General features: G+C 36.8%; 1 protein-coding gene and 3 long non-coding RNA genes across 12 annotated transcripts; 3 read left to right on the forward strand and 1 right to left on the reverse strand.

Moving 5' to 3' along the window:
* Window positions 1–27,459: 27,459 nt before the first annotated feature.
* Window positions 27,460–38,584, forward strand: LOC111917736 (uncharacterized). 9 transcript variants are annotated; one of them, XR_008231433.1, is made up of 17 exons: window positions 27,460–27,725; window positions 27,808–28,479; window positions 28,580–29,732; window positions 29,811–29,920; window positions 30,011–30,092; window positions 30,175–30,271; window positions 30,347–30,478; window positions 30,553–30,667; window positions 30,748–32,025; window positions 32,140–32,235; window positions 32,466–32,579; window positions 33,055–33,187; window positions 33,278–33,355; window positions 33,445–33,533; window positions 33,611–33,690; window positions 34,733–35,839; window positions 36,486–38,584. It is a non-coding gene; the product is annotated as an uncharacterized LOC111917736 (long non-coding RNA). The 9 variants fall into 9 exon arrangements; XR_008231430.1 differs by having other exon boundaries at window positions 27,460–27,729; window positions 28,343–28,479; window positions 30,748–32,579; XR_008231432.1 differs by having other exon boundaries at window positions 27,460–27,729; window positions 28,461–28,479; window positions 30,748–32,579.
* A 401-nt stretch (window positions 38,585–38,985) lies between these two features.
* LOC111917734 (uncharacterized) lies at window positions 38,986–41,239 on the reverse strand. The gene is made up of 2 exons (XM_052770192.1): window positions 40,141–41,239; window positions 38,986–40,049 (listed from the first exon to the last, which is right to left on the reverse strand). Exon 1 carries the CDS (start codon window positions 41,237–41,239, stop codon window positions 40,445–40,447), a length of 795 nt encoding a protein of 264 aa, XP_052626152.1. The 3' UTR covers window positions 38,986–40,049; window positions 40,141–40,444.
* Window positions 41,240–43,083: 1,844 nt separating this feature from the next.
* On the forward strand, window positions 43,084–44,286 carry LOC111917735 (uncharacterized). Its single transcript, XR_006190219.1, has 4 exons — window positions 43,084–43,216; window positions 43,631–43,734; window positions 43,809–43,888; window positions 44,119–44,286. It is a non-coding gene; the product is annotated as an uncharacterized LOC111917735 (long non-coding RNA).
* Window positions 44,287–48,081: 3,795 nt separating this feature from the next.
* On the forward strand, window positions 48,082–50,408 carry LOC111917733 (uncharacterized). Its single transcript, XR_002858995.2, has 2 exons — window positions 48,082–49,913; window positions 50,150–50,408. It is a non-coding gene; the product is annotated as an uncharacterized LOC111917733 (long non-coding RNA).
* Window positions 50,409–72,089: the final 21,681 nt, after the last annotated feature.

The following is a 72,089-nucleotide window of genomic DNA, read 5'->3' on the forward strand; positions in this document are numbered from 1 at the left end:
AGGGATAGAAGGGCAAAGATCACATTTTTATAGTTCATAATAGCTTTATAATGGATAAAGTTTCAAACTTTATCCATTAGAATGGTCCTAACAAACAAGATCTAGTCTTTAATAAAGTTCATCTTTTTCAAATTAATCCATTAAGTACAAGTCTCCAACTTTTAGATCTGAATCAAAATGATGTTTAGATGGATAAGTTTCCAACTTTATCAATAACAAGATCACAAATTTTCAAGATCTAAACTTTATGCACTAAAATGAACAAAAGCTCATAGCATCCAAAACTAGATAGATCTAACAAATACATTATCAAGATTCAAACTTTATACCTCTAGAAGATAGATCAAGGTGAACAAAGTCCAGATCTATAAGCTCCAATACAACGAAAACTTCTCCAAGAAGTTCCTTCTTATCCAAGGTGCACCATGCATACTCCAAGTCACTAAAAACACCTTCTTTTAGCATACAAGGCTCAACTAGGGTTAGGGTTTCATGGAAGGGGTGTTGGAGGTGTGGAGGCTGAGAATGGAGTGGGTTTGGGGGAGTTAAGGAGCTTAAATAGGGCTCAAACCACGAAAATAGGGTTTGGGCACTGATCGCGTACGCCCAACGTACTCCTAGTACGCCCAGCGTACTCAGGGTGCATCAGCTCTATGGTTTCCATATTACTATAGATGGTGATATGTTTATCAGTGATAGTACACTAGTAAATTTGGATGGACATTCTAACTACAAGGAAGCAATGGTTGACCCTGAGGCTGCCAAATGGCAAGAGGCAATGGACAACAAGATCAAGTCCATGCATGACAACCAAGTTGGAGTTTAGTTGATAATATACCAGGTCGTAAGACAATGAGGTGCAAATGGATCTTCAAGAAGAAGACTGAAATAGATGGAAATATACACACTTTCAAGGCTTGACTGGTTGCAAAGGCTTTACTCAAACCCCATGGTCGACTATGATGAGACATTTTAACCAGTAGCTAAGATAAAGTCAATTAGGGTAATGCTAGCCATAGATGCATTTCATGACTATGAAATTTGGAAGATGGATGTCAAAACCACTTTCTTAATGGGAAGTTTATTGACGATGTTTACATGAGTCAGCCAGAGGGTTTTGTGGATGCAAACTATCCAGATAGAGTGTGTAAGCTTTAGAAATCAATCTATGGGTTGAAACAAGCTTCTTGCAGATGAAATATTTGCTTTGAGGAGAAGGTCAAATAGTTTGGTTTTTCTAGAAGTGAAGATGAATCTTGTGTATATGTCAAAGCTAGTGGGACTATAGTAACCTTCCTGTATTGTATGTTGATGACATAATGCTTATAGGAAACGACATTCCAACCTTGCAAGATGTTAAGTCTTGGCTTGGAAAGTATTTTGCTATGAAGGATCTGGGAGAGGCTACTTATATTCTAGGGATAAGGATTTTGAGAAACAGGAGTAATAGACTTATTGGACTTAGTCAAAGTACATATTTGGAAAAGGTGATAAAGCGTTTTAGTATGGAGAATTCCAAGAAAGGAGAACTGCCTATACATAGTAATACCAAATTGAGTAAGACTCAGAGTCTGAGTACTGATGCAGAGATAGCAGAAATGAGTAGAGTTCCATATGCTTCTGCAGTTGGATCTATAATGTATGCTATAACATGTACTCACCTTGATGTCGCTTTTGTTTTAAGCATGGTCAGTCATTATCAGGGAAATCCAAGTAGAGCTCACTAGATAGCAATTAAGAATATTCTCAAGTATATGCAAAGGACTAAGGACTGGGTCATTGTGCTTGGTGGCAGTGATACGTTGAGAGTAACTGGGTATAGTGACACTAACTTTCAAACAGACAGAGACAACTATCGTTCTCAATCTGGCTAGGTGTTTACCCTAAATGGAGGAGCGGTAACCTGGAAAAGTTCCAAACAGGAGATGGTGGTTGATTCTACCTATGAATCATAGTACATATCGGCGAGCGAAGCATCAAAGGAGGATATTTGGTTGAAGAACTTCATCAGAGACCTTGGAGTTGCTGTAGCCATCAAGGAACCAATGTAAATTTTCTATGATAATGAAGTGGTGGTTGCCTTAACAAAGGAACCAAGAGATCATGGAAGATCAAGACATATCCAAAGAAAATAACATTTCATCATATATAAAGTAGAAGAAGGTCACATCATCATGAAGATGGTATCATTGGAAGAGAATCTTGCAGATCCCCTCACAAAGGGTTTGAGTAGGGTCAAGCACGTTCAACATGCTAGGAGCATTGGTCTAAAGATGATATTAGTTTTAGTAGTTAGATAATTATTTTGAAACTTGTAACAAAATAAATGTAATTGACTTTTGGTGATTAAATAATGGAGATTTATTTATAAGTTACATTACTACCTTCTGTATATTATTTGTTTTGTGTTTCATTTTTGCATGTTTTACTTCCTGAATAATCGAATTATTCAAACATCCATAGTCAATCATACTTTTGGAAGTAAGTAGTGAATCAAGACTGTCATGAATTGGATTGTAGATTTTATGAAGAGTTTTAGACATGGCAATGGTATTGTTGCAATATTCATGAGTACTTTGAAATAAAGACTTAAGTATTGGATTAACCCACGCTTAGAGAATTACTTCATGGAATTTATACGAGTAAATCTGAGATGATAATATCTTATAGTCGTTAAACAGAGATATATGAGTTGTAGTTTACAATTTGGCTGTGCATTGATGATATGAAAATGCATCAGTAACTTGATGTTATAAAACATATTGTTGAACATGATTTGATGAGTAAATGGTGCAAGTATATAAGTCAAAGTTTATCTGCTCCTTTTGCCTTAACGGGAAAAACGATATCTTTGGGCCCCTCGGTGATTTGGAGTTGACTTATAGTGTCGGGCCCGACCAGGACTTGATTGCTGTGTTCGATTTGAAGTTCTATGTCATTACAAATCAAAAATCAGAAAACAAAGTATTGGACAATGAGATTGATTTTGTTCCATGTATCATGTCTAAATGATATCTTGCAGAACGGATGATTATATGATCACTTAACTTAGGACACGTAGCTGACTGGGTCAGAGTTTGACAACGACTTTTGGTAGCTACAATTTGCTGATCAATTTGGAAGATTATACAAGTAGTTATAGTTATTAGACTTATAGAAGTGGGAGACTTTTGGATTAAGTGTTTAAGCCCTTAACTATAATTTGTATAAACTTGAATTGATAGTAGCACGATCCATTTAGGTTGTCCTCAAAGCTAGTAATTGGACATGATTATTTGAGAGAGAGAGAGAGAAAGAATGATTTATTATTTGATTAATAAACTAAAATATATAATTTTTTAATATATTATGAGAATAATATATTAATGGGTTATTGTCATTATAGCCCAACAAACTTTAGTATATTGGTTTAAATGGTCTCTCATGACTTTTTTTGGTAGTTTAGGGGCATAAAGTCTATTTTTACCTGCTAAAAAAGGCCCATGACTTATTATTACCGATATTCTTCATGACATGGCTTTTTTTCATAAGTTATAAGAATTAAATGTAGGCATTGACTTGACATTTTGGTATATACTCGTACACTAATAAATTAGTTTCCTAGTTGGAGCAGAACCCTAATAATCTCACGATATGTCGATGTCTGATTCTTCCCAGGGTTTGAATCTCAGCATTGAATCCATGGTCGTGAGAAAAACCACAGCTCATGGCTGGCAATCTTTTCACTGCAACAAGTTCATTGTTGGGCATGACGCCTTTGTAAACAATCCCGAATCCTCCTTTTCCGATGATGTTATCTTCCTTTAAAGAATCGAGAACATCATTGCAAGTGAAATCTAGGCGTTGGAAAGTAGTAAGCTTCCATGATCGAGCTTTGCAAGCTTTCTTGATAGATCGAGCTTTGATGATTGCTGCAATGGTGAAGGTGATGGAACAGAGGAGTATGCCAAGAACGAGAAGAAGTTTTACAGAGGCGGAGATTGGTGATTTTGAATGTGATTGATGGGTAGTGTTTGCGATTCCTTCTTTACAAGGTCCATCGAGTAAAAGCTTTTGCACACCGGAAAATTGGCTAATGGTGGACCGGTTAACCAATTGTTGGAAAAATTGACATGATCGAGATTCGCTGACACAGAATCGGTCACTGAGAATTTGCCAGAGAGAAGATTCTGAAGTTCAACCTGTGAGAGATGAGGACTGAAAATCCCTTTTGGTATTGAACAATTGAGGAAATTTTCTCCTATTCAGACTCGATTCAACGATTGGCATTCAACAAGAGACTCCGGAATCATACCAAATAAAAAGTTTCCCAAAGTGATTATCGTTTCGAGTTTGTTTCCATTACATAGATTGGGAGGAAGTGAACTTGCTAATTTGTTGGAAGACAGATCAAGGATCTGTAGCTTTCTTTTCCTGCCAAAGCCTTGAGGAATGCTTTCGGTGAAGTTGTTTTCCTAGAGCTGTAATACCTCCAGCTCCGATAGTTCGCCGATGAAATCAGGAATCGATCCGTGGTGTTTGTTTCAGAACAGATTGAGTAAGGTGAGATTGTTGAATTTAGGGAAGAATGAGGATAATAGGCAGATGTGATCAAGGAAGCAACGAGAGAGAACAAAGGCTTTTACCACCGACATAGTTTTAACAGGAAAAATCCATGTAGATGACATATGGGTGCCACATGGACCATTTTCAGTTGACCAAATGCCATGTGGCATATCAAAACTGATGAGTAGGAAGGGTTTCACCGGGTGACCCCTTCATATTTTTTATAATGGCCTTTTAAAACGGTAAAACACAAATACGTACCCCTAAAAGGCCAAAAAAAGTCATGAGGGACCATTTAAACCAATATACTAAAGTTTGTTGGGCTACAGTGACAATGACCCTATATTAATTAGAAATTATGATATTTGATTAATAATTAATCAAAAATTAATTGGAATTAATTTTGGGGTTAATTGGATTAATCTATAGTGCAGGGACCGTTTGGCAATTTATTGATAGTTGAGAAAAAAGCCCTAGATCCTCCTTGTGAAGAGGTTGGATAAAATCTTCTAGGAAGGGCCTAGAAATTTCGTCCAAAGGCTCTTGGATGGAGGCCTATAAGCTGCTTTGTAACCAAGCAAATGGATTAGGGTTTCCACCCTTAAACCCTAGCTTTGGCTCTAAGCTACCTCACATATATAAGGAGCCTTGACCTTCACAATTTCGGTAGTCCTAACTCTAAGAGACTTTTGGCTGAAATTCTACTCCTCTCTCTCCATAATCCTTAGTTGCTAGCCTTGGCTGTGAACCATAGATGCATGACATTTATAATGTACTTTCAACCTCACTTCCTTGCTATTAGTGAGAGCTCTTCTGTAGAGAGATTGGCCGAGATTTATGTGAGAGAGGTGGTATCTCGACATGCGGTGCCGATCTCGATAGTGTCAGATCGATACGTACGCTTTACTTCCAGATTATGGGAGAAATTTCATGAGGAGTTGGGCACGCGCCTGCATTTTAGTACCACGTACCACCGACAGATGGACGGGCAGAGCGAGCGGACGATTCAGACGCTTGAGGACATGTTACGTGCCTGTGTCATGGACTTCAGAGGAAGTTGGGACACATACCTACCCCTGGTTGAGTTTTCCTATAACAACAACCATCATTCGAGTATTGATATGCCTCCCTTTGAGATTTTGTATGGGAGGAGGTGTCAGACTCCTTTTTGTTGGGGGGAGGTGGGGCAGAGAGTGATGGGTGGCACTGAGATAGTGCTAAGAACGACTGAGAAAATCCAGCAGGTTAGGCAGAGATTGTTGATGGCCCAAAGTCGCCAGAAGAGTTATGCGGACAGGCGATAATCCGAGTTAGAATTTCAGGTCGAGGATTTTCTCCTCCTGAAGGTATCCCCATGGAAAGTGGTGATCCGATTCAGGAAGCGGGGCAAGCTGGGGCCCCAATACATCGATCCTTTTAAGGTGACCAACAGGGTAGCCTACCGGTTGGAGTCACCTGCAGAGTTGAGTCAGATTCATAACGCTTTCCATGTGTCCCGGTTGAGGAAGTGTGTAGCTGACGAGACGATAGTGGTGCCATTAAAGGACATTCAGGTTGATGCGGGCCTGAATTATATTGAGAGACCGATCGCGATTTTGGATCGGAGGGTGAAGATTTTGAGAAACAAGGAAGTGCCCCTGGTTCTGGTCCAGTGGCAGCATCGGAAGGGGTCCGAGTCGACTTGGGAGCAGGAGTCGGAGATGCGAGAGCAACATCCTAAGCTATTTGCGGAGCATGACTTCGAGAGCGAAGCCTGATTCTAGTGGGGGAGAATTGTAACATCCCGAGTCTAGGTATACTTTGTGAACCTTGATCTTTTGAGCTTTTTTTCTATTTTGGTCCTTATTATAAATGGGTGAAAAATGAGTACGTGGGGCGTACCTGACGCGTACGCTCATCGTACTCGTCAGCGTGTAAGTGATGCGGAGACCACCTAGTACGCTGGGCGTACTAGGACCCGGATGAAACACTAATCTAGGGTGATTCCCCTATTTAAAGGATATGATGGCCTCATTTTTGGCCACCATTCTCAGACAACAAACCCTAAGTGTGCCCTAACCCTCGTTTTGGAGCTTGCGAGTGTATTTATAAGCCTTTGAAAGTTCTTGTGTGTTCTTGAAGAGAAGAGATAGCCTTGAAGAAGAAGGAGTGGGAGTCCAAGCTTCTAGATCTGAGCATAACTGAGTTTGAAGCTTCTTATAGAGGTATAAAGCTTCAAATTTTACCTCTCTTTTGTTATGAGCATCCTAATAGAGCATTTTAGGGTTTTGTCCCAAAAAGGTGGAGACTTGATGAGATCTTGTACTCCAGAGACTAGGACCTTCCCCTTTTGGACATATAAGTAGTGAAATGTCATAAAAATCCAATCTTGGTAATTGGAATCACTCCATGCATGAGTTATGAGCTCCTTGAGACGAAAGAGTGCATATTTTGAGAGTTGGTGACCATTTCAGCCATGCAAAGGCTTAAAGTTACTGAATTTATGGGTTAAGAGCTATTAGAGAGTCTGGATCTATGATATGAGCCAAGGTCTTAACTATTTAAGACCAAATGAGTGAGAAAAAGGAAACTGGAGAGTACGTTGGACGTAACTTCCATTACATGCAGCGTAGGGTCGTGCTTCCTCGATGCTTGCTTGGCAGCCGAGTACGCCCAACATAGGGATTGAGTACACGCAGCGTACTCCCTGCCATTGACTTTTAGGGTTTGGTCAATTGTGGACTATTAAGCCTATGGAGGGGTAAAATAATCTTTTACCCTTCTGTGAGTTTGTAGAAGGGTTATTCTAGGTTCTTGAGTGCCATTATTAATTAGGGATAATTATTATATGTGTTAGGCTGAGGCTAGATCGGTGGTTAGAGTTCAAGATTTCCGAATACGAGGTTTTCACTTGCTAGCTTACGAGGCGAGTCTTCTCACTATACTTACCATGAGTGGTATCCTTGTGTGACAGAGATGTCTTATGTGCTTATCTGTGTATTGAGATATCCTGCTATTTGTTTGAGATATGCATGATGTGTTTTGTATTGAGTTGAGGGACCAGTGCGTCCAACTGAGCTGTGGGACCGAAGGGTCCCACTGAGACACATTGACAGGTGGGTCTTATTGAGTTGAGCCTCGAGTGGCTAACGAGCTGTGTGTGGTATTTTGGGGAACTCACTAAGCCTTATGCTTATCGTGTTATGTGTTATGTGTTTCAGGTACTTCTTAGGATCACGGGAAGGCGTCGGCTTGATTGTACACACGTCCGAGATTTAAGTTATGTTTTGGGAGGATCCTGGATTGTTATACATTCAGTTTTTGGGATATGTGTTGGATGATTTGATACTATAAAACTAGCAATATAATAACAAACGAGCTACGCATGTAATTCTCATGGTTATTGGGCCTTGGTGACCCATTTTTTGCTTGATAGGTCCTGAATACACTTTATATGTTTATTGGGCCTCATTGACTCATTAACAAGCTCGACGGACCTTGGATACTCTTTGCGTGCTATTTGGGTTTGTAAATACCTTACATGTGAAATAGGCCTTAGTTTTCCTTTTACATATATTTTGGGCCCATGTTATATAATCTTTATTAACCCTAGTTTCACGTTCACTATTCCTAAGCATATAACAATGTTTTCACATAAATCATATGAGATTAGCAATTAAGAGATGGTCATGCAACTTAATATACTGGTTAATTAACAACAAAATAGTTGTAGTTAACACATAAGGTTCTTTGACAAGCTTAACAAAACATAATCACCAAATTAAATTAATCCAACCATAAAATCATACCATAATCATAAAGCCATCTATCCTAAATAGAAGATAATAGTTTTAACTCATGATTACAGTAAATCTAAGATAAAAAACGAAGTCAAGTAGCTCAAACATAGTTCAACTTAAAGAATAAGTAAGAATGGACTTGAATTTGCTTTGATTCTTCTCAAAATTGGATCTAGGGTTGATTCTCTGGCTTCCAGCGCCTTAGCAAGTCTTCTAATTGCAGTTTTTCATCCAAGGGTTTCTTCCAAAAAAAGTCCAGTATCGATCTGGAAGCCCCTTTTTGTAGATTAGGGCCGACTCATCGAGTCCAGGGACTGACTCGTCGAGTCCCTCATTAAATCCCCGTGTACGGAAAGGCAAGGACTCTTCTGCTTCGAGAATGTTCATGGGAACTCGTCGGGTCTAGGGTCAACTCGCCGAGTCTTTCTTGGTTTTTGGCTATTTTCTTCTTTCTTTGATCCCCGAGCTCCCGATAGCTTGTCCTGCATCCTTTTGCTTCCGAGCACTTCTTTTAAACTGAAAATATAATTTAAACGTAATTAATCATCTTTTGTTCCATAATTGCAATAAATCAGCCAAAAAGTATTAATATTATATACAAAACATATGACTAAATATGCAAATATCATTGGGCTTGGAATGTGTTTTATATGTTTCTATTCGCATAAATTCGATTAAGGATATAGTAAGACGTGTCGGTTGACACCTATTAAGTGTACTTTCGTAGCCTGTAGTTATAACCAGAGTCTCTTGGATGAAGAGCGGGGGTTTGTGTATAGATCTATATGGGAATGACACCCCACACCTGAGTTGTTCGCTACAGTTCGACTAGGCCAGTCTAGGGTGACAAAAACCTTATTCTATTTTCCGTCGGCGTTCAACAACGCCAAGACAGACGAATCTGTCATTATCTATTATGGTTATAACGACTCACTTAGATGAATTAACGTTATAAATTTTTGGGAGACCATTCTCTTTTCTAAATGGATTGCTCGGGAACATACTCACGCTGGTACTCAACCTCGGGGGTTGGTATACTAGCATTCTCTTTTACAGACAACATAGGGTTGTCTGGGGGCATTCTCTGTACTTTCTCTTTCTTTTTCTTCATTTTCTTTTGCATACTAGTAAAAAATAACACACATGCATTAATACAAGATCGCACACAAACATACTGAACTCTTTTCAGAAAATACAAGATTTTTCTTGCAATACAAAGTCATACAAATCATTTTCACAAACATACTAAATTGTTTTCAGAAAATATAGGATTTTTGGTGATTATAAAATTATACAAATCATTTTCTCAAACATGATTATGAACTCACCAACATTTTTATGTTGACCTTTTTAAATTAACTTGTATTCTCAGGAAACCGTTGAATCAGATTGAGCAGAACAAACTAATGGATATTTTGTTTCATCATACTTTAACTATTCCGGCATGTAATATTCAAACACAATACTCGATGTAAACAATGTATGTTGTTATATTACATGTATGATGATGATGATGTTATGTTTCAACTATATACTATGTGATGATACTACAAGCATGAAGTCACACACAAGCCCCCAAACGTTTCTGTCGTCTGGTTCGAGGGTGTGACCCAACCCCTACAACCAATATCCTATATACCAACCTTATCCACCACAAATGTAAAATCACCAAAAATACCCATACCCACCTTACCAAAAACCCCTAATTACATGAAACAATATCCCAATAACCCCAATCCACCCACCCCCCTCAAGATTTGACACTTTGACAAATGATGGAAATGGATGTTACTCACACACCTCTTAGTATTGTTTATCCTACAAACCGCTGAGGGATTGAATTGAAGTCAAATTTCATACATCAACTCACCAAGTTTCGTGGTTTGGATAGAGAAGATCCTCAAAGGAATTTGAAGTCCTTTCATATGATATGTGTTAGCATGTTGCCCGAACATGTGACATTGGATGATCTTAAGTTAACTGCCTTCCCACTCACCTTGGAAAATAAAGCTTGAGAGTGATTATTCAACTTACCACCGGGATCTATTCACACATGGCAAGAGTTACTTAAAGCCTTCAATATCAAGTTCTATCCCACTTCCCGAATATCAAGTCAAAGAAATGACATTTTGGGGATTCGTCAAGAGGAGAATGAGACTTTTCATGATTTTTGGGAGCGATTCAACAACTTGTGTACAAGTTGTCCTCAACACAACATACCCAAACAACTACTTCTTCAACAAATTTATGAGGGAATGAATGAAAAATATCGAAGGATGATTGATGCTTCAAGTGGTGGTGACATATTTAACAAGACACATCATGAGATACACTCATTTTTGGGTACCATTTCTCAAAATCAAAGAAACTTTGGGACTCGAAATGACATGAAGAGAAATTCACCACAAGTTTTTGGTGAAGTTAGCAACATCCAACACTTGGAATCAAATCTCTTGTATTTGGCTAATGTGTTAACTCAAATGGTGGTGGGAAGTGGTCAACAGTTGATGGTTTGTGGTATTTGTGCAATGACGGGGCATTATACGGATAAGTGGCCCACACTTGAAAGTGAATCGGAGGATGTTAATGCAATGGGAGGATATTAAGGTCAACCAAGACCCATGGGATTTCAAAATACATACAACCCAAATTGGAGAAATAACTCAAACAACCCCTACCCACCAAAGCAAAACCCACCAAATGTTATGATGAGACCCCAATTTTCCCAATACCCATCCTAAAAACCTCCATATCCACAAACATCTCACCCCCTCCACATTACCAACAACCTTATCAACCAGGCCAATCAAGTGGTAACCATCAAATGAGTCTTCAAGAACTCGTTACTTCTCTCGCTCAAAGCCAAACGAAATTTCAACAAGAGACCAAGAACACTTCTCTAACATTCAAGCACAAATCGGAGAATTAGCCACCACTCTCAAAAAGATGGAACAAAGGGGTAAACTTCCATCTCAAACCGAGAAGAATCCCAATATGAGTGCAATAACGTTAACAAGTGGAAAAATACTTGGAGAAAGCAACCCTAAAAGATTTTCAAGAGAAGACGAATATGAGGTTATTGTTGTTGAGCCTACAAAGGTTGTAGTTCCTCTAAAGGACCTAGTTGTGACAAACATTGCTCAACCCGAATATTCCAACAAGCCTATCAAGCCATTGGTCATACCACCACGATTCCCTTCCCGGTTAGCCATTTCAAAGAAGAAAGAGGAAGAAAATGAATTCTTTCAAACTTTTCGCAAGGTCCAAATCAACATTCCGCTATTGAATGCTATTAATCAAATTCCAAGTTATGCAAAATTTCTCAAGGATTTGTGTACCAAGAAGAGGAAATTCAAGGTGAATGAAAAGATTTAATTCAATGCATGTGTCTACGATTATCCAAAAGAAGTTACCTCCCAAATGCAAACATCCATGAATTTTTCCTATCCCTTGCATTATTGGTGATTTGCATGTTGAAAGTGCCATGTTAGATCTTAGAGCCTCAATCAATGTCATGCCATATTCAGTTTTTCAATCTCTAAATGTTGTAACTTTGGAAGAAACAAGATTAATCATTAAATTAATGGACAAGTCAAGTGTGTCTGCAAGAGGAGTGTTGGAGGATGCGCTAGTACAAGTTAATCAACTTATCTTTCCTGCGGATTTTTATATCATTGATCTTGAAGAGAAGACTACTTCCAAATTATCTATGATCCTCCTTGGAAGACCTTTCATGAATATCGCTCACACAATCATTGATGTCCACAAAGGAAAGATCATGATGGAATTTGATGGAGAGACCATTCACTTCAAAATCTTTGAAGTAACCAGGTACCCTAGTGACATTTCTCATTATATCAGGTTGATGTGATTGAGCAAATAACCCAATAAATGTTTGAATTTTCTCATGGGCGATATTTTGAAGATGGTATTGAACATGAGTCTTGATTGTGAGAGTTTAAAGGAAAATTTGGACATGTATACATTAGAATCCGAAGTTGAAGAGATTGTGAAGACTTTGGAAGTCAACAAGTCAACAAAGAAATATGTCCCTCATGTTTTCTTGTCTCATTCGCATAATAAGATCCCCCTTTCCATAATCCATTCACCTACACTTGAATTGAAAGTCTTACCTAAAGACGAGACTCTTCCGATCCTCATCTCCTCTCAATTGAAAGATTTTGAAGAAGAGCAATTGGTTATGTGTAACATCCCAATATTCAAGAATGAATCTTAAGCTTTATATTTTCCCAGGGCAACTCGACGAGCTGGGAGGCGCCGACTCGTCGTGTTGAGTTTTCATGGCCGCATACTTTTCAAGACCTACTCGACGAGTTGGAATGCTGAATATGAAAACCCTAATTTTAGGGTTTGCACCCTATTTAAAGGCCTTAACTATTAGGGATGAGCACATGGACCGGGGAACCGGTCGGAACCGGAATCCGATGGAACCGGTCGTCCCGGGACCGGGACGTTATTTTTGTGGATTTTTGGAACCGGTAGGAACCGGAACCGATATAACCGGAACCGGTAGAACCGACAAAAAGCGGTAGAACCGGAAAAAACCGGAACCATATGATGCAATTTTTCGAGGACCGGTTCCAACATTTGAAGACACGACAAGAACAGGTAGGAACCGGGAACCAGAACCGGTAGAACCGGCTACCGGGCCGGTTCGGTTCTTGATTTTGGCCGAAGCCTATTCCCGGGTCGGGTCCGGTTCGGCCGGTTCTGGCCAGTTCCTCATCCCTATTAACTATCATTGATTGCCTCCCTCATTGCCTCCTTGTCCAGAAAAAACCCTAGTTCATGCTTTTGCCCTCATTGTGTGTGTGTGTGTATGTGAGAGCTTGGAGAGTGATTTTTGGTGCTCTTTTGGAAAGAACAAGAAGCTTGAAGAAGCTGGTTGAAGGGAGAGGCTGTAGATATGGTGTTTACTTTGTTATGGAAAGCATTTTGAGGTATAAAGTTGATAACTTGGTCATTTATTTGCTAGATCTCTTTAGTTGAGAGTTTATGGTCATTATTAGCTTATATCGAAGTCATTCTTGGATTGAGCATGTCATGTAACTATGACTTCAGATCTGGAAGTTTCATGGCCAATTTTTGCATAAAGTTGCCACTTTTAGCAAGTCTTGGCCCTCATTAATGCCCTAAGTCCCTTAATAAGCTTTGTTTAAGTGTTTTAGCCCTTTGATGCCTTGCATGGGTGTAAAGTTAGCAACTTTACGTGGTATCTTAACCCTAGGGGACCAGATATGTAGTTTGGGGCTTTAGATTTGAATGGAATGGGCTGAATATGTTAAGAATGGGAAAACTTAACGAGTTGGATCGAGTTTTCCCGCCTTCTAAATACTGAGCGAACTCAGTGAGTTGATGATATAACTCGATGAGTTGGCTAGGGTTTTTTCCAGTTTTCTAAACACTGGAGGAACTTGACGAGTTTCTAGATGCATTCGACGAGTTGGGTCAACATAGACTGTTGACCTTGACTGTTAAATGTTGACTTTGACCATGGTTGACTAAGTTTGAACATAAGGGTATTTATGGTAATTCAGGGTTTTGATGAAGTTAGTCACATGGTGGTTGAAGGCGGTTGAGTTCGGAGTTGTGGTTCGAGAGTTGGATCTTTTCAGTCAGTGCTACTTGTGAGGTGATTTTTCCTCACTGTACTAACAGGGTCATAAGTACAAAGGCCGACCCTTTTTGGATTGTTATCCTGGCTTATATTATGATTGAGCACTGTTATGATCTGTTAGATCGGTATCCTGGTAGATAGGATGTTGCCATGCTGTTATGATCTCTTAGATCGGTATCCTGGTAGATGGGATGATGTTATGCTTAGTGATTTGTTAGATCTGCCTGTTATCTGTCCTGGATATATTTTTTCTAGTAGTATGTGTTGATGTAGTATGGTTGCGTTGAGACTGGACTGCTTTGTGCTGCCAGTCAACAAACCCAATAATGTTTATATTGGTACATTATATGTATGCTTATCTGTTATATGTCAACATGGCTTGTGTGTGTGTGGTTGGGTTGAGGTGGGCCTGCTTTGTGTTGAAGGCCAACATACCCAGGGCGGCCCAGATAGACTGAAGGTATATCTTTACGTACCATTTAGGCCGAAGGCCAGGAGAACGGTCCAGACAGGCTGAAGGCCCAACGAGGCGGACCAGACATGCTGAAGGTTCTGAGAGCGGCCCAGACAGGCTGAAGGCCCAGCGAGGCAGACCAAACATGTTGAAGGTTCTGAGAACGACATAGACAGGCTGAAGGCCCAGCAAGGCAGACCAAACATGTCGATCCATACATGCTGAAGGCTCTGAGAGTGGTTCAGATAGGATGAAGGCCCAATGAGGCGGTCCAGTAATGATGAAGACTCTATATGCATGTTGTTATTTGTATATGTGCTACTGTTTGTGTGTTGGTACTTTGGGGGAATTCACTAAGCTTTGTGCTTGCGGTTTCAATTTATTGTTTTAGGTGCTTCAAATGTTTTGGCAAGGCGAAGATGTGACCGTACACATCCTTGCGTTTTGGACTTATGGTTTCTGGGAAACTCTAATAATGTGAATGTTTTGAAAACTACGCGTAAATGATTCCGGTTTTAAATAAATATTTTGGAAACAACAGTTGTGTAAACACATCTATAGAAAAAGGATTTTTTTGGAAAGTTTAAAATTTACTGAAATTTTATGGTCGTTACATTACGGTTTTGAAAGATCACAAAGAGGATGTAGGGTGGACAATAACGGATATCAAGGGGATAAGCCCTAATGTATGCACACACAAGATTCTCTTGGAAGATGATTGCAAGCCTGGGAGAAAGGCTCAAAGAAGATTGAATCCTCCAATGATGGGAATGGCCAAGATTAAGATAACTAAAAGGTTCAAAAGGTGCAAAGAGAAGAAAAAGGCATTTCATGACAAGCACATAACCTAAAAACACTTTATTCCAGGTCAAAAAATTATTCTTTATCATTCACTCTTAAAGATATTCCTGGGAAAATTGGAAATGAACCAAATCTTCAAAGTGAATGGGCACAATTTGAAACAATTTTATGAAGACCTTGACATAGGAGAATTCGACAACGTAACATTGGAAACCCCGATTTATGAAGATTGAAGAAAGTGAGAATAAGTCTTGGAAAAAGACGTTAAATAAACGCATTGTGAATAAATAATCTACGCTTGAAATTTAGATGTTTCTAGGATTGAAGTGGGTAAAAATAAGAATCTTGAGGTTTTGCAATGATTTCAGTGAAGTTTGGAAGAAAGCTGGAGCTTGTGGAGAGAAAAATTGCAAAATTGTTGCGCAGCCAATACCTACTTGCGCGGTTGCATTCCACCCTCGCAGATTGTTGCACATCCAATACCAAATCCTTCCATTTCTTTGCGAGACCAATGCTGTTAATTCTTTATTTGTGCGGCCCAACCATCACCCACACAAAGTTTGCGAGATTGACCTCCCACCCGGACAATGATCTGCGAGACTACCCCCTCACTCGCGTACGGATCTGCGAGGGTACCCTTGCAAATATGTGACCTATGTGTTGCTTCCATACTGTCCTCGTGGGCCTCCACCACCTTGATCCAAGTATGATCCTTCCTTACACTCATCCTAAGCATTGAGGACATTGCTTCATTTTAAGCTTGGGGTGAGTTATTCTTATATTTTTTTTTATTACATTTAGGTTGTATATAGTTGCATTTAAAGTAAGTCATTTAAGCGATTCATAAAAATTTCAAAAATATATTATATTTTGTTTCTTTCTTTTCTATTTTTCATAATTTTTAGTTGCATTCTAGCTTAAGTTTCATGCATTTTGTTATCTCTTTTATTATCATCCCCACAGGTACCATAGCGTCGAGTCATAAGTATTGAATCATAGATTGGTCTCGGGTCTTGATATGGAATTCTTGTATTGGACAAATAGGACACATTATGAGCCTCACATACCACTTTGAGACCGCTTGTGTGGGGGTCAGATGCAGGTAGCTTGATTAAGTCTAGGTGCGGAGTGATGTGGTTGGTTAGGAGGATAGGTACAAGCAAAGATTAGTCTGATAAGGTATTTTTAAGATATTTAAGACTCACATCTTGGTTTTGGGGGGAATACCCCTTAGTACTCTTGAGTATCGTCTGAGCCTAACCTAGTTAGGTTCTCACCACCTTTTTAAGATAGGTCATCATTTTTCTAGGGGTTTAGAGTAGATAGTTAGATAGATTTTGTTTATCACACCTTACATTGAGGTGTTTGATGAACTTTGAGGTGGGTACCCCAATTCACATTTTTGGGACCAAGTTTTTTCTGACCATGTTGATTGAATTTGACCAAGTTCTATGGTATCTTTCTTTCTCCTTTTTAGTTTAACTCATCCCGAGCTTATTTTAGTCTTGTTCTAACTTGAAGACAAGTTAGGTTTAAGCTTGGGGTGATTTGATAGTTTATTTTATTTTCTTTTTTATAGTTTATTTTAGAATTTTTTTTAGCTTTTTTTATTAGTATTGCATTGTATATTCTTTATTTTCTTTATCATTCATCATGCCTGGTACTTTTGTATTTTGCATGAGGTATTTTGCAGGGTTTTGGAGCTCGTTGCGTTTGTGGATTAGCTTGGAGATATGATTTGTGGGCTTTCAAGGCATTATTGGGCTTTCTAGATCTATCAATGAGGAATTGGGCTTAAAATGTTGAAGATTTGGATGAAGTGGGCTTATAAAGATGGGTCTTGGATTTTTATTTTGGGCTTGGACTATCCACATTTGAAGCTTGAATATGATTGGCCAGATTTGAATCATGTGAGGTGTGGAGGGGACCAAAGGAATCTTGAGTAATGGGGTGGTGTAGTGGAGAAAAGAGCCAATAACATTTGAGCATCGTTTGCAAGGGTAGAGTCTCAGTCGCGCAATACTTGCGAGGGTACCCGCACAATTGTACAATTTGGGGCATTTTGGTCATTTTGCTCATGATTTACCTTGGGGATTAGGTCTAGTAGCTCACACTTCAATTTTTCACCATTAAAGAGCATTGGAGGCGATTTTTGGGGAGCTTAATACACATTCTTCTCATCTTTCTACCAATTGTTAGTTTCTTGATGTAAAAACCCTTTTGTGATTGTGATCTTGTTGCCATGAGTGACTAGTTTCTTTATTTTGGTTAACTTTGGCTAAAACCCTTGGATATTTGAAACATCCAAAAATTATGACCCAAAAATTTCGTTTTTGATTTAAGTAAAAATAGTATTCCAAAACATTGTTCATACAACCCAATAAAATAAGTATGTAAAAAATCATAAAATCAGAGTATGTCCCGTAAACAACATCCATATGGTGTGTGCGATGCAGTCAGCCCGAGCTCTTCCTCTTGGAACTGGAAGTACCTGAAACATAAACTAAAAACCGTAAGAACAAAGCTTAGTGAGTTCCCTAAGATATCGCATACCAAACATATCATATAACGGGCCCCAACCAATGAGATACGAGCCCCGCCCAAACTCGCATAACGGGCCCCGCCCAATGAGATATGGGCCCTGCCTACACTCGCATAATGAGACCCGCCCAATGAGATACGGACCCCGCCCACACTCTCATAACGGGTCCTGCTCGATAAACATACATATACAAGCACATACAAGTATCACACAGACAACAAGTATGTATCGACATAATCAATCAAGGGTCTACTAACCTAGTGAGGAAAGTTACCTCGAATGTTGAGTCTCATTGAAATAAATCCATAGCTACTGCCCTGACGACTCCCCGAGCTGACAGTACAAAATAACACCCAATAAACACTTGGGTTCCATTCCAAAATAAATAATCCAATCTTAGGGTAAGATGACCATTTTACCCCTGACCTAATATGATCCAAAACCAAGGCCCAAAACCACTTTTTCCTTCAAGGACCATTTATGGCCCAATTTTCCAAAATAACATCAAGAGTAGCTTTGCATGCCCCAAATGAACCCAAACCCGAAATGCAACACTCTACTTCTATTAAATGAACTCCAACTCATGCATGGATGGTTCTAAGCTTCAAAGATGGCAACTTTATGTCTATAGGACCAAAAGAACACCAAGAGTAACAACTCTAAGCTTCAGAAATGACAATAATCCACAAGATCTCATCTATGGGACCAAAAGGGTCCAAAAACTCAAACAAAGGAGATCTAAGCATTAACAAAGCAAGTTCTAAGCTTTATACCTCAAATGAGGGCCAAATGATGATGATAACTCGGATCTTCAAGCTCAAGTTTCAACAACTCTTCTTCACCAACTTATTCTTCTTCCTTCTAAGGCTCCAAACTACCAAAAATACACTCCACAAGGTAAAGAACACACCAATATGATATAGGGTTCGATATTAGGGTTTCTGGACAATAGATGATGATAAGGAGGCTAACAATTGGGACTTAATGACGTTATATAGGGTTTGAACCCTAGAAATTAGGGTTTTAAGTCTGACCACATACATTGCATGTACAACCTTGTACGTTGCGCGTACGTGCATGCCTCCGTGTTCCTTGAGTTCCATTTACACCCCACGCACACCAGGGTTACGCCCAATCCACTAAGCCCAAAACAACTTACATGATTTAGACAATGAATAAATAATTAAATAAATAATACCTTAGAACTATCGGGTGTTGCAATATTTGTGGGTTTTGAAGGATTCATGCTTGATTGTCATTTATCTTATGTTTATGATTCTAGTTCATATTTCTTATGCTTGTTTAATACTTTGATCACGAGGTTGGTACTTGAAAGAGAAATTTTTGGTTTATTTCTTTGGTTTATCATTGAATTTACTCAGAACAACGCTTTATGATGATATAAGTCATCTCTAGTGAAACATCCCAAAAATACAAGCCTAAAATTTCGTTTTTAAAATCATATAACAAACATAATATTATCACCATAAAATAAAATCATCAAACATGTATCTCAAAATCTCATAAAATCTGTCAATCATATAACAGTCTCATATAAAATATCAGAGTAAGCTCCCAGGCTAATAAACTGTGGTGTGTGCCATGCCATCAACTCGAGCCTTTCCCTTTGTTAGCCGAAGTACCTGAAACCAAAACTGAAACTGTAAGCATGAAGTTTAGTGAGCTCCACCAAACTTCCACATAATATACAAAGCACATATCACAAATAACATAACTTTGGGACTACTCCCAACTGCATCGGGACGAATCCCGACAACGGCTTACCCGACATCGGACTCCTATCCGGCATCGGACTCACCCCGGCATCCGACCGCATTGGGCATCGGGCTTATCTCGACATATATATATATATATATATATATATATATATATATAACATAATCATATAATCTGCATCATGCTTGCCCCGACATCGGACCGAAACCGGAACAAATAACATATAACACATAAACTAGCATACATCGGGCTTGCCCCGAAATACATAATACATGGCATAATGAGTAACATACATCGGGCTTACCCCCGAACACTTAACACATAACATATAACATATACTGCATCAGGCTTGCCTGACATCGAACCGAAGCCCGGAACATATAACACATAACACATAAACATGCATGAATCACAAAGACATCAAGCATACATAACTATTTCTCGGGACCGCCCCGGCATCGGACCGAAGTCCGGAAGCATATAAACTGCATTGGTCTAACCCCGACACACTCTACTACTTAAACGGGCCGACATTGGTGCCTTAGACCCGTTCCTACTAGAGGAAAACTCACCTCACACTGCTAAAGTCCTGCTGACAAAACCCTACCTGCTGGATGACAGATTCCTGAATCTGTCAATCATCAAAATAACAACCAATTAATAATTGGGTTCCAACACATATACTCATAAGTCCATGCTTGGGGTAAAAGACTGATGTACCCCATTCAAGCTCAAGGCCCAATCAAAAGGCCCAAAAGTCTAATAATGAACCAAGGCCCAACTATGGCCCAATTTTCCAAATTGGGCCCAAACCTCTACATGGTCTTGCCTTAAGGCCCAACCATTTATTCTTGGTCCCACCACTTGACATTCTGATGGCCCAAAATCTCGTAATCATCAAGGCCCAAACTATGGCCTAATTTTCCAACTTGGGCCCAAACCCCTTACATGGGCTTTACCCTAAGTCCATTTGCTTGCTCTTGGATGGCCCAATATTATCCTAATCACCAAGGTCCAATAGGAAGGCCCAACTCCAAGTCCAAGTGAAATTAGGGTTTAACATAAAATGACAATTATGGTTAAGTGAGAGCACTTAAACCATTAGGGACTTAATCCATTAAGTCCACTACTCTACTAGATAAATCATATGGTGTAATCGGGCTTATTACATAGTCCAATTCATGTGGCCCAACTATGGGTCCCAATAAGTCCAAGGCCCATAAATCCAAAATTAGGGTTTTCTAAACCCTAATTAGAGTTTCTAACCCCTCACAACCCAAATAGGCCCAAAAGCTAAATCCTTAAGCACATTAGGGTTTCACTAGGCCCATTAGGGTTTCATGCATCTCAAACGAGGTCCAAACGCAATCAAAGCACACCGCCACCCAACACGGCGGCTGGTGGCGGCAGCCACCACCTTACGGTGGTGGTTTTGAGTTTCTTTTCATTATTCTTTTGCTAATTACAATCACAAAGCATTAATCCAAAATAACACACACACACGCTAACTAACATAAACACACACAACCACCCTAGTGGTGGACGACGGTGGTAGAGGGTGGCAGCCACCACCTCACGGTGGTAGTGGTGTCCTTCTAGGTTTTCTAGCTACACAAAACTCCAAAAAACGAACAAAAACATCAGATTATACACATACATGCGACCCAGAAGCCAAAAAGTCCACTACAACCTTCCTCGGGGTGGTGGCTGTTGGCCGGAGCAACAAGAACGAGCCCTACGGGCGGCGGCAGTCATGACTACGGTGCCACAACGGAGCAATGAAGAAGAAGAGTTGAGACTTCGCTAACAGCAACTCGGAGGGGAAGAACAGCAGTGCTACGACGGTTCTTACGGCGGTTGGGGCAACGATATGACACAATAGTCCTTCGAGATGGCAATCGCTGACCGGAGCAATGGAAACGAGTCATCTGGTGACGACAACGACAATATACAGTAGCGGTGGCGGCATGAAAGCTTCTAAGGTGGTGGCTGTAACAGAAGGAGAAGAGGGAATGACGTATGACACAAACTCCGTCACCTGCTTGGTCGTTGTCGGCAAAGAAGATGCAGCGGTTTGCAGCGGCGGCTAGGGATGGAACGTTGGTGGAGAGGCAAGGGTGGAGAGGTGGCGCCGGTGAGGGAGGCATAAGGGGGGAAAGAAGATGACGACTGCTAACTCTTGAGCTAGGGTTAGGGTTACGGGTCTTATATACCCCGTCCATTTAACAACTTTCCCACAATTACAGTTCTGGTCCCTCCCCATGGGATCTTTTCAAATTAAATCCAATATTTATCCTTTTGCCCCTTATTCCGTAATTTTCTTTCATAATAAGTCCTAATAATTACTGAACATACCCTCGCTTCTAAAATTCTTCTCAAATCAACTTCGTAATTTACTAAACAGCCCTCAACTATCAAAATTCTTCATAATTTAGTGCGAGAGTTACATTAATTAATTTAATTGTTTTTTTATTAATTAAACGGGGTGTTACAACTAGCTTATGGATCATAACTCCTTTATGGATGTGTAAGCATTGACACCCTCTAGGAATTGGGGATTCCTTCATTCTTAAGGTTAATCAACCTTCGTGGGTGTAACTGCTTCAATTGAATCCTTGATTTTGATTAAGAAGGTGTGTTGTGGGCTTCCCCAACCTCCATACTACCTATGAGGAATCTTGGCATATCGTGCTTCATGATTGCTATAACGAATTTGGGATGAACGATAAGCTTCATATTGAATCCTAATGATAAAAATACAAATGCTCATTGTGTTGAAATGTCTTGGTTGACCAATTCTTTCCAATATTTGAGCATCTCATCATCTTGCTTAATTGCAAGCTTTTTAGTTATTCAAGTGTCTTAGTTTTCAAGCGATCACAACACCCCCTTTTAGTTTAATTTAGTTAGTTAGTTTTATTACACTAGTTCTATTGGATTGCATTGGTGATTGAATACAACCATTTCCCTATGGATCGATACCCCTTTTTACCATTATATTATGTTTTATTTGCAAACAAAGGGTGTAATTTGATTGGTGGACTTCACATCCCACGACGAGTTCGTCCACAAATTTTGAAATTTGCTCGTGCGTCGAAGTAGATTGTTACTACTATGATCCAGTCGACCCTTTTGTTGCACCCTTTTCGGAAGACCCATATATGTCAGATGAAACTTTTCAAGAATTGAAAAGGGTTGAAGAACAACAAAAACGAGATAAAGTGTCGTCTCAGGTTCTCAGTTAACGTCGTGAAGTTATTGCATCGGAATGCAAACAAGCTCAAGAGTGGATAGAGAATAATAAAAAGAAAATCAAAGAGCGTGAAGAATGGGTCAAAAAGACTAAGAAGACTATCAAAATGACTGAAAAATCACTTGCTGGGAAGGATGTAGAGATGATACATCTTAGGGTGCAAAATGATCGTTTCAAAGATAAAATGAGAATTAGGGATGACGTTGTTTTTGAAAAAACCATGTCCGAGAACCTTTACACTCATTTTTGCATATATCATATGCAACGGGTAATATTCGGTTTTGTCCGTCCTTAGTAACTGCAAGTAACATGGTACATTTGAACTCGTCCTTTTAGTGGGCTCCATCTACTACAAGGGTCGGCTTATAACAATTGACAAAAGTGTGTACCTACAATACATTGTATATCTATTCAAATGTATTGATTATAGTTGATTACATTAAAATAAAAAATATAATAAAATATAGTAATATTAACCGAGCAACTAAGGGCGACATACAACAACTCAAATCGATCATCAACATCTGTTTGAATATGTGTCACCGTGTCAGAATTATGTTTGACCAAATTATGGAAATAAGACGAAAGTTTGGTAAAATAATCCTCTTTCATACCCCTTAATAATAATAATGTATATTGTTTCGCACACCAAGCCTGATGGTATGAGATACTGATTTTCAATTGTGCATTCATATCGTTAATAATATATTGTCGCCGATATACTCTACTATAATCTTCAGCCAAAACATCAACAAGATATTCACCCAAAACATGTTTGTTTGATTGTTGATTATTAGGTTGCAACATTGTGGAAGAACATGTGAGTACGTCAACAAATTTATTCACTTAGAAAAGTCCGCCATAATTTTTGATTCCTTTTACTCTTAGCAACCAAGAACAATTTTTCCTAACACACAACCTCATACCTTGATTTGGTCGATCTACTTATCTTCGTCTGCAAACCTTCTTGAAGGCATTTTTCCCAATCGCCCGTTTTAGAAGGTCTTTGTTATTAGTTATACAGAGGCATTCAATCTTTTGATTGAGGTATACCATCTGTGATAGGATGTCTTCACTAACATAAACTGGACATGCCGGTAGAGGGGGCATACCGTAAAAAAGGTTATTGGGAAACTTAGCTTTATGTTGGTCACCTAACTCATCTCCATCAGAACTGCTTTCTAAGTCGGTTATATCTAAATCTACATCAACAACATCAACAAAATCCCCATAACCATGTAGATTTTCAAATTTCTAAATCATAACTCTTTCCTTTTTATTATCATCTACTCCACCCCTATTGATAACTTTAACTTCTTGTTGGGGAACGTCAACATAACAACCACCCACTTCATTAAGATATGTTCGAACGTCATCATCACCAACGTACTTGTGATTTTCAGGACTCCACGTAGTGAATATGTGAGTACCTTACATTAACATTTTCAACAACACTATGAAACTGAGGTGCACTAGGAGTTATGAAAGTACCTATTGGGTTGTTGCTCCATTTATCTCTGGATAAGTTACCAACCCACTCATTTCCTCTCTTGCCACCCTCCATAACCGCATCACCTTCATCAACCACCACAAACACTTTCACACCCTTCCTCTAACCGATTTAATTATTATGATCAACATTCTAACATCAATGTCTTCAACTATGACTATATAATGATTCAATACAGGATGATGAAAACGAAAACTAATTTTATATCTATCTAAAAAAGCGGTTTTCATTTTCACCGAAGATATAAAATCACTATAACTAATATATTCGGAAAATATCAAAGTGAATTTAGAAATACCTCCATGTGGACATACATATTTCAGATTTGTCTCCACAACTTCCCACCTCCCACCGGTTACAACATAAATAAAATATTCATTCATTTTATTAGAGGGTTTTTAAACAATTTTTCCAAATAAATAACAACTAAAGTTATAATATTTTACATTACTTTATATATAATATGGTAGTTTCGTAGTCAAAACCTATTATTTCGTAATCAAAACTTTAAAAAAATTAAAATAAATAAAATAAATTGCGCAAAATCGTAGATTAAACATTAGAGGAAATTGCAGACGAACCAAGTTCATCTGCGATTTTTGGTGTTGTATTTATACCGGAAAAAATAAAAAAAACTAAAAAAAAAAACCATTTACGAAATTACAACGGCCGATGCACGCCCATGCTTTAAACACTTATATGTTTGTAGTTCAATTTGTAAATCGCAGATGGATTTAATCCATCTGCGATTTTGTAGGTTATTTTTGTAATTTGGGTTTTTTTTGGCTATTTTCTGCAAAATAATTAAGAAAAAGGACTAAATTTGTAATTTTCTCATGCTTTAATATGTTGTTTTTATAAGGTCTAATTACAAAAACAACATTATCCAAATCTCATATAAATGGGGTAGGAAGGTAAGATGAAAACAATACTCAATTTTACGATTTAGGGTGCTAACCATGGCCCCCTGGTTTTTTAACCTGTAATACCTGTATGTATGTATGTATGTATGTATGTATGTATGTATGTATGTATATATTATGTACAATTATTAAATTTAGAAGAACGTGATTATAGAAACTTGAAGGAAATCGACACAAAAGTAAAAATCTAAAGTATTTGAGGATACCTATAATTCCTAATTTGGAATAAAACTTATCCTCCGATAAGTGGAACAAAAAGAAAACTAAAAAACTTTAAACTTATGTAACTTCGCTAACTACTCAGACTGAGAACCTGAGACACTGATTAAGTGATTATTCATAGAATTAGAGGTGATCGACCGAATGAATGATCGAGTGCTCGTGTATCTTCAACAATTGATGCGTTGTCGTTTCTGCCTTTTGGTGTGTGGTGGGCTGATCGATTAGTATGGGTGGGTCTAGACTATCACTTAAGCTTTGGCCTGATTCATGAATATAGTATAAAAAAGTGGGCCCCTAAAAAAATAGGGCCAGATGCCCACTCCCCCACCCCCTATTTTCAAAACCGTCCTTAATCATTGCATTTGATTTTCTGTAGGCTACAAAAATACCATACTTTTCAAAATGAGTTATTTATACCATGTTTTTGTAAAGATTTTAAAGAATCACCTTATGCTTTGCCTGATTCCTGAATATATTATAAAAAAGTGGGCCCCAAAAATAAAAATAATTGGGCAAGATGCCCACTTCCACCCCCCCTCAAAACCGGCCTTGAGCATCACGTTTGATTTTCTATAGGCTACACAAAAATATCATACTTTACAAAATGAGTTATTTATAGAGTAAATTATGCAAATGGTCCCTATGGTTTGGGATAATTTGTGTGCTTCGTCCCTAACTTATTTCTTTAACTCGAAAGGTCCTTACTGTTTGTTTTTCTTACGCGTTTGGTCTGTGTCTTACCTAAAATAGTATTGAGGGATGATTGGTTCTCTAATTTATCTAACTGTTAGCAGATCATATATTATGTTTATTACTTGTCTATGTGCCAGGTACAAAGCTTATCTGAATATATCACATTTGACAACAGTAAAACAAATCTTCCGATATCTGAAGGGCAGAAAGGGTTTAGGACTTTGGTACCTAGCAAAACACAACATCAATCTGCAAGCTTTCACAGATGTATATCATGTAGAATGTAGATTTGACAAAAAAACACATTAGGAGGATGTCAATTCCTCGGTGGAATATTGGTGAGTTGGTCATCCAAGAAGCAGAATTGTGTTTCACTCTCAATCGCATAAGCAAAATATGTCATTATTGTCGGTTGTTCCCAAGTCTTATGATGAAAACCCATATTTTTGTGCTATAAATTTGGTTGATTAAACTCAGTTTAATCCATCATTCTTTCAACTAGATAAACTTATATCATCATATTTGAATACCAAGTTCTCAAAATTTCCTTATGTTCTTTCTTCATCCAAGATATGTATCAACATTTAAACATCTAGCATATATTTATATGAAACATCATATGTAACATGACAATTTATGTATTTCGTCGTATGATTTTTTATACAGTTACATTTTGACATATTTATCATTATGAATCTAGATTTCCCTCCTACAAGTACTACTTTTGTTGATCTTAATTGCAATGACTTATAATAAATCTCTACCATCACGAGGAACAAGACAATTACTAGTTAAAGCATGTATTGACCTTACATTCAATAGAATTGTACAACTTTTCAAAAGACATAGTGATATTGCAATGGAACCAAAGGAAATACACATAATGTCTGGTTTATCAAGAGGAAGGGGAGAGAGATGAGAATGATACGATGGGTAGGAACAATTCACAAACCAGAAGCATGTAGATGAACGAATAAATAAGAAAAGAAAGAAGTGGTGGGGTGGGGCTAAGTGGTGGGCCCATTTCTTTTTTAAATAACAAAAAATAGTAATTAAAATTAAAAAAAGTTGAGGGCAAAAAAGTAATTTCATATAGGTTTAACTAGAAAATTTTAATAGAGTTAATCATAAAGACCACTAATAGGACAAATTTAAAACTAAAAGGACCATTGATATGAAATGTCTGCTTAAAAGGGATCATTCACATTAAAAAAAGTTTTATAAGGATTATTTTAGGAATAAAAATGAAAACCATAAAGACTCTATAAAATATAAGATAAATTGAGGGTTAAAGTTATAATATTCAAGGGACCATATATGTCAATTGTTTGGAATACATATGGAAGTTGGGGGAGGAAACAAACCGCATTTTACAAAACTCACGATCCGTAGGTTAGAAAGGTTTTAATTTGGAATTGGTTTTATAAATGACCGTTGGAATTGGGAAGCCAAAAGGTTTAGGTCGGTGTATTGGCACATAAAATATTACCTTCTCCACTCTTCCTTCTTCACTTCACTCATCCCGCTTCATTCTTCAAACACCGTCGGAGACGACTCGTCGCGACCTCTGTAATTCAGCTCACCGGAGACACAAGCACCCCCACCCTTCGTAAGACACTCACAACCATGTCGGTAATCCTAAGAAATTATCTGTAACTTTTCATTCTTTTTCCCTCTTATTTTAGTTCTCTAGGGTTTTCTGTATTTCAGATGTTGTAGTCTCCTCTGTATGTATGGATACGAGAAAAATCGAAGCATACTCTAGTTTTCTAACTACACAAGTTGTATTGCGACTTAAGAACAAAAGGAAACTACATAGTTTTTCTGTAGTTTTGTTGGCTGTTTCATAAAAGTTTTCTTCTCTATCTTTTTATTGATTTTTTTTTCACTGTAAAATCTGATTTAGCGTGTCTGGTACGCTTGTTTCAGAATTTGTTCTTATGAATAACCAATTTTATCAGCACACGATGTTTTACTCAAATCTCTTTTTGTGGAAGATTTAATCACATAATGATTATTTTGTTTCTTGTTTCTCTTCTGTTGATTTGCACTTTAGTAATAAAATAACTCTGGTCAAACTCTTGCATGGTTTGAGTGTATTAGGTTTACCATATTATAGTTTGTTGGTTTGTTTTATGAGGTTAAATCATGTTTTGATTGTTTATTAACATTTTTACTCGATTCTAATCTTATTTTAATATTGCCCTAACAACAAAACAACATTGCTGTCACTGGTTATTATTAGGGTCGCATAATCTGCCACATTTATCAAAGTATAGTTGGATTCCCCATGTTACATGACTTTTTGAAGATTGTAAAGCTTCCATACGTATTTCAGTTACTAATTTATGGTTATTTGATAGGATAACTGGAAAAGTCAAGGTAAGAAACTAAACTTTACTTTGCTGATTACTTAATATTAATATACATGCAAAATGTCTAATAGGGTAATAATAAAAAAGCCTTTCCATACCATTTACAGGCTACAGAAGTTCAAATTGCTAATGTTGTATGCATTGGATGTTGGACAACCAAATGTTGAGGTATAAATAAATGTATATGCTTACATGTTCACAACATTCATCACATGTTACTATGCTTTCCTATTAAGTAACTCGTTTACTAGCCAATTTATCCATGTAGTGTTAGCGGTTTGATTTAAAACCTTCTAGTAGTTTTTCTCATTCAAGTAGCTGACAAAAGAGTAGTTAAAAAAGGTTATTACTGATGCAGGAAACAATGAGGTTCTTTCTGAAAAAAAAACAATTTTATATATTAGCATGTTGTTTTTCTTTCCTACCTTTTCTATTTTAATCCTAAGAGCAACTTAGGGCGTCTGTGGTTCAAGGGTTCCATAGAAATATGAAGGAATTGGAATGGAAGATTCCTTAAGTTACACACTTGGTTGACAAAATGGATCGAATTGGATTCCATTAAACTCCCCCAAAATCTTTATTCAACATATTTATCATTCCTAGGGAAGAATTGGAATTCCTTTATTTACTTCTTCATTAAAAAAATTAAATTTGTCCTTACAACCAAATGTTTTTTTTTTGAATCTTACACCTTCTTCTCTTTATTCTCACCCCTATTTATCCTAATATACAACTCTATAAATGCAGATATTTATAATCAATTGTTATATTATTAATTAGTTACCTATCTTCATTTTTAATGGCATATTCCTTTTCTTTTAATGTTTATGAAATTAAAGTATGTTTGATGTTTATATAATTAATGTTTGCTAGCTGTCTTATGAGTAAATTCTTTTCCAGTAAATATCTATTATTTTATAAAAAAAATGTCACTAAAGGGTGTTTTGGTCATTTAACATAATTTTCATTTCAATTCTTTTGAATCATTTTCAAACCAAACACAAAACAACACATGAAATGAATCGAAATCCTTTCCATTTTCTTTCCAATTTGTTTGACAAATTCCATTCATTATAAAAGTATTTTGCGAAGCACAAGTTACCTTACATTACTCTGAGATTAATTGCTATTCTTAATTCCAATCCATTTGAGAAATTCCATTCATTACTCTGCAACAAGAAAAGGCTTTAGAAACCAATTACAAAACTTGGGGTTTAGAAAAGGAAAAGAAGATGCCCCCGAGAATCAAAGTGTTAACATGTATGTTTTTACCCTTGACACTAGAAAAAACTTCATAATTTTTATGTTCTTATTTAGTTTTTCTGTTAATGTTTAAAGGTACACTTTTAGTTCCATTGAATCTCAAATACCTTTGCTTTATCAAATTACTTCCTTCAATCCATTGATTACAAGCTGACAAAGCATGGAAACAACATACAGGTGTACAGGTAGCTATAGCTATGAGCCTATGACCCTGTTTGTGTATTTCCAGAAATATCCCTCTGTTTCTAAAACTTTTGCTTATTTATTATCTTTAGGAAAGGATGTGCTTATTTTCTTAAAAAGATTATGAATATTGCATGGAAAAGTCCTTCAGCACTTATTTAGTATATATGCTTGGTAATTCTTTACAATTTATATTTGTTATTTAGTAAAAAAAAATTATTTATTTAAAAAGTGTACTTTCTTTTGGCAAATTTAGACATCATGGAAGGGAAATGCCACATGGTGTGGTATTTGGTGGGTTGAAATGTTAGAAACAAGTGGTGAATATAAAGAGGGTGCTGGTGTTGTTTAAGGTAATAATCAATTCTCTTTTGTGAATAAAAATATAAATATGAGAATTTCGTGAAAAACTTTAATTTTTTTTGCAGGAACATCTTTGTTCAGCTGTGATGCTTGAACAAGGATCTTATTGCTGTTACCTTTTAGCCAAACTAATTATATTAAGAAAGTATGGATTTCATCTCATTCTTTTTGATGATCTATACAAGAAATGCCATCAGGTATTGCAATTTTTGTTAATATTTTAATAGATAATTTTCTTTAATATTTACTCATAAGAGCAATGTATTTCTAGCTTTTCATCAGAAAACAACAATCATTAACTTGAAGGGTATTTCAAGAAAAACTTCAATTTTTTGCAAAAACATCATATACCAAGTGCAATTGTGTTGGTCAATGTTTTATGTATGGTATGAGTATGATAGATTGTTTTTCTGTTGGCAAGCAAATTAAGGAATAATAATAGTAAATATATGTATCTGGTTTATAGGTCAGCAACCCCGGACCCAACACGTGTATGATGGTGTGATACTTAAATCGGTAAAATGGTGGATTTCACATTCAGCCTATTTATTAATATTGTGTAGACTTTTCCAAGGTCCAATGATTTATTCAACATAACCGACTTCCTGATGCTTTTTAAGATTATGCACAACATCCAGCTGAAGAAGTTGATGAATAAATACATACACACACACACAAAACTCCATTATCACATGGTTTTTGTGGGTTTTCATTCGTGTAGGTCAACAACTTGAAATTGTTGGATGACATGGCAGAACTGAGTTCAACCAACTGAGTTACATGATTATATAACAGAGCATATGATGGGTGGGGTATAAATGATAAATTTATGTATTTTTTCAATCATTGATGCTCAGTTACATGTGTGTGTGTGGTTGGTTTTAATTCTTTAATCCTCTTGGTGTTCGACAAAGGTTAAGGTTGTGGAATATTGTTTCATTTTTTTTAAAAATAGAATTGAGTTTTCATTTTCAGTTTTCAATAAAAATTTTAGAAAACGCATTTGGTTGAAACCGATGGAGTTTTCATCCTCCATTTTAGAAATTTAGAAAACTGTAAAGTTCACTTTTCTAATTTACATATATAATTTGACAAACTAAAAGTTTTCACTTTTTTTTTTGAGATCTTTTGAAAACTGGATCAACCAAAGGTGTTTTCAAGAAATTTCATTTTCATCTGAATTTTCGACAACCAAACACACCTTAACCATCTCTTTGTCAACACCAAATTTCCCTCAGAATTAACAATTTCCTTTGATTTCAAGTGGTCATCAAACCTTCTTTCAGCGAAGCCTCCCTTCTATTTGAAATGTTTTGTTACCTGTTTTCCTGCATTTTTGTCCACCACATGTCCTCCCCCTCTTTTATTTTGAATTTTTTTAACTCAATTTTAGATTATTTAGGGTTTCACTGTTTGGGTTGTATTGAATATCATGAATCCTTGGATTGCATCAAGTTCCTGATTACATATGGCCATCTGGGAAAACCTAATAGCATCTCCAAAATGATATTTGTTATACTTTCCTTGATAATTATCTTTCTGTTACATAAACCTAATTTCATTCCTTGTTATATATAGTAGCAGTTGACAAATTAGTCGCTTATGATGCTTTAATGCTTTTGTGCTTCACTGACTTACTAGAGGGTGGTGATTGTTTAATGGAAGACTTATACGAATGAAAAATCTATCTGCATGTGGGATCGTAACATAGTCAACCCCAACAACAAGGCTGCTACTGCCTTAAGTTAATCCAATTCTTTAAACCTGATTGATTGCTTTGATACCAAGTACTTTGACTTTATAATCTTTAACTTGAAGACATGCTAACAGGTTATTTTTGATTTTTTTGGTGGACAAGGGTATTTCAAGAAGAACATTTTCGAATGGGCACTGGGAGGTTACATAGCCTTTGATGAATTTGAGAAAACGTCATATGCCAAGTGCAATTAAGTTGGTCAATGTTAAACAGTTTATTATTTTTTAAGGCGGATTGTGTACAAAACAAGTGCTTAATAATTTATCTGCATTTTTTTAAAGATACACATGGATGATTTATGCCAAGGCATGTGTATCACTTGTATGCTAATTAATCCATGTTGGTTTTGTACCTTTCCAAAGAAATCTAAGTTCATGACAAAACTGCTCTTTCTTTTTTACTGACTTGCTATATTTTCATTGGTGAAGGTCCACAACTTGAAATTGTTGAATGACATGGCAGAACTGAGTTCAACCTACTGAGTTACACGATTATATAATAGAGCATATGATGGGTGGGAGCAATGAAAATATGGTTAGAAAGTATGTTGAAGGAGCATAACTAAACCCTAAATCTCTAAAAATAGTATCTTTTTGAAAACATGGTACTCATTTCATTGTTTGATAATATTGTGTTTTGTCTCTTGTTCTCAACTTTATTAGTCCATTTTGCCAATGTCTTCTTCATCTCTTCCATTTGCATGTTTAAGGAGCATAACTATATCCTAATAATCCCTGAAAAGTCTCTCTAAAAAAGAATATTTTTTGAAATTTTGTTACTCATTTCATGATTCCATAACAGTTTTTGGTCCATGGGTTTTCAACTTTAACAACATAGATATTAAATATATATTTCAACATGAACCATTTTGCCCTTGTCTTCTTCATCTCTCTCATTTCCATGTTCAAGCAGCATAAATAACACCCAACAAAATTCTTCTCTTTCCTTAATAAAAAAAAAAGAAAAGTTTCATCTGATATCTGATATGTTTAAAAATTATTGTTGTTATTGTTTCAGATCATCAGAAGACACAAATGTATTTTCAAGATCCTCTTCAAAAGAACTTTGTCTTCATGGGAGCTTTCAAGATCTCTCTCTTGCGAATGGAACTGAGAAGATACTTGATACAGTTACTACTTTAGGTGTACAGGTAGCTATAGCTATGAGTCTACGACCCTGTTTGTGTATTTCCAGAAATATCCCTCTGTTTCTAAAACTTTTGCTTATTTGTTATCTTTAGGAAAGGATGTGCTTATTTTCTTAAAAAGATTATGAATATTGCATGGAAAAGTCCTTCAGCACTTATTTAGTATGCTTGGTAATTCTTTACAATTTAAATTTGTTATTTAGTAAAAAAAATTATTTATTTAAAAAGTGTACTTTCTTTTGGCAAATTTATACATCAAGGAAGGGAAATGCCACATGGTGTGGTATTTGGTGGGTTGAAATGTTAGAAACAAGTGGTGAATATAAAGAGGGTGCTGGTGTTGTTTAAGGTAATAATCAATTCTCATTTGTGAATAAAAATATAAATATGAGAATTTTGTGAAAAACTTTAATTTTTTTTTTGCAGGAACATCTTTGTTCAACTGTGATGCTTGAACAAGGATCTTATTGCTGTTACCTTTTAGCCAAACCAATTATATTAAGAAAGTATGGATTTCATCTCATTCTTTCTGATGATCTTGCTATTGCAACTTTTGTTAATATTTTAATAGATAGTTTTATTTTACTATTAGTATTTAATAGATAATTTTTATTCAATATTTACTGATAATAGCAATGTATTTATAGCTTTTCATCCAAAAACAACAATTGTTAACTTGAAGAAACTCTTATTTTGGGGATTATGTTTTCAAAAACAATCAAGAAGGTTAGGATTTGATACATACGTTTCATGCATATAGGATTAATTTTGCCTAAATCAATGTACATTTTTGCTGTTACATGGTTTGTTTTTTTTCTTATCAACTGTAGATTTCATATTCATATATACACACTTAATGTAAACCCTCTGGCCTTTACATTTCATTAACCATAGTTACAGATTTTGTTGTTGTGGTAGTTAGTGGTAGAACAAGGGTTTTCATCTCCTATGCTATGGTATGTGGGGAAGATTATTATTTAACAAAATAAAAGACAACTTACTTTTGTTTATGGTGTCAGTTCTTTTTAGGGCTAAATGCAATATATAACAACTTACTTTCCTTTCTTTGTGTTAAGTATCCTAGTTTCATTTTTTTTTTCTATTATAGTATTCTACTTTCAACTTTTCAGATTAAGAAATTAATAATTATTTAAGTAAAGATACCATTATTATTGAAGAAAAAAATTGCAGTTAATGGTTTTTCTTTGTTTCTCTTTCATTGATTTGCGTCTTACTAGCAAAATAACTATGGTTAAAATCTTGGATTAGTCATTTGGTCTGAATGTGTTAGGTTTGACATATTGTAGTTGTAGTTGGTTTGTTTGTGAGGTTCAATCATGTATTGATTTGTCTATTAATATTTTTACTCCATTCTAATCTTATTATTGATTTGTCTAACAACACCACCTTATTATTAAGGTCACATAATCTGCCTGCCACACTTATCAACACATAGATTGATTCCCCATGTTATATAAATTTCTAAAGATTGTAAGTAAAGCTTTATTTATGTATTTAATTTCTAATTTGTTTGTGTTTATTTGATAGGAAAAGCTGGAGAAAAAGCTAAATGACCATATACGGTGCCAAGGTAAATAACCAAACCCTACGTTTGTATGTTGTAGTTGAATGTTATTTAGATGCTAAGCTATAAAATCTTATATTAAAATATTATACTTTCATAATCTAACCTATGATATGAAGACATTGTAATTTTATTATTTTTCCTATTAGGTCACTGTACTTTGAAAAACTAAACATGTTTGGTTTTGGATACCATTTATAGCATTATAAATTCAAAGTTTTTATTGTGAAGATAGTTTACTATCAAAATCTAACCAATTGCCTGCAAAATTATACTCCAAATCGTAAAATTATAGTTTCAAAATCCACCCTTTTAAGACAATGTATTTTTAATACATTCTACTTTAGAATCTAAACTTGTTTAACCATGGTTACCAATTATAACATTATACTTTATATTTATTTTATTTTTCATATTAAGACACCATAGCTATTCATTAACAATCAATTTTTTAGTTTTTAACAGGCTTGGAGTAATTATAGTTCTCGTGTGTTAGTGAGTAATAAATACACCGTCAATTCAAATTATTCATTTCTCTTATTGGAAGTTGTATCTTTCCACAGAATTGAATCTCACTCAATAAAATGTTTAAGTGAATGAAACTTCATTGATTTAAATTTAGTCATGTAATGTTTTCTGTGTTGATATTCATATTAAAAATATTAATTCGTTTTGAATAATGGCAACAAGAGAGGCAGAGATGAATCATCAGATGATGCAACAAGTTTCTTTGGATATCACCAAATTGGTTATGATAACAACAAGCCTCAAAACATATGTTAAATTTTGAAGGGAAATTGTGGGAAATAACAAATAAGGGTGTTGTTATCATTGAATCTCAAATAAGGTTAATTATGCCTTCATGTTAGGAAATTACCATCTTCTATCCACTGATTACTAGCTGACAAAGCATGGAAGCGATATGCAGGTAGCTACGAGTCTATGACCCTGTTTGTGTATTTCCAGAAATACCCCTCATTTTCCTAAAACATGTGCTTATTTATTACTTCGGGAAATGGTGTGGTTTGTGGTGGGTTGAAATGTTAAAAACAAGTGGGTGATGTAAAGAGGTATTAAACAATTCTCTTTTGTTAATAGAAATTTTTTATACGAGAATTTTGTTAAAAAAAACTTCATTTTTTTCTTCATTCAGCTATGATGCTTAAACAAGCTTTTTATTATTGTTACTTTTTATCTAAACCAAACCAAACCAGTTATATTAAGTACGGATTTCATTTTTAAAATCAACCATATTAAGACATTGTTTTAATTTCTTTTTTCTAGTAAGACCATGTAATTCTAATTTCTTTACCATTAAGATTTTTTTTTTTTGAAAATCTAACTACTTATATTATTATATTTTCAAACTCCAACCTATTAAGAAGTTGTTTATTTTCCTGTTAATCTGAAGGCTAAACTTGATTAGCATTATACCTTCACTTATTTTCTATTAAGATTGTACTTTCAGTTTTAACATGATACTATTTCTTATGAAATTATACCTTCGTAATCTAACATATTAACACACACTTGACACAATGTACCTTTTTTTTATCTTCTATAATGACTTTTTGTTTTACTATTAGTATTTAATAGATTTTTTTCTTTAATATTGATTCATAAGAGCAATGTATTTATAGCTTTTCATCCAAAAACAACAATTGGTAACTTGAAGAAACACTAACAGTTTTTTTTTTCTTATTATTATTTTTTTAGTGGACAACTAGGGTATTTCGAGAAAAACTTCAATTTTTTAGTTGAAGTTCTCTACTACTTTTGTCACTGTGAAATCCAATCAATACCGATGAAATGCTTAAGAGCTTGGTCAGGCTGAGATGATTATGTATGATAAAAGCAGGACTTTAACTTGTAACCAAATGGAGTTCAAGAAATGCTAAAGCAGCTATTGCTATCTCTGTATCAGAAATTACACAGATGGATTCGTTGAACTTACCTAATTTTCCCTTATACATTTTCATATCTTTTTATCATTCTAATGTTCTGATTTGTTAAATGTGCAGACACCTGAGATTCTTCATTTGTTAAAGCAGATCAAGGAGAAGCTGAAAGAAGTTTGATCAAATGGTAAATTCTTTTGGTAGCAATATTTAACAATTTTAAACAGTACAAAATGCAATTTTATAATTTAAACTAAGACAAATATATTACATACTACCTCCGTTCCAAATTAATTTTCCACATTTGACTTTTGAAGTCATTATTCTTCAACTTTGACCTCAAATGATAATACTTGATGCAAAATATATGGATGGATTGTATTTTAAATTTCTTTTCATTGTTATAAGTTTTATCAAGTAACACAATTAAAAATATTTAAAGTCAAAGTTGAAGAAAAAAGACTTCAAAGTCAAAAGTGGACAATTAATTTGGGAGTATATTAAAATGGAAAAAATACCATAGGAACGAAATTCGTTTTATTCCGTTTTTTTTAAATTGCAAAGAAAATATGAATTCTGTCGGATTGATTCATTAGTTTTTAGTCCGCCTTTTTCCTCTATGGATTTCCATCAAGGTTCTTGAATCTTTACTTTTAAGTCCAACTGAATTTTGGAAAAAAAAAGAAGCTTATATCAGATTGTGTATTGTTCCTGATATGAGGCACATAACTTTTTTTTTCTCAAGAAGTGTTGCAGTGATAATGTGCTGCCTAGATTAAAATGTCTTATATTTTCTGGATTTGTGTCTTATCATCTGGTATGTTGTTGTTGGACTTTAGCAGCACCAATAGAAACTTTACACCAAAATAGAAACAGGGACATGAAAGCAACTTTACAGGGGACAAAAGTTAGAAGGGCAAAACTGGAAAAAACTATGCAGTTTTTGGTAACCTAAACAGGGACAGAGCATACCAAAGCTTTTTGAGGCTTTTCTTATTGAACTTCATAACAGAGAAAAGTGACATATCAGTCACGTACATAGCAGGTCTATTTAAAACAAAAACTTACATAAAAATAGAGGACTTTCAAACACTAGTTTGATTTATTCCACATTAAAATAAAACACGTGAGCAGCAGCCTCTGAATTAGCTCTCAATAGTTGTTACATTCTTTTGTGCTATAATTAGATATTGTTTATTTGTTCTTATAATCTCTGAGGTTTTCATGTTTTGCATTTGTGTATTCCACAAGGCAAAATATATTTATGATTTTTTAAAATGTGATATACTACTCTTTACTTCTATAGTCAGGTTGCTGGTTTAGGTCCAAGAGCTAGGGAATCTTTTTGCAAATTTGGTCCTTATTTCATGGTTTCTCAATCGCTTTTTGTACCTGGGTCATCACCTAGATGTTAAACAACATGTCCTTATCTTCGTCTCTTTCTTTTCCATTTTCAAGGAGCATGATGAAATTTCAACAAAATTTCTCTCTTTCCGAATATGTTGAAGGAGCATAGCTGAACACTAAATCCTTAAAAATAGTGTCTTTTTGAAAATATGGTACTCTCATTTCATTGTTTGATAATATTATGTTTGGTCTCTTGTTCTCAACTTTAGCAGTCCGTATGTTAAATTTATGATAATGACCATTTTGCCAATGTTCAGGTATCATAACTTACCCCCAACAAAATTCATCACCTTTCTTAAAAATTCTGTCATACGTTTAAGGAGTATAATTATATCCTAATAATCCCAAAAAGATTCTTTAAAAGAAGAACATTTTTTGAAATTTTGGTACTCATTTCATGGTTCCATAACGTTTTCCTTAATGAGGATTCAGACTGGTTATTGCTAATGTTGTGATGCAGGAAACAATGAGGATTCAGACTTGTACTTAGAGCCATCCATCACCAATATATATATATATATATATATATATATATATATATATATATATATATATATATATATATATATATATATATATATATATATATATATATATATATATATATATATATATATATATATATATATATATATAGAATTAGAAACTATACCCATATGTAAGTTTTTACACACAATTCTAAGAGTTTAAATTTTATCATTTTAAAATTATTTTTAGTTACTTGCCCTTGCAGCTTCTCAACCTTATTTTGTACCAACATGATTCCAGTTTTTCATTAAAGAATTTGTATGCAATGTATCATTTGATCATCTATTACATTTAAGTTTTTAAATTGCATTGTTGCTCATTCTCCCATTTAAATTTCATGGGTTTAATTATAATAGCAGTTCTATTGATTTTAAAAAAAAAAGTCACTAAAGGGTGTTTTGGTCATTTAACATCATTTTCACTTCAATTCTTTTGATAGACATGCAAACCAAACACAAAACAAAACATGAATGGAATTGAAATCATTTCCATTTCCTTTCAACCATACACATGACAATTCCTTTTAGCCATCCGATTGCGGGTGGTATGCTGTGCTTTTCTTGAGGGAAATTCCATGGAACCTGAATAGTTCCATCCAAAAATGACTGACAAAGATCTTGTCTCGATCAACCTGTTCTTGTAATAAAGATTTCCCTGGTACAGGCTAAATTCCCGATGTGAATTGCAGTCGACTTCCAGCTCCTTCTTCACTCGACTTATGAATGCCATCTCCTCCCTGAGTTTGTTCCAATGTTTCCAACACCCAACCTCCATATTCTGCATCTCAGCATCCAAGCCCTTGCGAGAAAGAGCATCCGCTACCTGATTACTTGCTCCCATTCTATACTGAATCTCAAACTCAAATCCCATTAGTTTGGAGACCCATTTCTGGTAGTCACTACCCACCACCTGCTGTTCTAACAGGTACTGTACTTGAGATTGAGTTGATCAGTCCGTACAATGAACTTCCGGCCTAACAAGTATGCCCTCTATTTTAGTATGACTTTAACAATTGCCATGAGTTCCTTCTTATAAATGGATTTGAGCCTTGCCCTTGCCCCCAATATGGAACTGTAGTACGCTATGGGTCGACTGTCTTGGGTTAGAACTGCTTCCAATCCATGCCCCGAAGCATCAGTTTCAACCACAAAGGTTTTTTGGAAATCCGGCATAGCGAGAATCGGCACTGTGGTCATAGCTTTCTTCAACTGCTGGAAGGATTCTTTTGCTACTTCATTCCGCCCAAACTGATCTTTTTTTAATTGATCAGGCAATGGTGAGGCGATTCTAGCATAACCCTGGACAAACTTTCTGTAGTACCCTGTCAGGCATAGGAATCCCCTTCGAACTCTCAACTGCCACTCCTTCCGAAATCTCATGACCCAAGTATGATAATCGCCTTTGCCCAAATTCACATTTTTTTATTCAAAAAGAGTTGATGCTTTTCCTGTAGAGCCAGAACTGTGATCAGTTGTTTTTCGTGGGCTTCGGTACTAGAGCTATATATTAAAATGTCGTCAAAAAAGACTAGGATGAACCTTCGTTTAAAAATGGCCGGAAAACCTCATTCATGAGAGATTAGAAGGTTGCAGGGGCGTTAGTAAGCCCAAAGGGCATTACCCGAAATTCATAGTGGTCGTCATGTGTTCGGAATTCAGTTTTCTAGATATCTTCCGTCTTCATCTTGATTTCCCGACTGAAGGTCCAACTTACTAAAAATGATTGACCCGTGCAACTCATCAAGGAGCTCATCAATAACCGGAATGGGGAACTTGTCGGGAACAGTAGCCCGGTTGAGAGCCCGATAATCAAAACAAAAACGCCAAGACCCATCTTTTTTTTTTATACAAGGATAACAAGGCTCGAATAAGGGCTTCTACTAGGTTGAATCACACCTGCCATAAGCATTCCTTGAATCATTTTCTCAATTTCTTCCTTTTCAAAGTGAGAGTACCTGTATGGTCTCACACTCACGGGATCGGTGCCTTCCTTCAACGCGATTTGATGCTTAATGTGCCTTTTTGGTGGCAGTTCGGTGGGTTCGTCAAAGATTCCTTGGAATTGGGACAAAATGGGCTCCAAGAATTCTGGAACCATCCGAGCTGCTTCATCTTCCTTCTCAGTACTGTTGAGCTCAATCAACACTCCGGTCTTCTCTTTCCTTATCGTTCTCTCCATGGCTTTGAGGGATACTAAAGACTTTCCTAGTGAGGGGTCCCCTTTTAGGCTCACTTGTCGATCCCCTACGGTGAATACCATAGTTTGGTACTTCCAATTGGTCTGTGTAGTTCGCAATGTCTCCAGCCACTTCATTCCCAGTATCACATCCGAGCTCCCTAGCGTCAACGGTAGAAATTCTTCAACAATGTCAAGCTCTTGCAGTTGTAGCATCACCCCTTTGCAAATGCCCCTCCCTTCTTCATTGTCACCAGTTCCCATTCTGACTCCATAAGGTTCTGTGTCAGTGATGGGTAATGCCAATTCCTTTACAATTTGGGAAGAGATGAAGTTGTGGGTTGCACCGGGATCGATGAAGGTTACCACGGCCAGGTCAAAGATTTTTCTGGGCATCTTCATGCATTTTGGTGAGGTCAGACCCGCTACTGAATTGAGGGACACCTCGATGAGTTCACCCATCAGTTGAATCGAGGGCAGCAGGAGGGTCTATCACTTCCGTCTCTACTTCTTCCTCCTGCGCTTCTTCTCTTTCTTCTACCAATATCACATTCACTTAGGACTTGCATCGATGGTTCTTATTCCACTTCTCGTCACAGCGATAACAGAGTCCACGAGCCCTTTTCTCGTTGATTTGTGCCTCTGTGAGAGGTCGATCTCCCCATAACTTCTTCGGGTAATTTAAGTGGAGCGGGATGATGGGTAAGATCCATGGATCTGGCCCAAATCGAGGGGAGTTCACATTCGTCATTCCTTTCTGATACTGGGCTTAAGACCTTTGATGAACCTAGCGATGGCGACGCGATTGTCAACTGCCTCTAGGGTGCCGCTAACTCGACAAACTTCCTCACGTACTCCGTCGCCGTTCCCGTTTGTTCCAGTGTAGACCATTGTTCGTAAATGTCCCCTCCTTGGATCGGCCTAAATTTCTTCAAGAACACCTGTTTCATCTGTTCCCAGGTTGTGATTGCTTCTTGCTTATCGGACCAACGGTACCATGAAAGTGCATCCCCGCTCAAACTAAGGATGGCAGCTTCCAGTTTCTCTTCGTTGATCAATTGATAGATGGCGAAGTATCTCTCAGCTTGCAAGATCCAACCGTTGGATCTTTACCATCGAAGGTAGGCATGTCTATCTTCTTATGGCGGTATTCATAACGCCCTCCACCTCTTCCTCCATCGTTTTGGTTGACGGTTCCAAAGACGAGACCACTTCCATTGAAGCTTAAACCTCCTTGACTGGCGCCGCCCTGACCGGAGCCTCCATGGCCGGAATCACCCTGGCCATATCCCCCAGCTACATCGCTTCCCACACCTTTGCTCTTGTTTTGCTGGTGCCCGATGGGAGTGTGATACAACCCAGCTCAAAGTGTACATACACAAGGAGGCCAAAACGAGTCAAACCTCGTGACCCGGAATCAATTGAACAGGAGCAATTCAATGCCATTTTTGGGATTTGATTAGACCCATTGGGTCAACGAAACAACGAGATAATGGAAAGGTGGGGGGCAGTTAACAAGCTAGTTTCCAGGAGCAGTTAGTGATCATTCCAAGTGTTAATTAGCAGGTTACGTTTCAATTGTTTTTCAGTTCAATAATTTTATCATTTGTTTGTTTGTATTGGAGACTTTGCCCCTCTCGAATCGGGCCCTTTAATTTTATCTAATCATTTAATGCTTGCTGTAATTCTGAGATCCTATCAGAGTGATAAGGAGAGAACCTTGAGTACCAGAGGTCCCATCGTTCTTTTAAAGCAACTTAGCTAAAGTCTTGTTAATTTGTTCTTGATTCTGCCTCATTTCATCTTGCCCATTAAGGATGATATCCATTCTTTGCTTGATCTCTTGGATATCACCACCGTGAGAGTGAAGTTGGATCTGCATAATCCCAACTTGTTCTTCAACCTTCTTGACTGCAACGGCCTCCTTCGATGCTCCTCCCATCGGAACGAACTTCTATGATACCAATTGATAAGCTCTTCCTTTCCTGTAACTGAATTCTTCACAACCAACACACAATTGAACAAATAAAACGAAGGAAAGAACCAAAAGATTACTGATCATTCATAACAAAAGCCCCATATTCGAGAGAGGGATTTCTCCTGGTTCTAGAAAGAACTTCTTACACACACAAAGCAAAAGCTAGCTAATATGTCCTCTAACAAAAAGCTGTAACTGCTCTATAGGACACATGCATCACCCCCACGATCAAAATAGTGCTAAGGTCACTAACAAAAGCAAAGAAACAACCAAAAAGATTATTTTCTGAGAATCATCTTCCCAGACCTCAGTCTAATGGACTGGACTCGTAATTCATAGGTCCTCTTGGGCCTCTTACCCTTCCTGGAGTAAACTAGGAGTGGTTGATGCTTATCACAATCCACTGATTACAATTAGACAAAGCATGGAAATGATATAAAGGTGTACAAGTAGCTATAACTGTGAGTATAACCCTGTTTGTGTATTTTCAGAAATACCCCTTTGTCCCTAAAACTTGTGTTTTTTTATTCTCCTCAGGAAATGATGTGCTTATTTATTTAAAGAGAAATTAAATATTCTCTTACTTTTTATTCCTATAAATCTTCCTACCCAATTAAATGATAGCATGTGTCACATTTAATGCTCATTTAATAATATTTTAGTATACTAAAATGATACATGTCATTATTTAATTGAATATGAGGATTTGTAGGAACAAAAGTAGGAGAATATTTAGTTTCTCTTATTTAAAAGATGCTAAATATTGCATGGAAAATGCCTTTAGCACTTGTTTACTAGGCCTGGTAGTTCTTTACAATTTATATTTATTATTTAGTCAAATTTTTTATTTATCTAAAAATTGTAATTTCTTTTAGCAAATTGAGACATCAGGGAAAGAGAAATGCCGCATGGTGTGGTCTTTGGTGTGATGAAGTGTTAGAAACATGCGGTGAATATAAAGAGGGTGCTGGTGTTTAAGGTAATAATCAATTCTCTTTTGTGAATAAAAATATAAATATGAGAATTTTGTTAAAAACTTCATTTTTTTTGCAGGAACATCTTCGTTCAGCTGTGATGCTTGAACAAGCATCTTATTGCTGTTACCTTTTAGCCTAACCAATAATATTAAGAAAGTACGAATTTCATCTTATTCTTTCTCATGATCTATACAAGAAATGCCATCAAGTATTGCAATTTTTATAAATGTTTTAGTTGATAATTTTGTTTTACTATTAGTATTTAATAGATAATTTTCTTTAATATTTACTCATAATAGCAATGTATTTATAGCTTTTCATCCAAAAACAACAATCATTAACTTGATGAAACACTAACAGTTTTTTTCTTCTTATTATTTTTTTAGTGGACGACAAGGGTATTTCAAGAAAAACTTCAATTTTTGAGAACACATCATATGCCAAGTGCAATTGTGTTGGTCAATTTTTTATGTAAGGTTCATGACTATGTGTGACAACTCGAAGTTCGTTCCATTATTTGTAACCCGTTTCGTTAATACATTCGTCGTTTTCAATTTCGTTTCCGTTTACGTCATCAAATAAAGTCATAAATGTGGGATTTCTATTATGACTTAATGAGTGTCCTAACGCGTTTAGAACTCATATTAACACCCCATTCTAGTAATCGGAATATTTTTAAAATCGACCATATCGGGTTATGACAACTTAATCGGGTGCGACTAAAAGCCACGTCTAACGTCGGTATCGGGTAAAATTCCACCGTGTCCCGAACTTGGAACATATTTAAAGTGGATTAAGCTCCCATTTAAAGCTTTTACACTCTCTCATTACTCTCTCTCTCTCTAACCTCTCTCCTCAATCCAAACTTAAGGTCCAAAATCATCAAATTAAAGCTCCATTTCATCAAGGTAACCTCCCTAACTTGTTGTACAACCTCTCTAGCTTCCAAATTCGTGGTCAAACTATGGAATAGGACCATTATCATGAGTTTACGGCCCTAGAACAGTCCTAGGCCGTGAACTCACATAAAATGGGTTTTAGAGCCCAAAAACCCTTCCAATCGACATTTGGAGCTTAGATATGGCTGGATGGCTTAATGGAATGGACTTAGAACACCTTAAACTTAACTTTTGGGGAGTAAACTTGAGTTTACTGCCCAAGAACATGCTTGGGCTGTAAACTCATATTCATGGGGAGTAAACTCAAATTCAAGTGTTTAAATGCCACTTAAACACACCAATAGCTTTGGATTAAATTCTAGAACCAACCACAATCGATTTAGGGGCCATAAACATGATGAAAACCCTCCCTTTAGGAGCTTACGGCCGTAAACCCCCCAAGAATGGGTTCCTGGGTCGTAAACTCATATACACTAGTCAAATGATGTCCTAAATTCATCCTAAGGCTTGTAAAAATTCTTTGAATCACATGTGATTGATCTAAGGCCACCAAATCATTAATATAATAAGGGTATAGGAGCTTACGGCCGTAAACTCCTAGTTTAGGGCCGTAAACTCCCTTTGATGGTCCCTTTGGTGTTTTAACTCATTCCTATGCCTTATATTAAATCATAGCAACCTTCCTCAAGTGTTATTTAACCATTTAGCACCATAAAACCCCTCATTCATGAGTTCATGGCCGTGAACTCATGTGGAGTTGGTCTTAGGGCCGTAAACTCCCTAAGGAGTTTACTCTTGAAGAGCAAACTCATTATCCGAGCCCTATACGTCCGTAGATGCCACCCGGGTCACTCCAAACACTTAATTTGAAGCGTTTTCTTGTATTGGAGTGTATAATCCTATCTAATTAGTGAATTAAATTCTAATTAGATATATTTTTATATCATTTCAAATTACATAGGAACCTCGTGCGTTAACAAGCCCCGAACCGACATTTAGCATCCAAACCGTCATGTTTTCTCGCCTGGTGAGTTCATACCCCTACCTTTTTTCAATGTTTTCAGGGGGAGAATACAAGCAAAGTACAATGAATACCTGTACTCAAAACTTGTTTTATATGTGTTGTGTTTCATATTACATATGCTTTTAACACTGATAATCATATCTGATGACAGTATGAACTTGCAGAACACATTATCGTAGTATTTGTGAAAAACATTATAAAATGTTGTATTTTATATTTTCACAAATGGTTTTCCACATTTTATCAGTTAAGATCATAACATTTGATCTTTGAACATGAAACTGAGTACACTGTTTTGTCCTCAGTAACTCTCCACAGAGACACGTGAGTGGAGGATCATTGTTTGTAATAAGTATCTTTCTGTATTATTACTAGTAAATTTGTTATTCCTATAAATTGGAGACACGTCCTCGGAGAACACTCCACAGAGATACGCGAGTGGAGGACCACCACTATAACCAGAATCTCTTAGATAGGGAGCGTGACTTGAGTGTATAGATCTATACGGGGCTGACTACCCCACACCTGGCTGCTAGCTACAGCCGAACCAAAAGGTTCAAGGGTGACGAAAGTCATAAGGTGATGTGAACTACTTATTACCATATCTAGTCTATCGTATGGTTATGGAACTCGCAATTTGGATAACAGAGATTTACTTGATAGTAATAATGAATAAAGTAACTAGTTTACTTGTGCATATTAGTTTATTACATGTGTTAAAACTAATACATTTCACAAGGACAACCAAGTTTTCGATATACATCTTTTACATTACAATTCAGATTGATAACCAACTTTTTAGGAAAATATGGGATTTTCCTGGGGTAACATTTGTACATAACCAGATTCGTGTAACAAACCAGATAACTAAACCTTACAATTCACAAGAGTAACCATGTTTTTCAGTGTACATCTTTTACATTACATTTCAGATTAATAACCAACTTTTAAGAAAATATGGGATTTTCTTGGTGCGTAACTTTTCAGAAACAGAAAGGAAACAAATGCATTTTCAGAAAACAAAACCGCTTATGAACTCACCAGCTTTATGCTGATTTTCAAATTGCTTGTATTCTCAGGTCCGCATTAGACAGGTACCCGATGATCCTTTTGGCGAAGACGGAGTGCGTAGAAGACACTTCTTACTTTTGTCTATATATATACATATGTATCACACTTGTAATACCTTTTACTTTAAAACAAATGTAAAATCTTTATATGTAATATAATGGTTGTTTACTTTGCTTACTATGTACATTGGATTTGATACTCAACGTGGAGTCTGCCCCGTAAATGTTTCCGCCTTGGGTTTTCGGGGTGTGACACTATGATAGATTGTTTTTCTTTTTACATTTGTTGGCAAGCAACTTAAGGCATAAAAACAGTGTATATCTATCTAGATTATAGGTCAAATCTTGGATTCAATGAGAGTATGTAGTCCGCTTTCTAAAAGCTCTGGATGAAATTAGTTTAATAGGAGAAGATTGTCAAATAAGACATTAGTAGTTGATACATACGATTCACACATGGGGTTAATTTTGGGGATTATGTTTTAAAGGACCCTCACGAAGGTTAGGATTTGATATTATTTGATACATACGTTTCACACATATGAGATTAATTTGGCCTAAATCAATGTACATTTTTTGTTGCTCCATGGTTTGTTTTTTTTATCAAGTATAGATTTCATGTTCATATATACACTCTTAGGCCTCGTTTGTTTTTCTACAAAAGCACTTTTTGAGCACTTTTCCCTTCTGGGGGGTAGACGTTTCTCAAGTGCACGTCTTCTTCCGCAAATATGGAAAAAGACAAAAGACATTTAACCACTTCCAAAACAAACAACACCTTAATGTAAACCCTCTGGACTCTACATTTCATCACAATAGTTACTGATTTTGTATTTGTGGTAGTTAGTGGTAGAACAAGTGTACAATGTTCTTCCAGAGAAATTGAAGACAGGAAATTGGTACCTTACAATTTACATCATAATTTTGTGTTCTAATACTTTCATCACTGAAATTGTATATATCTGAAACCTTATGAGATTCCAAGTAGATGAAGTTATTAGTGGAGAGTATGTTGAGTAGTTTATTATTTTTTAAGGCGGACTGGATACAAACCAAATACTTTATAATTTATTTATCTGCATTTTTTTAAAGATACAAATGGATGACTTATCTAAGGCATGTATGTCACTTGTATACTAATTTATCCTTGTTGGTTTTGTACCTTTCCAAAGAAAATCAAGTTCATGACAAAACAACTCTTTCTTTTTGGCTTACTAACTATATGTTCAATTTTTCATTGGTGTAGGTCAACTATTAGACTAGGAAAAACTTTATGATGTATATTGTATATTTTGTAATTCTCGTGGTACTAAACTGTAACATTTGTAAGTATATATACATATTCTAGTCAATGAGGAAAAGGGAGACACGTTGATCAATTGATAGATGGCGAAGTATCTCTCAAGTTGCAAGATCCAATCGTTGGGATCTTTATCATCGAAGGTAGGCATGTCTATCTTCTTATGGCGGTATTCATAACGCCCTCCACCTCTTCCTCCCTCGTTTTGGTTGACGGTTCCAAAGACGAGACTACTTCCGTTAAAGCCTAAACCTCCTTGACTGGCGCCGCCCTGATCGGAGCCTCCATGACCGGAATCACCCTGGCCAGATCCCGCAGCTACAGTGCTTCCCAAGCCTTTGTTCTTGTTTTGCTGGTGCCCGGTGGGAGTGTGATACAACCCAGCTCAAAGTGTACACAAGGAGGCCAAAACGGGTCAAACCTCGTGACCCGAAATCAATTGAACAGGAGTAATTCAATGCCATTTTTGGGATTTGGTTAGAACCATTGGGTCAACAAAGCAACGAGATAATGGAAAGGCGGGGGGCAGTTAACAAGCTAGTTTCTAGGAGCAGTTACTGATCATTCCAAGTGTTAATTAGCAGGCTACGTTTCAATTGTTTTTCAGTTCAATCATTTTATCATTTGTTTGTTTGTATTGGAGACTTTGCCCCTCTCGAGTCGGTCCCTTTAATTTTATCTAATTATTTAATGCTTGCTGTAATTCTGAGATCCTATCAGAGTGATAAGGAGAGAAACTTTATTCTATCTTCGTTATCTCTTCATTCATATTCTTCTCTTTCGCTCGAATGGCTAATCTACATCCTGCTCTTACAGTTACCAATATCAGGAATTTCATTCCCATTGTGTTGGACCATGATGATGGGCAATACACATCATGGGTGGAATTCTTCAAGATCCACTGTCACGCCCATGACATAATCAATCACATCATTCCCGCTGAAGGATCTTCATCTAAATCACCCGGTGATAAAGATAAAGAAAAGATTGACGAGAAATTTCCATAGAAACGATTAGATTCTTTAGTTCTACAATGGATTTACAGTACAATCTATAAGGATTTACTAATTACCATTCTCAAGCCAGACTCTACTGCTGAACGGGCATGGAAAGCCTTGGAGAATATACTTGGAAAACCAGTTCTTTAATGTTCGGTGGGAATCTTTTCCCAATGTTTCTGCCTAGTGTCAAGAGTTAAAAACTCTCTCTGACCAACTCTCAAACGTTGATGCACCTGTTTCCAAGGATCGGTTGGTGCTACAATTAATTGTTGTTCTTGGTGAAAAATATGAAAACATAGCAACACACTTGCAACAAACCTCTCCCCTGCCTGATTTTTATATAGCAAGGTCCAAATTCATTTTGGAAGAAACCCGAAAAGCTCACATTGCAGCCACATCTTCCACTGCACTACTTGCTGCCACAGAAAAAGCTTCAGCAGTAGCTCAACAATCCATCTCACACAACACAAGTATTCGCAATCGATCCGGTTATGATCAGCAACAAAACCACATAGGAGGCCGTGGATAGTAGGCTCGCGGTGGAGGAAAATCAGGTAGAGGAGGGCGTGGACGTGGGAAAAATTTTGGTCAGGGTAATTACTTTTATATACAAACTCCTTGTAATGGTTAGAACTCTAATGGTTGGAATCCTACTTGGCAACAACAACAACAGTGGAAAGCCCCTCCTGCACCATATCCAACCACACCAGGTAACAGGCACCCTAACCAAAACACATTTGCAGGTGTTCTTGGCAGCCCACCTTTTGGTTATGCAGAATCATATACACCAACAAACATCGAGCAGGCTATGCACACAATGACTCTCAATCCTGATCAGAATTGGTATTTGGACTTCGGGGCTACAAATCATATGTCAAACAATAAAGGTAACATTTCCCGTTATTTCAATAGTAGTATTTAAAACAACATAGTCGTTGGCAACGGTTTCCAAATCCCAAATCATGGCACCGGTCACACAACCTTACCACCACCCTTTCCACCGTTACAACTCAAAAATATTCTTCACGCACTTAAACTAATAAAAAACCTTTTGTCTGTTCGTCGTTTAACCACTGATAATAATATATCCATTGAATTTAACCCTTTTGGCTTTCTTGTGAAGGACTTTCAGACGCGGATTCCTATCCTCCGATGTAATAGCACAAGAGATCTCTATCCTTTATCATCGTCGTCTACGCAAGTCACTCCTTCCAGTTTTGCTGCCCTGTCTCAAGACCTATGGCATCCCCACTTAGGGCATCCTAGTTCATCATTATTGCGTGTTTTGAATAAGAACAACTTTATTTCTATTGGCAGATTTTCCGATAAACATTTATGTCAATCTTGTGTGTTTGGTAAACATATTAAATTGCCTTTCTATAGTTCTTTGACTTGCACCTCCATGCCATTTGACATATTGCATAGTGATTTGTGGACCTCCCCGGTTGCAAGCACAGGAGGTCATCGATATTACCTCTTTTTCTTTGATGATTATACCAACTATGTTTGGACATTCTCATTAATTAATAAATTACATGTGTATTCCACATTTCTAAACTTCTCCAAATTTATCCAGACACAATTTGAGCGTGATATTAAATCGTTTCAATGTGATTACGGAACCGAGTAAAATAATAAATCCTTTCATGATTTTTGTACTAAAAATGGAATGGTTTTCCGTTTTTCATGCCCCCACACTTCACCACAAAATGGTAAATCCAAACGTAAAATTCGATCAATTAATAATATAATTCAGACTTTACTTACACATGCCTCTCCCCCCCCCCCTTTTGGCATCATGCACTCCAGATGGCCACATATCTTCTAAATATTCTACCTACTAAAACCAAAAACCATTCCACCCCTATATACTTGCTATACCGCAAACATCCCACATACCATCACTTAAGAACCTTTGGATGCCTTTGCTATCCTCTATTACCTTCCACTTCCATTCACAAACTCCAAAATCGATCCACCCCGTGTGTTTTCCTTGGTTACCCCTCTTATCATAGGGGATACAAATGCTACGAACTATCCACACGCAAAATTATCATCTCAAGACATGTCGTCTTTGATGAACATGTTTGTCCCTTTGCTACTCGCCACTCCACCCCTCCATCTTATGAATTTCTCCACTCGTCTTCCGATGAGCTACATCCCACCATATGAAAATCAGTATCTATGAACCAAAATACTACCCCACCACCTCCACCTACAAACCAACACACTACTACACATCCTTCATCTCCTACCCCACCCCACCCCCATCACCTTCATCCCCTCCTCCTCCTCGCTATGACGCCACTCCCCGCTATGTTTATAGTTGGCGTCCAAAACCCACCGCACCTCAACAACCTTCACCCATCACCCACACTTCGACATCTGCCACTACCTCTCCCACACCGAACCCCACACCAGTATCCCCTACTCAACCAACCCGCACTATGACAACCCGTAGCATGACTGGGAACACAAAACCAAAACAAACCCTTAACCTACACACCTCGACTACCTTCGAACCATTACCCCGTAACCCCACCGAGGCGCTTAACAAACGCGTTTGGAACCGTGCCATGACTGATGAGTTTAATGCTCTTATTGACAATAAAACTTGGGAGTTAGTACCTCGTGAGCCGCATATGAATGTTATACGTTGCATGTGGATTTACAAACACAAGACCAAGTCAGATGGTTCACTTGAGCGCTACAAAGCACGACTGGTCTGTGACGAGAAAACACAACAGGTTGGGGTCGATTGTGATGAAACATTCAACCCGGTTGTCAAATCGGCAACTATACGCTCAATTCTTAGTATTGCATTATTTCATGGATGGGAGATTAATCAATTAGATGTAAAGAATGCTATTTACATGGACATTTGGCAGAGACGGTTTGTATGCATCAGCCTGCCGGTTTCCGTCATCCATCTTATCCTCATTATGTCTGTAGACTTAGGAAATCATTGTACGGTCTAAGACAGGCACCATGGGCATGGTACCAAAGGTTCATAGATTATGTCACTACTTTGGGATTTCACAATAGTTCATGCGACCATTCACTGTTTGTTTATAGAAATGATCACGACATCGCTTACCTTTTACTCTATGTGGATGATATCATTCTTACCACGTCATCACCGATATTAAAGCAATATCTCATGTCTTGCCTGTCACACGAGTTTTCCATGAAGGATTTAGGGCCTTTGCATTATTTTCTTGGTATTGTTGTCACCAGAAATCCAGGAGGCCTATTCCTATCTCAACAGACATATGCCACAGACATCCTCCGTCGTGCTAATATGAAAGATTGCAATTCGGTTGCTACGCTTGTTGACTCTGAAGGAAAACTAAGTCAATCTACAGGAGACCTTATAGATGATCCTAACCACTTACCAGAGCTTGGATGGTGCCCTACAATACATGACTTTTACCCGACCCGATATCTCATACGTAGTACAGCCGGTGTGCATGCATATGCATGCTCCTCGTTTAGCACACATGAATGCTCTTAAACGCATTCTCAGGTATATAAAGGGGACTCTATCTATGGGTCTTCACATGCATCGCGGTAACCCATCCATTCTTACAGCATACACAGTCGCTGATTGGGCTGGTTGTCCAGATACTCGTCACTCTACTTCAGGATATTGTGTTTTTCTTGGTGATAACCTTGTCTCATGGTCCTCTAAACGGAAAACCACAGTCTCACAATCGAGTGCAGAGGCAGAATATAGGGGTGTTGCAAATGCAGTTGCTAAAATATGTTTGCTACGTAATTTATTACTCGAATTGGGTCATCCTCCAATGCGTACTTCTCTATTATACTGTGATAATGTTAGTGTGATTTACATGTCGGGCAACCCCATACAACACCAACACACTAAACATATTGAGATTGATATTCACTTCGTTAGAGAAAAGGTACAACGCAGCCAAATCAGGGTTTTACATGTCCCGTCACGATACCAACTTGCGGATATATTCACCAAAGATTTACCACGAGTACTTTTTCAAGATTTTCGATCCAGTCTAAGTGTCCGCAATCCTCCCCCTTAGAGTGAGGGGGTATATTAGACTAGGAAAAACTTTATGATGTATATTATATATTTTGTAATTCTCGTGGTACTAAACTGTAACATTTATAAGTATATATACATATTCTAGTCAATGAGGAAAAGGGAGACACGTTGAATATTTTACATTCTATTATCAAAAACTTGGAATTGTTGGATGACATGGCGGAAATGAGTTCCACCTACTGTGTTACATGATTATATAACAGAGCATATGATGGGTGGTGTATAAATGATAAATTTATGTATTTTTCAATCATTGATGCTCAGTTATGTGTGTGTGTGTGGTTGGTTATTGCAGTGTTATGAATGCAGCGGGGGTTTTAATTCTTTAATCCTCTTGGTGTTCGACAAAGGTTAAGGTTGTGGAAAATTGTTTCATTTTTTAGAAAATAGAATTTGAGTTTTCATTTTCAGTTTTCAATGAAAATTTTAGAAAACGCGTTTGGTTGAAACGGAATTTTCATTCTCCATTTTAGAAATTTAGAAAACTGTAAAAATCACTTTTCTAATTTACATATATAATTTGACAAACTAAAAGTTTTCATTTTTTTTGGACATCTTTTGAAAACTGGATCAACCAAACGTGTTTTAACAAATTTCATTTTCATTTGAAAATTTTCGACAACCAAACACACCTTAAGCATCTCTTTGTCAACACCAATTTTTCCCTCAGAATTAACAATTTCCTTTGATTTCAAGAGGTCATCAAGCCTTCTTTCAGCGAAGTCTCCCTTCTGTTTGAAGTGTTTGGTTCCCTGTTTTCCTGCTTTTTTGTCTGCCACTTGTCCTCCCCCTCTTCTATTTTGAAAATTTTGTTCTACTTTTTAACTCAATTTTAGATTAGTTAGGGTTTCACTGTTTCCCTGATTACATATGGTCATCTGGTAAAACCTAATTGCATCTCCAAAATGATATTTGTTATACTTTCCTTGATTATTATCTTTCTGTTACAAAAATCTCTTACTAATAATATCTTATTTTATCCCTTGTTATAGTAGCAGTTGACAAATTAGTCATTTATGATGCTTTAATGCTTTTGTGCTTCACTTATTAGAGGTTAGTGGTTGTTTAATTGAACCCTAAACGAATGAAAAATCTATTTGCATGTGGGATCATAACATAGTTAACCCTAACAGCAAGGCTGCCAAGTACTTTGACTTTATAATGTAGAGTTTGTTTTCTTTTATTGCCTTATGATTTGAAATTTGTTTATATTTGTTGTTCTTTTATTACAACCTTTTCTTGATTTTGGAATGGAAGAAGCAATCAAGGTTGGTTTGTTTCATGAAAGATAAGCATTTCAAATTGGCTTTAGAGTTGTATGGAGTAGTATTATAAATCTTGGGTTGTTTGGCACTATTGTCTACACACCATTAGGATATCACGTAAACAGGCAATTTTTTTAAACTTGTCCCTGTCATCTTCGTCTCTTTCTACCATTTTCAAGGAGCATGATGAAATGTCAACAAAATTTCTCTCTTTCCTTGGAAACTATTGTCATATATGTTGAAGAGGCATAACTAAACCCTAAATCCTCAAAAAAATAAACCCTAAATCTTTAAAAATAGTATCTTTTTGAAAATATGATACTCATTTCATTGTTTAATAATATTGTGTTTGGTCTCTTGTTCTCAACTTTAGCAGCCTATATGTTAAATTTATTATAAACCATTTTGCCGATGTCTTCTTCATCTCTTCCATTTGCATGTTTAAGGAGCATAATAACTATCTCCTAATAATCCCAGAAAAGATTCTCTAAAAAGAATATTTTTTTGAAATTTCAGTACAGATTTCATGGTTCCACAACGTTTTTGTTCCATGGGTTTGCTTTGGTGCCTTAGACCCACTAAACCTAGTGAGGAAACTCACCTCAAATGCTGAGTCTCATTGAAATAAATCCCTGGATGTTGGCCTGACGACTCCTCGAGCTGACAGTACAAAATAACACCCAATAAACACTTGGGTTCCATTCCAAAATAAATGATCCAATCTTAGAGTAAAATGACCATTTTACCCTTGACCTAATATGATCCAAAACCAAGGCCCAAAACCACTTTTTCCTTCAAGGCCCATTTATGGCCCAATTTTCCAAATTAGGCCCAATCTTCCAATATGGGCCTTATCCCTAGGCTCAATAAACTCACTCAGTCCAAAGGCTCGATTTCAGATGTTCCATTAAGGCCCAAAACAGTAATGTCCAAGGAAATAGCCTACCTGAGGCCCAAAAGACGTAAAGCCCAAATAATTGAGTACACGGGGCGTACTCAACTGCACGCTAAGCATACAAGCTGCATGGCTTGTATGCCCATCGTACTCTTCCATTAAGCTCTTTCTCCATTAAGCTCTAAATTACTTAAGTCCAAGAGTCCCAATCACAGATCTGAGTCATATGCAAAATATTAAACCATAAAGTCATTAAGTTGGTAGCTTTGCATGCCCCAAATGAACCCAAACCCGAAATGCAACACTCTACTTCTATTAAATGAACTCCAAATCATGCATGGATGGTTCTAAGCTTCAAATATGGCAACTTTATGTCTCTAGGACCAAAAGAACACCAAGAGTAGCAACTCTAAGCTTCAGAAATGACAATAATCCACAAGATCTCATCTATGGGACCAAAAGGGTCTAAAAACTCAAACAAAGGAGATCTAAGCATTAACAAAGCAAGTTCTAAGCTTTATACCTCAAATGAGGGCCAACTGATGATGATAACCCAAATCTTCAAGCTCAAGTTTCAACAACTCTTCTTCACCAACTTATTCTTCTTCCTTCCAAGGCTCCAAACTACCAAAAATACACTCCACAAGGTCAAGAACACACCAATATGCTATAGGGTTCGATATTAAGGTTTCTGGACAATAGATGATGATAAGCAGGCTAACAATTCAGACTTAATGACATTATATAGGGCTTGAACCCTAGAAATTAGGGTTTTGAGTTTGACCACGTACGTTGCACGTACCACCTTGTACGCTGCGCGTACGTGCATGCCTCCGTGTTCCTTGAGTTCCATTTACGCGCCGCGTACACCAGGCTTACGCTCAGCGTACGACCTCGACTAAGCCCACTCTTAAAGGCCCAATACACTAAACCCAGAACAACTTACATGATTTAGAGAATGAATAAATAATTAAATAAACAATACCTTAGGACTATCGGGTGTTGCAATATTTGTGGGTTTTGAAGGATTCATGCTTTATTGTCATTTATCTTTAGAGATGCACACGAAAACCGGTTTGGCCCATAGGATCCGATCCGATCCGGAAACCGGATTTTGTCAAAACCGGTTTTGACCGAACCGGTTCGGATTAAACCGGTGACCGGATTCAAACCGGATCTTCATTTCGGACGAGAAATCGGATTGGACCCCTGATCGTGAACCGGATTTGATGGAAACCGGATCCAAAACCAGTTTGAAACCGGATTTTTTTGTTACCGTTAAAAAACGGGAAAAATCGATTTTTTTGTTTTTTTTTCTAGCCGTTAGAACCCATAAAAAACAGATACTTTGACTTTTTTTGACTTTTTGGCCCTTCTAAACACCTATATATACCTTTCATTTGCTACACTTCAATTTTACACAAAAATTCTACTACTTATTTTCATAATATTCCAAAAAATGCGCTCGGGAAATTCAACCGCAGGTCAAGATTCGGATGCAATGGTGGTTAAAATCATACCAACCACTCGGAGTAAAGAAGTGTGGGAGCATTACGATTTGTGTTTGTTGTCGAACGGGAAGGAAAAAGCGAGATGCAAGAAGTGCGAAATGTTTTTGGGAAAAGATGGCAATAGCACGTTGAGGAGTCATACAACAAAAACTTATCCGACTGTAAAAGGTCAAAACGATCCAAATCAACCAAATATTACTCTGGACGGGTCGATCTTTATTTACAACAATGATGACCTTCGTGAAAGCTTTTGCAAGTTCGTGATTCAAGAGGGCTTGCCTTTCAACCACTTCGACAACCCACGATTAACAAGGATTTTGCGGGAAAAAATGCAACCACAATACCAGCAAGTAAGTCGCACTTCTCTTGGACGTGATGCTTTAAAGTATTGGGATATAGCCAAAAAAGATATGCAATTGGGATTTTAAAATATAAAAACTGGTGTTTCTTTAACCTGTGATGTTTGGTCCTCCACCGGTAGTTGTCCCAAAAGCTATCTTTGTGTCACGACACATTGGATAGATCCCTCTACTTGGGTAATGAACAAACGAGTTATTGCTTTTGAAGTTTTTGCGCATCCTCACACGGGGGCACTGATTATTTGCAATTTTAGTAAGCGTTATAGAGACTTATAATTTACGCGACAAAATCTTCTCTATTTCGTTTGACAATGCATGTAACACTACCGCCGCCACAAAAAGATTAATTGCAAAATATAAACCTATTTTGGATGGCTCGTTTTTTCCTACTAGATGTGTTTGTCACATTATTAATCTTGCGGTACAAGATGGTTTAAAAATGATAGATTCGACGATTGAAAAATTCAAAACTGTGTTAACTAGAGTTTTTGGAAAAAATAAAGCTACAATGGAAAAATATCGAAAGTTTGCCATTTCCATTAACGTAACTCCATATAGTCCTCATTGGGATTGTGACATTAGATGGAGTTCAACATGCATGATGTTTGAAAGTTTGACACGTCAAAGAATCGTTTTGCAAGTATTTTACGACACAATTTCAAAAGGAAAAAACCCGGTTTTGGATTATGATTGGGATTTGATGGAAGAGTTTGTGGAAATGTTAAAAGTTTTTAAACAATCAACCTTTTTTTTATCGGGCGTGTATTACCCTACAAGTCCGTTGTTACTAAATGAATTATGGTTGATGTCCGCACAATTGGAACGTTTTGAACAAAGAAGTGAAATATTTTTTTTGGTTACGAGACCAATGAGACAAAAACTAGTCAAATATTTCCAAGAAATGCCACCACTTTTTACTTGCTTCGCGACATTAAACCCATGTATCAATGTTACGGGTGTAGAGGCTTTGATTACCAAAATTTCTATGTCTTTAAATTTGCCCAAAGATAACTCAAACTACATTCGTAACCAAATAAACACTTTTAATGATACTTTTACTAATTTGTTTGACATTTACGCTACAAAATATGGCAATATGTCAAACACTTTTGCAAGTGTAACCGACTCTACTTGTGGTGCATCAGGTAGTGGTGGGGGTCGAACAGATTTTCATATCGACCTCTATAACTACCTTTTGGAGGAGCAAAACAAAAGAGCACGCACATTAACGCCTAGTAGTGAACTTGGAATTTATATGAGTTCAAACTTTTTAAAATTCATGAGTGCACCACAATTTAAAAATTTGGATCTTTTGGTTTGCTGGAGAGAAAAGGAAGCACAATTTCCTATTCTCTTCGTTATGGCCCGTGATTTACTAACTGTCCAAACTTCCACGGTAGCTTCGGAATCCGCTTTTTCTTTTAGTGGTAGCGTTTTATCAAAGTTGAGGACGTATACAACACTTGACATCACTAGAAGGCCCACTAGCACAAAATGTTGAACCGGAGATCATGGATGAAGAATATGCACAAGGCTTATCAACACCTCCGGAAGACGAAGACGATGACGATGAAGTCGAAGACGAAGACGGAGATGAAGAATATGGTATTGATGAGACCCCTAGTTATTTGTGTGGCGGTTTAAGAATAATTAAATGAAGGCGACACGAAGTGTAAGACCACAAAAACTATTTCCATTTGGCTAAATGTTATAACGCCACTTTATTATTATTATTATTATTATTATTATTATTATTATTATTATTATTATTATTATTATTATTATTATTATTAGTTAACTAGTTTAAAAATTCTTTCTAATTCGGTGTTTGATGTATGTTTTAACTATTTTAATGAATCCATGTTGCATTTTGTGTTATATATGAGGTCCAAAAAATGTTTATTTAAAAAAAAGGGCAAAATCGGATCGGATCGGGTCCGGATCGGTTTAAAGCGAATCGGATGTGGGGCTCGGGAAACCGGTCAAATCCGGTTTGAAATTGGTTCAGATTAATGGTGAAATCGGATTCGGTGTGACATAATTAAACCGGACCGGATCCGGATCGGATCGGGTCTTTGTGCATCTCTAACGAGAAGTAGAGATAATATTCCTAGTTATACTAGGTACATAACAGAAATTGTTCAAAATAAGATTAAGGCGATTTGGAAGCAAAAGATGATATTGTCCTATGGCTTTGACAGCTACTCGATTGCCAATTCCAACATGAAGTTCCAAATCCCCATCTCTTAGTTCTCTAACATTCCTTAGTCCCTGCAAATCATTACAGATGTTAGTACCACTTCAAGTATCGAATACCCAAGAATTAGTACGGAATGCATGTAATTCAATCACATATATACCTGAGGTGCCAACTTGTTTGGCTTTGATCTTCTTAAGTTCTTCTAGGTTTTTGGGATAGTTGCGCTTCCAGTTTCCCTTTTCGTTGTAGAGAAAGCAATTAGCGTCGGCAACAAGCTTGGGTTTAGGAGTTGGGTTAGTGGAAGGCGACTTCCCTTTACCATTTCCCTTGCCCTTGCCTTTCTTGGCAGCTTTGCCTTTCCCCTTACCGGTATTATTACCAGTTTTCTTCTTTGAGATTTGACCCTCACGGATCATCAACACTTGATTAATGCTCCTATACTAGTCATTCATTGTGAAGTTCATCGCAAATTGGTTGGATGAATTAGGAAATGAGGCTAGGATCACATCGGTAGCTAGCTCATCCCCAAATAGGAATCCGAGGCGGGCAAGTTGCTCAACATAAGCTTTCATTTTGAGTACATGTGCACTCACAGAAGATCCTTCGGCCATCTTGCAACCAATGAAAAAATTCAAGGTTTCAAACCTCTCTTGCTTAACCTGAAACTGAAACATGAATCTCAGTTGTTCAATCATTTCAAATGCTTCATGAAACTCAAAAGTGTTTTGAAGTTCAGGAGTCATAGTTGCAAGCATGATGCAAGCCACTTTGGTCGAATCATTAACATGTTTCGCCCGAGCATAATTCGATGCTTTGGGAGCATTAGCTTGGAGGTCTTCTAGGATAGGTTCATCAAGGACATAGTCCTTTTACTCAAGGTTGAGGACAATTCTCAGTTGCCTGAACCAATCAAGAAAGTTGGGTCCACTTAGTTTTTCTTTTTAGAGGATGGATCAGATGGTGAGTGATGAGGTGGTTACAGTTGGGGTTTTCATCTATAAAATAATAAGATTCCTTTTAATATATTTGATATGAATTCTTTTCAAAAATAATTACCCTTCAAATTAAATTTTGAAAAGCTAAGATCCACATCACCCAAAATAACTTGAGGAGGCGACCCACTACTGAAGTGATTTTGTTGATCGGTAGGTTACGACAACCAATTACAACTCTTATGTCATTCTTAGATTTATGGGATCCAAAAACATCACTTAATTTTTATATGGCATGTTCATCCCATCTATGCCTCAAAACTCGTATGCTTAGGTGACCTTTATCACATAAGAAATTTATCAAATCATCCATTTAAAAAACATGTGAGTTTTATTTCACAAATGGTTAGGTGACCTTTATCCCATCAGAAAATAGAAAAGCACCTTGATTATTTTTGACAACTCAAATGAATAAGGTGACCCTAAAATCCATATGAACTGCACAAAAATTCCAAGTGATTTTTAAATGGATTGCATAGATTTGAAGTTTTGTAAATAAGGGCGTTTATCAATGTTTTATTATTATAGCATTTTAACCCATTTTGTATCATGAATATTTCATGCATAAAATATTCCATGGTACATTTAAAGTGTTCCAAAAAACCATAAAGTTGAATTTATTTCATATAAAATTTTACCGGTTAAAATTTTAATTCGACGTTATACGGATTCGAACCAGTTTCTAACTTTGTTAATAAAACAACCTTTTATTATTAAGTTATGAAGTTTAGATTAAGTTTAAAAATATTATAAACTTTTTATATCTGTGAAAGTTTGGCTACTTTAGAGTTTTAAAATATTTAAAACTCTTTTTAACAAAAACTCAATTTTGACATCTTATGTTGAAACTTTTATATAAAACTCTAAACTCCAAGTTTGATGTTAATTTTTGTAAAAATGTTTTAGCATGGAAAACATATTTTCAACATTTTATAAAAAAAAATAAACATCACAAGCATGCATTTAAAATGTATAAATAAAGCCATTTCCTAGTAATATTTATTGTGAGCTATGACAACAAATATTAAGTCATTTCTTAAAGGACTTATTAGGACACTTCAAGGTCTTCAAAAGGATCCATGTCTTCATAAGAACTTCATGCTCCATCTTGTTACATTTTATAAAAATAAAATACAACTAGTCTAAAACTAATTTATTACATATATAATGAACAAAAGACATAATGCCTATTTATCTATTACATCATCATATGAATAAATAAATACCAACCACAAATGTCCTAATGGCTTGTTTATACATAACAAACATATCAACAAAAAACTCTTTGTTTTTTCTAAGGCAACTTTGATATAACCAAAATGCATGAAAAAATGGTTATATAAAAAATAAACTGTAACACCCGAAAATCAGAAAGACCAAGAAAGGAAAGAAAACCCTAAGTCAAGGGGGGGGGGTCAACTCGTCAAGTCCAAGGAGGAACTCAACGAGTCCAAGCGGGATCCGAGTCGAGGAGTAAGTGACCGACTCGGCGAGTCGGAGTATGGACTCGGCAAGTCCGGTCTGAAGAGGGAAACCCTAAATCCGGGACTTTGTGCACTATTTAAGCACATCATTCTTTTCCTTAGGGTTTCTTTACACCTCCTCTCATCCAGAACATCGAACCCTAGCCGCCATACCTGTTTTTGAGCAAAGATCTAGCCTTGGAGTTGTGATTTGAAGCTTGGAAGAGAAGGAAGTTCATAGTGGTGCAAGAGGAAGCCATGGATCCAGAGTTGGTGTGGCTTTTCAGAGCATTTGAAGGTAAGAAGTCATTACCTTCACTCCTTTTCTCATAGTTTCCTTTTAGGTCATGAGACGTGGGGCTTTATGCCATATTCTAGAGCCAATTGGAGTTAGAAGTCCAGATCTGAAGTTACTACTTCAAATCTAAGTGTATTCTGGCCTAGAGAGTCATAAAGTATCAATCTTGAGGGTGTAGTTGAAGCATGGTTGTCTTAAACCCAAGTATGGAATGTTTTGGGCCTAGATCTCCTTAGCTACACGTAAAGTTTGCAACTTTACGTGAGGAATAGGCCTTGGAAGAATGGATCTACAGTTTGGAGTCCCTGCATGACTCAAAAACTTTTGTATGTATGAGAAAGTGAACAGACTCGGCGAGTCCTTCGAGTGGACTCGGCGGGTAGCATGAAGATTAGGAAGAACTCGACGAGTTGGATGAGCAACTCAGCGAGTCTGTTGACGTTTGCCTTGGACTCGACGGGTCGGTTCTTGGACTCGGCGAGTCAGGTCACCAAACCCCAACCCTTCAAGGTAAGACTTGAATCAGTGAGTCGGGTGGAGACTCAGTGAGTTGGATAGGACAGGAATCGGGAATCGGTGGACTCGGCGAGTTATGGGCTGACTCGGCGAGTCGAGTCGCGAATGGAAGGACTCTGAGCATATGAACTCGGCGAGTCAGTAGGCAGACTCGACGAGTAGGGTTGACCTAGAAGGTTGAATTTGACCAGGACTTTGACTTTGACCAGAGTTGACGTAGTTGAATTTCGGGGGACAGTTAGACTAAGTGTTGCATTGATATTGGTAGCTCTGGGAGCTAGTGGAGCAGGAGTTCAGAGAGTTGCCGAACAGCAGCTAGAGGGGTTATCAGCAAGTTCAGCAAGTGCAGGTGAGTTTCCCCTTGTGTGAATGGGTCTACGACCACAATACCGACCCATGTAGTTATGAGTAGGAAGACCCGGGGGTTAGCCCTAGGCACAATATGCTAGTATGATATTCAGGACGAGGTCCAATGTTAGCGGGCGGGTACCCAAGGAATGGTTTGCATGATAGTTATACTTGTTGTCTGTGTGATACATGTATGTGCCTGGTAGGAAGGTGAGTGTGGGTGAGGTCTCGTATCTCACCAACAGCAGAGTATGGACGGTGTTCCATATCTCATTAGCAGCAGAGTAAGGGCGAGGCCCAGGTTAAGGAAAGAGTGAGTGTGGGCCGGGCCCGTATCTCACTATCAGTAGGAGCATGGACGGGGTTCCATGACTCATCAGTTGCAGGTCATGGGCGAGGCCCAAGATAGGCGAGACCTTTAGAACAGGATTTGGTAGTATATGTTTAGTTTATGTGTTGTGATATGTTATGTGTTAGTATATGTTGGCGGGCGAGACCCAGTGATAGGCGAGGCCTAAGCGAAACAGATCTGTGTCCGAGCGGGTCTCGAAGCCAGGCGGGGCCTGGAGCGACGGGGCCGTTGTAGCGGGCGAGGCCCAGAATAGCGGGCGTGGCCCAGTATGTGCAGTATGTGGTTATGTATGGTATGTGGTAGGTTGGGGAACTTACTAAGCTTTGTGCTTACGGTTTTCAGTTTTGGTTTCAAGTACTTCCGGTAGTGGAGGAAAGAGCTCGGGGTGATCGCATGGCACACACCATAGATTAGACCGCCTGGGATGTTTTACTCTGATAATGGACATATGTTTTGGAAATTAATAATCTGATTATGTTATGGATTGATAAATATGTTTTAAGTAATGTTTTATAAAAGAAATTTTTAGTCTTGAATTTTGGGACGTTACATAATCACTTTTAACAACAAGTTGCCAAAGAAAACAAATATGGACATTTCTTTAGCCAAAAAGAAATCTATGCTTATTTTCCAAAAGCAAAGATTATCATAACATAAAAATCATTCTAACATTTAAAAGATGGTTCTGATACCATTGAAGGGTTTTGCTGCATAAAATAAATTGTTTTTCACAAAAACCGGCAACAGAAACTTTAAAAATTTCTTATAAATTTCGAGTGTGAAAATAAAACAAACCATTAAGGATCCTTTTGAAGAGGTTAGAATGATATTATAACAACCATAGGGTGTTTAGAAAATACAACCTTTTTAGCCTTTGGACCCTCATGGATTTGGGGTGTTGAAGTAGATTGCAAGAACAAGGAGCTTGATCTTCTCTACAAGTAATCCACCAAGAAGAATAAGGTATCAAAATTGCTAGATTTCTTCTTGTACAACTTTGTTCTTTAATCCTTAAGTGCTTAAGAAGTTAAACACTCAAAGGAAGACACAAAGTAAATGCCAAAAGCTAGTAATATCTTCAAAAGAGGAAAGAGCTCCAAGCTCTTTGTAGCTCACAATTTTTTGAGAGAAAAAGGGAAGAAGATTTTTAGACCAAAAACTTGTGTCTTCTTCATGCTTAAGACCCTCTATTTATATCCCCATCCAAGCATGGCCTTTTGAATATTATATTCAAAAGTATGGGCTATAAAGGGAGGCATGGGGAACATTATATCGGAGGTTTACAAGCAACCTCTATGCTTCTTACAACTTTCAGCCATGCCTCCTAAAGAGGACAAAAATTGTCTACTAGTATTTTAACCATGGTAGAGTAAGGCTTTGATTTAATCATGGTTAACCAAAGTGTCCAAAACTTTGTACATGACTTATTTTATGATAATTTATCATATTAAGACTATTTTTCTACTTGTTAAGTTATTGTTTGCATAGAACAATAATTTTTCTCTAATTAAATACAAGAGTTGAATTATTTATTAATATCAAATATATAATAAATATTCAATAAGTACCAACTTGATTAAGGTGTGACCCTATAGGTTCATATGCTATTAGCAATGTCACTCAATAATGATTATTGGGCATATATATCCAACAATATGAATGACAAACAACGAACTAACTAACCAAAAGATTAAACAAAAAACCAAAGAACACGACTAATCACAAAGATGTTTTCACTAAGAAAGAATGTTTTCACCAAGAGAACGAAGGTTAAAAAGATGGTTAACAAGACATTATATTAGAATTTCACACTAATATTTAATATATATGATTACAATAACTGAAATCCCACTAATTAAGGATGTATACTTATCTAAGTAAAGGTCTAATCCTAATTACGTACAAAGATTACATATCATATATCTGTTCTATACATACATACATATATATATATATATATATATATATATATATATATATGTTGTAAAAAACGTTCGACGTTAGCTAGTTGGTGGACTGTGGTTAAGGGATTAATCAGCTAGGTGGAGATTTATCGGAGGATTAATCGGGGACCATTAATTACTAATTTGTTGAATTTTAAAAAATTAAATATGATCAATATCATATCAAAGTTATTAAATACCACTAATATGATAACAAAATAGGATAATATGATTAATACAACACTAATCATGCCTCAAATAATGTCCATTGAAATAAAGCTTCTTCAAAATGTTAAAATTTCATCGTTTTATAATGTTTCAGTCATTATGTATGCAACGATTAATCGCTAGGCACCCTATAATCGGTCGAGTAGCGCCTATGGATTAATCGGAGATTTACCGGGACCTAGTCAGGATTTTTACAACAGTGATATATATATATATATATATATATATATATATATATATATATATATATATATATACACACACACACACACACACACACCCCTTCCTATTATACAAAGATTACAGATCATTATTTCACGCTAACGCTGATAAGATTGTGTTGGCACTGGCACTGGTGCCGAAGCTGGCTCTGGCGCTAGTGGTCAGCATGCAATGTGTTTGACTCATTAGATCATAAGGTGTGACCTTACAGTTTGGCTATACGAGAGAAATTTTCTATGAATCTCTGATAATAGCTAGCTAGTCCTAAAAATATAGGAACCTCTGTTGGTGTATTGGATGCTTCCCAATTCTTCACAACTTCAGTCTTGGAAGGGTCGACATGAATACCTCTGTTGCTTACCACATGCTCGATAAAGTGTACCTCTTTTATCCAAAATTTGCACTTAGAGAATTTAGCGTAGATTTTTTCTTTCCTTAAAAGCTCTAGGATCACTCAAAGATGTTGCCCATACTCTTCCTTGTTACGTGAGTATACCAGGATATCATAATACAATCACGAATTTGTCCAAGTAGGGTTTTCACACTCGATTCATGAGATGCATAAAAACATTTGGGGCATTGGTCAATCCAAAGGGCATGACCAAAAACTTATAATGGTCGTATCACGTTATGAAAGCAGTCTTTGGAATGTCCTCTTCCACTACTCGGAGTTGATGATATCTAGATCTCATGTCAGTCTTAGAGAATTAACTGGATCCTTGCAGTTGATAGAAGAGATCATCTAATCGGGGAAGTGGATATCTATTCTTAATGGTCAACTTATTTAGCTATCTATAGTCGATGTACATCTATAAAGATCTGTCATTCTTCTTGACAAATAGAATGGGTGCTCCGTACGCCGAGAAGTTTGGTCTAATAAAACCCTTGTCAAGAAGTTCTTGTAGTTGGCAGCATAGTTCTTGCAACTTTGATGGTGCTAATCTATAAAGAGACTTTGCTAATGGGGGAGCTCCTGGAAATAAATCAATCTAAAACTCTACTTATCGAGTTCGTGATAGAGCTGGTTGATCTTCAGAGAATACATCAGGGTAATCGCACACCTGAGTTACTTCCGAGATCTTTTTCTTCTTATTTTCTTTCCTATCGATGATATGAGCTAAGAAGGGATAATACTTTTTCTGAAAGTATTTCTTGGCCTTCATTCATGAGATGATGCTAACATTTCTACCGAGTTTATCATCGTAAACGATTAAGGGTTCTCCGTTTGGTAAGGGTAGAAGTAATGCTTTCTCAAAGCATAAGACTTTGACCTTGCTAGGAGATAACTAATCCATACTGATGATGATGTCGAAACTTTCAATGACCATAGACATAATGTCGTTGAGAAAAGAATGATTATCTAACTTTAAGGTACAATTCCTAAGTATTTATTGGTTACCACTGACTTGGCCGTTAGCCATTTCTTCTCTATAGGCTTCCCTAAGTTTACTAGATGGATGGTTTAATAAATTCCTAAACTTGGGAGTAATATAGATTCTATCGGTGCCGTTATCAAAAAGTATATTTGCATATAAATCATTAATTAGACACGTACCTGTAACTACCATCAGATCTTGGATGGTTTTTCTAGCTCCTATCACAAATGCTCTACTCCTAGAATTACCTCATTATCCCTTCAGTTTTGGACAATATTTCTTACTGTCTCCAACTTACTTGCACTCATAGCATGCTTGACCTTCTATTACTACGGTTCCTTGATTGGGTGGGGTTTTGCATCTATTGGAAGGTTGACCCTTCTTACCACAATTGGTGCAAATTCAACGTGCTCCACTGTGAGGATACCTACACTTATTGTATCTTGGACTAATTCTAGTGGTAGTCCATGCTGAGGTTTTTGGAACCACAGATGCTTGAACCACTTCCCGCTTCTTTTCTGTTGGTTTCCTAGGAATTCCTTTGGATTACTTTCCAAACTTCCTCTTTTTACTCTACACCTTTGGAAGGTCGGTTGTACCTCTCTATCTTCTTATATTCCAAGGTGACCATCAAAGGACTTAAGGTGGCAAGGTCATTGAAACGGTTCATATAAGCAGCAATGTCAACTTCCTTCATTATTATATTCCACAGCTCCTGCTCTAACTTCTGCATCTCTTCACGTGGGCAGTACTCCTCAATCATGAGCTACTTTAGCTCGCTCCAATCCACGGCATTTGCTACATTAATGTCTATGGTCTTCTTATAATTGGTCCACTAGCCTATGGCTGCGTCTGCCAGGGTGCAGACAACGAACTTTACTTTGGAATTCTCCGAACAAAAACCTATCTCAAAAACATAATCCATATTTTCTATCCACCTAGTCAAACCATTTATACCCTCATTTATATGGAAGGATTTTGGTTTAAATTTCATAAAGTCTTGATATGAACAGACCCTGGTTGGACCTCGGTTATCTCCTCGCGAACTCTCAACTTTATTGCCTCATGAACCTACATTCCTATTGGTTTCTAGGTTTACTATTGCATCGGCGACGCGTTGGGATACTAATGCCTTAATCGTTTCTGAGTTCATATGTTTGGATTGGGTTCGGGTTGTCCTGGGTTTCTCCTGGTGCAAGACATGATTCTAAATTTAAGGCATATGATAGATGTTATGAAAAATTATGAGCTTTGCTTTGATAATTTAGCTATGAGAGATAAATATATCAAGAAAATGAATCAAACAAGTAACACAATATATAATAATATCACACATATTTTTCATTAACTTCAATAAATTTTTACATCAGATTTCCCAAAAGTATACAATGATGTGGTTTGAATAGGAAAAGCATCTATTTTACATGAAAAATACATAGCAATATCCTATTATCTTCTACACTAATTTTCCCTCCTTTAAACCTAAAAATTATAGCTCCTAGATTTCCTTGGCTAGAACTATGTACCACAAGCCAAAACAACCACCATCCAAACTACTAACTATGCCAAATGATGATGTAGGCCATTGATCATTATTTCCATAGTGGTTGTACCTATCTATGACACCATCAATCTCAATTATGACTCCCTCACACACTGCTCTAAACCCTTGATAACAATATGATAACACTGCACTAGAGAATGGGTCTCCTCCAGATGACCGTATGCGTGGAGGATCCACATATCATCTATATCCCTACCCTACTCCAAATCTCTAACTCTACCAGCCAATAATTTTATCTCTCTTCTGTAACATCCCGGGTTTTCATGTATTCTCAAATCTCTCCTTTGGTTTTAAATTATGTCATTTTGGTCCTTGGATTGTAAGAAAGTATCCCTAAGAAGACCTAGTGGCAAAATGGTAATTTTTGGGCAGGAGGTGTACGATAAGCATACTAGGGCGCTCCCTAGTACACTGGACGTAGACATATGTGTTGGATTAGTGTCTAAGTCCATAACTATTTTGGTATGTACTTGACCCGATGGTGCATGGTCCTTTTGGGTTGCCTTCACCAAAGAAACTTGATTGGAGAAATAAATAGAGAGAGAGAGAGAGAGAGGTTATTATGATTTATTAATATGTTATAAGAATAATATATTAAAGGAGAAATCATATTTGTTTAATTAATATTGGTCAATAATTAATTAAGAATTAATTTTGTGATCAAGTGTAATTAATTAAACTAGAGGGGCTGAATTGTAATTATGTGATAGTTACAAAATAAGGTAAGGATTATCTTATATATATGGTGAACGAATTTGAGGTGTAAATCTCTTAGAATTTGACTAGGATAAGGGTTTCTAAGACTTATCTTATGGCTGCTTGGTGGGCAAGCAACTAGATAAGGATAAGGACTAAAACCCTAATCTTTACACCTATATAAACCCCCTAAGGCATAGGAATTCGTCTAACCCTTCCCAAGAGGTCCTAAGGACGAATTCTAACCTCCCTCCTCTCTCTTTATACCTTCTCCACTTGCTTATGGTGTTTGTAAGCCATTAGAGGAGTGACACTTGTGACTCTCAGCTTTCCAAGGTCAATTCAAGGAGGAATTGGACTGTTATTGCTATATAACAATCAATGTATGTTCTTAAACCTAATTACATGTGAATTCCGATTTCCATATGCTAGAATTAGGGTTCAAAGTCTTGGATTCAAAGTATGTACAATAGAGGAACCTAGATCCGAGCTTTAGGGTTTGTATGAGCACATAGGATGTCTTATGACCGAAACCCATCAGTGGTATCAGAGCCATGATTGGTTTTAATTGTATTGATGCTTGATATATCTGAAAAATTCGTTTTTTGGAGTTTGGGAGGCTGGACTCGCCGAGTCCATGGCTGAACTCGCCGAGTCCATGCAGACTCGACGAGTCCATGCCTGACTCCACGAGTCAGCTCGTCAGATGGAGGGTAATTCGGGATTTCTTGCTGTTTTTGCATTGGGATAATTACCTTATCATGTTAGATTAATATTAATCCGATTATATGATATATTTGACTATATTTTTAATCTAATTGAAGATATTTATCAATTAATAAGATAATTGTTTCCTTATAAGATAATTGATTAATTATTTTAAGTAAATTGATAAATTATTTTGCAAGAAATCATCAAATATGGATAATTATGTGATTAAATGTTAATTTGAATTATTTGTTGTGAAAAGTTTCATATTTGGCCCTTTAGGTTTTATAGTTTAAATTTGAACCCCAATAGTTTTGTTGTTTTGAAATTTAAATAGTTGAAACCCTAATGTTTTGAAAACGGTTTCAAAACTTGCCCTCAAGTTTTGGAATTTAAATTTTGATTAAATAGTTTAATTTTGATGCATATTTAAATTCTAAACCCTAATAGTTTGAAATGTTTCAAAACTTGCCCTCAAGTTTTGGAATTTAAAAGTTGATTAAAAGTTAATTAGAAATGTTAAATTCTAAAACTCTAGTATTGTTTTGAAAAAGTTCAAATCACACCATTATGGTTTTATTAATTAATTAAGGTGTATAATTAAAAGAGGTTTAATAAATCCATAAAAGTTTAGGTTAACCATTTAATAGATTAAAAGTGTAATTGTTAAAGTTAACCACATAGTATTTTAAAAGTTATAAAATACACCCTATACTATATATAACATTAAAAGTCTAACATTATATATATGTATAACTAAAAGTCAGTCTTACCGTTAGTAGGCCTCATTCACGAAGCTGGTCTATAAGGGGTGTTTAAGGAAATTGCCTATAAAATGGCGATTGAATGGGTATCCACTCTTACCCACCGCACTCTTGACTAGTGGAGGGTCGTTAGCCGAACGGGTAGGATAGGACGAAACCTTCCATTATAAGTATAATGAATTACTAAAGTAACTAAATGTTTTCATAAAATTCCCAATCTTAGTTACTTAGGCAAAAGTGAATTGATGCAATTCCATGAAATTACACTTTGTGCCCTTGCGAAGACGTTAGTGGAGCGTGTGTGGTTAACCGGCACACTAAATGGGTCTAAGCAAAGGTAGCAAAGGGTGACTCAATGTTTGTCATAGTTCGGTGGAGCGTGTGTGGTTTACCGGCACATCGAATAGATGACTGTAACATGTGAGGGCACCATGTAAGTTTGCATGGTTATTCACACCCGCTTTGTGATCCTCGACATCCCAGTCACAAACAAGAGGGGCATATCGAGATATAAACATGCCATTGAAAGTTCAATGTATCTCAAAGGATCTAGGAGTTTTCATAGATTTAAAACTTAAATTTCTTTTTCGTTTTTCATGGTGGAAATTAGTGAATTGTCATTCACTTACCTTCAAATATTCTGCAACTAGATTACGGCATCCCTTTTCTAGGTTGTAGCGTATTGTGTTGGGTCCTAGCCTTAGTATCTCATTTGGGTGATTTACTAAGGACTCAATCTATCAACTAACTTGAATTCGTTTTCTCCCGTTTTGTAGATGTCAAAGTTCGACAACTATGGTCTTCCCAAATCCCGTGGAACAAGCATTCCACATGAAGATGATATTCCACGATTCAATCGAGGAACGAGAAATCATGCTTCACTTCCTCCTCCTCCTCCTATTTTTCTCCCCAACCCACAAGATCGAAGAATTGAAAAGTTCAATATCACTCAAGCCCTTTTGGCAAGTAAACATAAAGAAGGAAAGTCGGTGTGTGCACACGTCCTAGGGATGAAGTCGCACATTGATAGACTAAGAATGTTGGGATCCATTGTCTGTGAGGAAATAGCTGTTGATTGGGTTCTTCAGTCACTTCCCAACTCATATAGTGAGTTCGTAAGAGAGTACTATATGATGAATCACGACGTAAGCCTTATAGATCTCACCTATATGCTTATTGCTGCTGAATCAGAAATGATTTGGCGCAATAGAAAAGCAATGTTGATTGGTGAATCTGCCTTCGAGACCTCTGTGGATATAAACAATGGCAACAAAAGACATGC

The sequence above is a fragment of the Lactuca sativa genome, chromosome 4 (assembly GCF_002870075.4).
Source record: "Lactuca sativa cultivar Salinas chromosome 4, Lsat_Salinas_v11, whole genome shotgun sequence".
NCBI lineage: Eukaryota > Viridiplantae > Streptophyta > Magnoliopsida > Asterales > Asteraceae > Lactuca > Lactuca sativa.

Coding starts and splice junctions, on each gene's coding strand:
- LOC111917734 (XM_052770192.1), bottom strand. CDS start 41,239: ATGGGTGAACTCATCGAGGTGTCCCTCAATTCAGTAGCGGGTCTGACC.